The 72,089-nt window shown below is 38.5% G+C and overlaps 2 protein-coding genes and 1 pseudogene across 5 annotated transcripts; 1 reads left to right on the top strand and 2 right to left on the bottom strand.

Annotated features, from left to right (window-relative positions):
• Positions 1 to 1,062: 1,062 nt before the first annotated feature.
• Positions 1,063 to 25,801, bottom strand: LOC126603180 (sister chromatid cohesion protein PDS5 homolog B). Of its 4 annotated transcripts, none has more exons than XM_050269943.1 (29): positions 25,514 to 25,801; positions 25,162 to 25,362; positions 24,899 to 25,080; positions 24,451 to 24,571; positions 23,319 to 23,540; positions 22,958 to 23,174; positions 22,722 to 22,867; positions 22,487 to 22,644; positions 22,246 to 22,395; positions 22,121 to 22,169; positions 20,924 to 21,112; positions 19,349 to 19,528; positions 18,518 to 18,657; positions 17,834 to 17,960; positions 17,240 to 17,380; positions 16,983 to 17,051; positions 15,178 to 15,347; positions 13,873 to 13,990; positions 4,873 to 5,007; positions 4,598 to 4,794; positions 4,347 to 4,494; positions 4,142 to 4,255; positions 3,916 to 4,002; positions 3,374 to 3,826; positions 3,214 to 3,281; positions 3,079 to 3,130; positions 2,767 to 2,856; positions 2,077 to 2,163; positions 1,063 to 1,452 (listed from the first exon to the last, which is right to left on the bottom strand). In XM_050269943.1, the coding sequence occupies exons 1-29, from the start codon at positions 25,607 to 25,609 to the stop codon at positions 1,408 to 1,410; spliced, it is 4,152 nt and encodes a 1,383-aa protein (XP_050125900.1). In that variant the 5' UTR covers positions 25,610 to 25,801; the 3' UTR covers positions 1,063 to 1,407. The 4 variants fall into 4 exon arrangements, with proteins under 4 accessions (XP_050125900.1, XP_050125902.1, XP_050125899.1 ...); XM_050269945.1 differs by having other exon boundaries at positions 3,374 to 3,805; positions 13,873 to 13,993; XM_050269942.1 differs by having other exon boundaries at positions 13,873 to 13,993.
• Positions 25,802 to 28,013: 2,212 nt separating this feature from the next.
• On the top strand, positions 28,014 to 31,458 carry LOC126602979 (uncharacterized; annotated as a pseudogene).
• A 16,353-nt stretch (positions 31,459 to 47,811) lies between these two features.
• On the bottom strand, positions 47,812 to 49,351 carry LOC126602980 (uncharacterized). The gene is made up of 2 exons (XM_050269768.1): positions 49,336 to 49,351; positions 47,812 to 48,536 (listed from the first exon to the last, which is right to left on the bottom strand). Exons 1-2 carry the CDS (start codon positions 49,349 to 49,351, stop codon positions 47,812 to 47,814), a joined length of 741 nt encoding a protein of 246 aa, XP_050125725.1.
• Positions 49,352 to 72,089: the final 22,738 nt, after the last annotated feature.

Consider the following 72,089-nt stretch of genomic DNA (forward strand, 5'->3'; position numbering starts at 1 on the left):
TACTGTGTCGACATCACAACAGCCACTAGGCTCACCAAACAAGTCACGACTCACGAAATCACTTCACCATTGGAGAATACGAAGATTGTGAAGCTCCAAATTGGAGAAGATGATGGGCTTAACTCGGCTGCTGACCACCCAATTTGGTTCGACTCGGCCGGTTCCGTGTCACTCTTGACTCGATCGATGACCTTATCGCCACGATCCAGGACTAGACTGCCATGGCCGACAACAAGTCCATCGGCATCACAAATCCTGAGGTTATTCAGTCGACCATATTATTGCTCGAGGATGAGTTCTTATACAGCATGCCATGTCCTGAAATTCTACATGCAATTTCTAATTTTTGAAGAATATTAATCGCTAATGTCACTAACACATAATTAATTAAATCCTAATGTCACTAACACATAATTAGTGTGGGATTAGCAATCAAATGAAGCCCTCATGCAACTATAAATGCCATGGCACCTTTGCCTAACTAGGATAAGCAGCTACTTAACAATGGATGAAGTTAATCCATCATACATTCTATATATCAGAGGAATACAGGCCTATAAACGTAATCACCGAAGGCGAAGGAATCCCGTTGATCGATCTCTCTCCGATAACCATCCGGGAAGGGTGGGCCGGTTCAAACCATAAGGTTGTGGAAGAGCCTGCTGCTAAGATAGGGGAGGCTTGCAGGGCCTGGGGGGTTCTTCACGGTGATCAACCATGGCGTGCCTTCAGATATTCAGAGAAGAATTCACAGTTCGACAAGAAGCACGGCTTCTATATGCGGATGACTGACTACTAGATTGTTGCTTAACCTATGGATTTCAAATGCTCAAATTTCACCAGTCATTGAAATAGAACAGTTTCAGCTCCGTGAGATGCTTCAAGTGATGCTGTGTTTTACGGGTGACGGTTACCAAGTAAAAACATTGTAGTTCTACACCTTTTATTTACGCACTAACAACCGGAACTTTAAATTATTGAGCTAAGAAATTACAAACGAGAAACCGCTGGCTGAATATGAGGCCTCATACAGGCGGAATCATGCATGAACTTTGTCTACAATGGCCTTTCAATCCGATGGTATTTTCTTGCTATTAATAAAATGACACCAACATTCTCTAAAACTCTCCTTATAGTAGAAGAACACATGCTCATTTCTACGTTCTGCAAAATTTCATTAGCAGAGGACTCGTATATTTACGCATACAAACTGTTCTGATGTTGCTTGCTTGTCAAGGAAGAATATATACAACACTGACATCTAGAGTGATAACTTACACAAGGCAAAGGGTGCAAACTCTGGAATGACCTGTTGGCCCGACCTCTCAACTAGTCTGAATTTTAAGTTCAAGATGTTGCTGTTTTCAAGCACCAAAGTGCAGCAGCATAGCTCAAAATAAAATAGAATCATAGCTCATTTAGTTTCTTTTGTCTTCGAGTTCTTCTAGCCACCTGAAAAGAGTAACCAAACAGAAACAGTGGAATAAGTAACCAGGGATATATTAAACACAAACATGCAAGGGACAACGTCTTATTGGGCTGGCAGTTTTGTAAGCAAATTTGGAATTTCTGTCTTCCTAGATTGATGAATCAAATTGTGCAAAACGTGTAGACGCTCATGCGAATTTACTAAAAGCCTATGATCAAAGCCAATGATTCAACGCTGTGCCTATACAGTTTGTTATTTGGATTCAATATTTATTAAATAGGACAGGAAAGAAAATCAAGGTGTTCTACTCTCCAGTAGAAGTCAGAGAAACACTTATTGAAGAATTATGGAAGACATTTAGATGAAGATCTTAGCTTGTAACAGTTTCACAAATATGGGAAGAAAATACGATTCTTTTTAGGCTATGTAATTCACTTGGAGTATATTGTTCCCAAACAGTATAAAGCAAAAGAGAATATAGTTCTTGACATTTATCAGGATAATTTGACTCGGGAGTTGCATTATCTACATAAATATCGAAGAAATAAAGAGACAAAGCTCCATGCAAGGAAATTATTCGACCTGACACGTCAAAACATAAGAGCAAAATAAAATGATAATACCGAAAAATAAAATGCAAGCCTTACAGCATCCTCATTTGCATTAGTAACTTCTGATGCCGAGGTGTCCACAAAAGCTTTTTTCCCCAGCTTTCGTTTCTGCCACATCCAAAACTACAGAGTAAGCATAAAATCATTGGAACAGTGCAATGAACTCAATTACCACAATTCATGAGTACACATTGCAGGTACAAAAAGGCACAATAACTTTCATGCTACAGTTGAATGTTGTCAAATGGCATTTACTCCTGGGTGGTTCCAGACTTCAAGCATGCATTGGAAACTTTAATGAATGATGCATCAAGTAAATATGAAACCGGCTAAAATATATATCCATAATACATAAGTATATAATGCACGTAAAACATAAATCCATTCCAAGCTTGCATCGTATAAGCACACTTCCTTTAAAGAAACAATGTAGATTGTTACCCACTATCAATGTTGCATCAGACTGGGCGTGGTGATACAGATATCTAGTTTTTGACTAAAACTAACTATATGGAGACAGAAATGGAATTTCATTCAAGTCCACTTAAGCTTTCAACAATATAGACACTTTTTGTTTGATGGGGCCTAGGTGTCCCCCTTCCTAGGGGACAATATAGCCACCTTTTGAACGAACAGTGTAGCCACTTAAAATTGTAAATGTTAAACAACTTAAACTTAAGTTAACATTTGCAAGCTAATAAAACATTCATGGTATTTCACTCTTACCCTTTCCTCCAGTGAACCCTCACTTATAGGTTCCCAGCTCTTACTTTCCAAGCATACTAATTGAACATCCCCGCTACCATCACATGTGATCTGCCAATGAAAAAATGGGAAATTAATCACAATAATTCAGATCAAGCAGAATGGCAATGGCTTTGATAAATACATAATGAATCCAGCTTACAAATTTACAATACATAAAGATGAAATAAAGGCAATGCATATTATTCTCTAAAAATTTTCCACATAATTTACTGAATGATCAAAATAGTTGTTTAAAAATGGAAATAAAAAAATACAGTCATGTTTATTCACCTTGTATGTATTGTTTTGAGTATTATAACCATCCACTGTACCTGAATAAAAACTGGAAAACAAAAACAATTATTGTTATAAAGCAGGGCTACAACGGTGCTGAAAAATCATCTCCTAGATTGGGGAGATGCTCACCATTTATCTTCTGGAGACAAAAATTTGATCCTTTGCCCAATCAATGCCTCAGCCTTCTTACCAATTTCCTACATAATTAATTATAAAATATTTCTCAGGACACCGAAATGTCAAAAATGCAATACAATTTCAAGGGCATTCTCAGAGAGCTTATTCTTACCTTTAAGCTGCAAGGACCCTTTAGATTCGATCTGGGGTCATTGGATTCCACATTAATGCTTCTTTTCACATTAACATTTCCCATCAATGGAATGGTATTTTTTTTAATATTCTGGACAGTGACATTTGATCCACCGACTGTAGCCACAGAATCACAAGATGAAAGTATTTCTTTTTCCAAAGTAATATCAGATTTTTTAGATAAACCATTCTGGTAACCAATATCAGAATCATTGGGAGAGAGATCCCGTTTTCTTCTACATCCTCCTCTACAGGTGCCTTGTTTCTCAGCCTTTCGGGGTTCAGCTTCCCCATCATTGCACAAATTAACTATCTTGGAAGATGTTACGATATGTTTGCTGTCCTTGACAACACCAGATTGTGTGATATCCTCTTGACATTTACGCCCACGTCTAGGAAGAGCACCGGCAGGCTGAAATGCGAATAAAGATTTCTAACAAGATGATAATAGGAAGAAATACCATTAAGACAATCATGGGGGCAATATAACTAAAGCTGTAAAGAAACATTGGAGATACATACCAAAGAGAGATTTGATTTAAATATGTCAACTACTCTTTTGAAAAAGTACTCATCAAAACATGATTGAGTGAGGCATCTTGAATTGGACTGCAGAGAACAAATAATCAAAACGTAAAATGATGTGGAACTTTTAACTAGAAATTTAAATTTCTTCCAGCCAAAAGATAAAGAAAAGAATACCAAATCTTATTAAAAATTGCTCATCACTTTTATACGAAATACTTACTTTATATAAGGATGATGGTAGAAAAATTTTCCCAGGAGCATGTAATGAGGAGAGGGCATTGTGATTTGTTAACGTCACAAAAGAATGCCCAATTTCTGCCAGAATATGCAGCTTCTGCATCATAAGAAAAACCTCCTTTCCTCAATTATAAAACATAAACATAAGGTGAGATAGGAGAAAGATCTTCTGAAGGGAAAACTCTTACACCGGTTAATTCAGTGTCTATAGCATCCTCAGCTCTCTTAATTGCACGAAAAATGCAAATCAAATACAAGACAGAATCCTTGGCAACATCCAGAGCCCCATCAGCATTACTAGCATTGACTAAAACCTGCAATAAACCTAACAGTGGACTGCAAAGAGAAACATAATCCAAAGTTTGTTACCATAGCTGCATTCATATTCAGTACTAGGCAATCTCCAATGTGATTAAGTTAACCAGATATATTTATATACCCGCAAAACTGAGCATATGCTTTTTCATCTTGACAGTCTTCAGGTGGGAAGCCTGTATCATGAGCAAGAATATGGATCAAGAACACCACTATGTATGCTGGAAAATCAGTGTTTAATCCTTCTTGGACTCCAGAGATTTGACGCACTTGAGCTTCTCTACTGTAATCTTTGACAAATTCTGCAATATATTTTAACGACTAAAATGAACGGTATCAGCATACAGTCATTGCTCAAGTCTACAGAAATAACTCATAGATATATCACATTTAGCATACATCATCCTGCAGATCCTTGAGGCAATCTGAAGTGGCCATTGCGAAAGCACATGCATATCTACTAGGTATAACATGCTCCTTCAGTAATTTGTGAGTTTTATCAAGAAATGATCTTCTCACCAATGGAGAATCATCCTGAAATGTGAGGAAAAAAATGACCATGAAAATATAAATAAGTGGCAATTCAAGAGTGCCAATGAAATAAAATTTGAAGAAACTGAAGAGTATATAAACAGGAAGGGATGCAAGCAACTAACTGGACTAAGCATTAACTGGTGATTGATATCAGATACAAAACACACCTATTGCTTGGTTCTCAATGCCATCTAATATTTGTCTTTTATAAATTTTATCAAGTGCATTTCTTTTACCATTTGTCAATCAATCTATGAATGGAACAACTCACTGGAAGACTCGGTGAATATTATTAAGTTAGCGACAGATAAAGGAGGAGGGGGAGGGCGTCAGGTAGTCGACAGCCGGCACTCCATGATCACGTCGAATCCTTATGAAAATGAATCCAGAACAAAATCGCGCTAAAGCTAGGGCGTCACCCGTAAGTGGCGCGCTGTGTGGCCTGAGCACAGTGATAAGTGAGCAAGGGTCGCTGTATCTCCATCGGCACCCGGATGCAGTGTTAAATGAGCAAGGGGGCCATAGAAACTTCTTTTCGAACGACTCCACTCAAAGTTGTTTGGGAGCATATGCTCCTATCAACTTTACCCGGGACACACAAAAGAAGTACTTTGATCCTATTAGACGGGGGAGGGTGAAGAAGCTAGGACAGAAGGGTAGAGTTCAAGAGAGCAAAATGCGTTTAGGAACGTGGAATATAGGAACCTTAACGGGAAAATCTATGGAAGTAGTGGAAGTTATGGTGAGGAGAAGGATAAATATTATGTGCCTACAAGAAACTAAGTGGGTTGGTAGTAAGGCAAAGGATCTAGAAAACTCAGGGTTTAAACTTTGGTATTCGGGCACAAATAGAACGAGAAACGGTGTTGGCATCATCGTGGACAAGACCTTGGTACAAGATGTTGTAGATGTCAAGAGGGTAGGAGATAGAATCATGGCAATCAAGATTGTAATAGGACAAGAACTTATCAATGTGATTAGTGCGTACGCACCTCAAGTAGGGTTGGATACGAGTTCGAAGGAGAAATTTTGGGAAGATCTTGGAGACTTGGTGCAAGGAATTGCTCAGACGGAGAAGTTATTTATAGGAGGAGATTTAAATGGACACGTGGGCAGGGAGACAGGCAACTATGGAGGTTTTCATGGTGGCCATGGTTTTGGGGAGAGAAACGAGGATGGGGAAGCTATCTTGGATTTTGCAATGGCATATGATCTCTTCTTAGCCAACACCTTCTTTAAGAAGAGAGAAGAACATGTGATCACCTACAAGAGTGGGTCGTCAAAAACACAAATAGATTTTCTTCTAATGAGGAAAGGGGATCGTATAACTTGTAAGGATTGCAAAGTTATACCAGGAGAGAGCGTGGCTAATCAACATCGCTTGTTGGTGATGGATGTACATATCAAAAGAGTAAGACAAAAGAACAAGACTTGGAAGTGCCCAAGGACTAGATGGTGGAATCTAAAAGAAGAAAAACAAGCCATTTTCAAAGAGAAGGTAATCACCCAATGTGTGTGGGATAGAGAGGGGGAAGCTAGCCAAATGTGGGATTCCATGGCTAGTTGTATCCGAAAAGTAGCAAAAGAGGTATTAGGAGAGTCCAAGGGCTTTGCCCCACACCAAAAGGAATCTTGGTGGTGGAATGAGGAGGTACAAACAAAGGTGAAGGCTAAGAAGGAATGTTGTAAAGCCTTATACAAGGAGAGGACTGATGAAAATGGTGAAAGGTATAGAAAAGCGAAGCAAGAGGCGAAGAAAGCTGTCAGAGAAGCTAAGTTAGCGGCTTACGACGATATGTATAAACGACTAGATACCAAAGAAGGAGAGTTGGATATCTATAAACTATCTAGAGCAAGGGAAAAGAAGACAAGGGACCTAAACCAAGTGAGGTGCATCAAGGATGAGGATGGAAATGTTCTTGCTACAGAGAACGCGGTTAAAGACAGATGGAGAGGTTATTTTCATAATCTTTTCAATGAAGGACATGAAATGAGTGCTTCTTTAGGGGAGTTGAGTAACTCAGAAGAGTGTAGAAACTACTCTTTTTATCGTCGAATCCGGAAGGAAGAAGTGGTTGTAGCTTTGAAGAAGATGAAGCATAAAAAAGCAATAGGCCCAGACGATATACCAATCGAAGTGTGGAAACTTTTGGGAGAGACAGGTATAACATGGCTCACTGACCTTTTCAATAGGATTTTGAAAACGAAGAAGATGCCAAATGAGTGGCGAATGAGCACTTTGGTGCCTATCTACAAGAATAAGGGCGACGTACAAAATTGCATGAACTATAGGGGTATTAAGCTAATGAGTCATACAATGAAGCTCTGGGAGAGAGTCATTGAGCATAGATTGAGGCAAGAGACACGGGTTTCGGACAACCAATTCGGGTTCATGCCAGGGCGCTCAACCATGGAGGCAATCTATCTCTTACGAAGATTGATGGAAAGATATAGAGATGGGAAAAAGGATTTACACATGGTCTTTATAGATTTGGAAAAAGCGTATGATAGGGTCCCAAGAGACATTCTTTGGAGGATTTTAGAGAAGAAAGGAGTACGAGTAGCATATATCCAAGCTATAAAGGATATGTATGAAGGAGCAAAGACTGCCGTAAGAACTCATGAAGGACAAACCGAAAGCTTTCCCATAACTGTAGGATTACATCAAGGCTCATCCTTAAGTCCTTACCTTTTTGCGTTGGTAATGGATGAGTTAACACGACATATTCAAGATGATATTCCTTGGTGTATGCTTTTCGCAGACGATATAGTGTTGATAGATGAAACTCAGGAAGGGGTAAATGCAAAGCTTAACCTTTGGAGAGAAGTGTTGGAATCTAAAGGTCTTCGCCTAAGCCGATCAAAGACAGAATATATGGAGTGCAAGTTCAGTGCAAATGGAGGCCAAAACGAGTTAGGGGTGAGGATCGGAGATCAAGAAATACCAAAGAGCGACCGTTTTCGTTACCTAGGATCTATCTTGCAAAAGAACGGAGAATTAGATGGAGATCTCAACCATAGAATACAAGCTGGATGGATGAAGTGGAAGAGTGCATCCGGCGTGTTGTGTGACCGCCGTATGCCACTGAAGCTCAAGGGAAAATTTTATAGGACGGCAATAAGGCCGGCGATGCTGTATGGCACAGAATGTTGGGCGGTGAAACATCAACACGTACACAAAATGGGTGTAGCGGAGATGAGGATGCTTCGTTGGATGTGTGGGCACACGAGAAAGGATAAGATTAGGAATGAGGATATCCGGGGTAAAGTAGGAGTAGCCGAAATTGAAGGAAAGATGAGAGAAAATCGGTTACGGTGGTTTGGACATGTGCAAAGAAGGCCTACTGACGTTCCGATTAGAAGATGCGACTATGGGACAGAGGTTCAGGGCCGAAGGGGTAGAGGAAGACCTAGGAAAACTTTGGAAGAGACTCTAAGAAAAGACTTAGAGTACTTAGATCTAACGAAGGACATGACACAGGATCGAGCACAATGGCGTTCTAAGATTTATATAGCCGATCCCACTCAGTGACTTGGATTTTCCAAGTCTCCAACCGAGAAGTTTTCCTCACTCGGGAAATTAAGGGAACACTACCCCAACCTACATGCTCCACTCAGAAAGCTTCAACATACAAGCTTTAACAAAAGAAAATTCAAAGAACTTAGCGAAGAAGGCTTTGGTGTATTTAACACAATACGTTGAAATGAAGGAAAGCTTATTTATTGATATCCCCGATAAGCTACAAATATGTACATATACATGAGTCAAAATAAGCACACAAGAGGGAGCCTTCACAAAGGTTGCTTAGGAGAAGTCTCAGCAGTCGGTAGAGCCCCAGAAAGAGAAGGCACCGGAGGGGGATCATTTGGAGCCTCAGTACTGGACAGAACCCTAGAAGGAGGAGGCATCAGAGGTTGATCATTTGGAGCTTCATTACGCGGTACAGCCCCAGAAGACGAAGGCAATAAATGCCTTTGGAACAAACCCACAAATCTCTGATGATCAAGTAAAACCTGACCATCAGTTTCTTTCATCTGGTCAAGCTTCCTCTTCATGTTTGTAGCATAGTCATGTGCGAGCCGGTGCAACTGTTTATTCTCATGCTTGAGCCCTCTAATCTCCTGTTTGAGACTCATCACTTCAGCCGCCAATGATTCAACTTGGCGGGTTCGAGCAAATAGGCGTTGGGCCATATTAGACACAGAACCTGCACACTGAACACTGAGAGCCAGCGAATCCTTAACAGCTAACTCATCAGACCGTTTGGAAAGTAGTCTGTTATCTTTGGGAGTGAGAAGGTTCCTGGCCACCACCGCAGCGGTCATATCATTCTTCATCACGGAATCCCCAACGGTAAGAGGACCAGTAGGGGAGACGAAGGATGGGCGCCATATGTTGTCTGGAGAAGGCGGGGCTGCCTCTTCAACAAGGTTCAAGTCAAAACGACGGTCGGAGGGGCCAGACATTTTCAAAGGTGTTGAAGAGAGAAGAGGTCGGACAAATCAAGATCTTAGAAGTGCAAGAATGAAGCTTCTACTGGTGGAGATTCAAATGTGCTTTGGAACTTAATGCCAGCCCCTATAAAAATCTGCACTCGACGAAGCTTCAGAAATCGAAGAGGCGCCTGCTCAGAAATCGAAGAGGCGTTTGCTTTCTCAAAAGCTGGGCTGCTTAGAGATCACGAGGGTTGATCTCAGAAATCGAAGAGGCGTTTGCTTTCTCAAAAGTTGGGCTGCTCAAAGACCACGAAGGCCGATCTCAAAAATCGAAGAGGTGCTCGCTTTCTCAAAAGCTGGGCTCCCCAGAGACCACGAGGGCCGATCTCAGAAATCGAAGAGGCACCTACTTTTCCAGCCTTTTCCAGCCTTGTCAGCACCTGTCACACGCACACTCAGTTTTGCGGAAATTATGGGCATTCTGTCAAAGACTTCTGGGAAAGTAGAAAACACATGAATCTTACTGTTCAATCACCCACTTCTCACACGCAACAATAGCTCATGGGTACCACAGATAACTTTGCCAAAGTTCTCTGCCAAAGTTGAGCACGTGAAGCTTGCAGCTCCCACTACATCGCTCTGACCAAGAAGGGTAAAAGAATAGCAAAGAAACAGCACTAACAAAGTTTAGACCCATAAATTTTGAAGGTCTAGCTACCATATTATTACCCACAAGGGTAAAGGAACAGTACCACTGCTGGATAATTGGAAAGTCCCTGTGTGTCAACCTCTGTGCTTCGTGGCAAGGTAGACTAGCAAACATGCCCAACCTTTACTCACATTCGAGAAAACACTCCCAATAAGATTGCTTGCTCCAAAATCGAAGAGGCACCGTCCTCCGAATCTCGAGAGCCAGACTCCCAACATGACTACTTTCTTAAAAATCGAAGAGAGGGTAAAGGAACAGTACCATTGCTGGATAATTGGAAAGTCCCTGTGTGTCAACCTCTGTGCTTCGTGGCAAGGTAGACTAGCAAACATGCCAAACCTTTACTCACATTCGAGAAAACACTCCCAACAAGATTGCTTGCTCCAAAATCGAAGAGGCACCGCCCTCCGAATCTCGAGAGCCAGACTCCCAACATGATTACTTTCTCAAAAATCGAAGAGACACTGCTCCCCGAATCTCGAGAGCCAGACCCCCAGCATGATTGCTTTCTCAAAAATCGATGAGGCATCGTTCTCCGAATCAATCGAAGAGGCGCTCGCTTTCTCAAAAGCTGGGCTGCTCAGAGACCACGAGGGCCGATCTCAGAAATCGAAGAGGCACCTACTTTTCTAGCCTTGTCAGCACCTGTCACACGCACACTCAGCTTTGCAGAAATTATGGGCATTCTGTCGAAGACTTCTGGTGAAGTAGAAAGCACATGAATCTTACTGTTCAATCACCCACTTCCCACACGCAACAATAGCTCATGGGTACCACAAATAACTTTGCCAAAGTTCTCTGCCAAAGTTGAGCACGTGAAGCTTGCAGCTCCCACTACATCGCTCTGACCAAGAAAGGTAAAAGAATAGCAAAGAAACAGCACTAACAAAAGTTTAGACACATAAATTTTGAAGGTCTAGCTACCATATTATTACCCACAACTGTAAAGGAACAGTACCACTGCTGGATAATTGGAAAGTCCCTGTGTGTCAACCTCTGTGCTTCGTGGCAAGGTAGACTAGCAAACATGCCCAACCTTTACTCACATTCGAGAAAACACTCCCAATAAGATTGCTTGCTCCAAAATCGAAGAGGCACCGTCCTCCGAATCTCGAGAGCCAGACTCCCAACATGACTACTTTCTCAAAATCGAAGAGAGGGTAAAGGAACAGTACCATTGCTGGATAATTGGAAAGTCCCTGTGTGTCAACCTTTGTGCTTCGTGGCAAGGTAGACTAGCAAACATGCCCAACCTTTACTCACATTCGAGACAACACTCCCAACAAGATTGCTTGCTCCAAAATCGAAGAGGCACCGCCCTCCGAATCTCGAGAGCCAGACTCCCAACATGATTACTTCCTCAAAAATCGAAGAGACACTGCTCTCCGAATCTCGAGAGTCATACCCCCAGCATGATTGCTTTCTCAAAAATCGAAGAGGCATCGTTCTCCGAATCTCGAGAGCCAGATACCACAGACCACTTTTTCAAAGTGCTCTGACAGAGTTAAAACATGTGAAACTGGCAGCTCCCACTACCGTGCTATGACCAAGCAGGGTAAAGGAATAGCATTACTACTTGTTGTTAGGGAGACTCCTATATATGTCGACCTCCATCCCCAACGGACAGGCAGACCTGCAAAAATGCTCAACCCTTCATCATATCTGAGAGGGCACTCCCAACGAAGCCTTTCGAAATATTCAGCTTTCTTTCCCCCCGATAATACCTCTGCAAACAAGCTATACTAGAGCAAGAATATCTCATATCATCAGGGTTAAAAGCAAGAGTATCCCATATCATGCTTTTTCCCTGTCTTTTCTTTTGGCCTTGTTTTTACCTGAAGACAAGGAGAGAGAGCAATCAGTCAGCACTTGGAATCAAGCTTCCAGCCAGGAACTGACTGCCTGGAACCCCTTACCTGATTACTTACCTGGCATTGCTCTCGAGTACTCATCTTCAACATCTTATGTTTCCAGGGAAGATTCCGCATCTGCTTGAGGGACAGATAGGGCAAGTGCGAAGGATACAAGGAAGCATGTGGAGACAAGTGTAACAGCACACGTGCCGATACATTCATTACTCTGTCAAAAGCAAAAGTATCCCATATCAGCAGGGTGGAACGTACTCTAGATTTGATGGACTTGTTTTGACCCTCAAATTCTTCAGTCGGCCTTATACTCTGGAGGAAACCAGAAAACCCTCCAGCTCAGTTCAAGAATAAGCCTGTGGAAAGTTACTTCTTCAAAAGCAAAAGTATCTCATATCATCTCTTCTCATTTTTCTTCTCTTTATCCTTCATGCTGCTGCAAGATGGGGAGAAGGTGAACAATCAGTCGGAGCTCTGATTGCTTACCTTGTCTGTCACCTCTTTCAGCAGACCCCCGAGCTCGGCGACTTGGGGGACTCCTACTACATGGTTTGTATCGCGCTTGACCAAGCCTGAAACTACAAGTAAGCTTCAAGTGAAATTGATACATTACCTTGTGCATCTCCACCAGTTAAAGATACCACCCCTGGATGGAGGAAGAGTACTTCCAGAGAAGATGCCACATCTACCTATGAGACAGATAAGGCAAGTCAAGACGACACCACACTCTGATACTTAGAAGTTTCGTGATTACGAGATCATTCTCCCACAATATTTCCTAATGTCATTTGTACTAAATCATTCACTTGTACTCACTAAATGAGAGCTTGAACCTATGTACTTGTGTAAACCCTTCACAATTAATGAGAACTCTTCTATTCCGTGGACGTAGCCAATCTGGGTGAACCACGTACATCTTGTGTTTGCTTTCCTATCTCTATCCATTTATATACTTATCCACACTAATGACCGGAGCAATCTAGCGAAGCTCACAAAAAGCGATCGTTTTCGCTACCTAGGATCTATCTTGCAAGAGAACGGAGAATTAGATGGAGATCTCAACCATAGAATACGAGCTGGATGGAAAGAGTGCATCCGGCGTGTTGTGTGACCGTCGTAGGCCACTGAAGCTCAAGGGAAAATTTTATAGGACGGCAATAAGGCTAGCGATGTTGTATGGCACAGAATGTTGGGTGGTAAAGCATCAACACGTACACAAAATGGGTGTAGCGGAGATGAGGATGCTTCGTGGGATGTGTGGGCACACGAGAAAGGATAAGATTGGGAATGAGGATATCCGAAGTAAAGTAGGAGTAGCCGAAATTGTAGGAAATATGAGAGAAAATCGGCTCCGGTGATTTTGAACATGTGCAAAGAAGGCCGACTGACGCTCCGGTTCGAAGATGTGACTACGGGACAGAGGTTCAGGGCCGAAGGGGTAGAGGAAGACCTAGGACAACTTTGGAAGAGACTCTAAGAAAAGACGTAGAGTACTTGGATCTAACGGAGGACATGACACAAAACCGAGCGCAATGGCGTTCTAGGATTCATATAGCCGACCCCACTTAGTGGGAAAAGGCTTTGTTGTTGTTGTTGTTTGTATAACCAATTATGAGCTGCAGGGACCAGAATCTCAAATTCCATCAGGGTTGAGGAATATGTTTTCATTAGTTTTACACGAAAAAATGAAGCTGTAACAAGGAGTCCACATGAGTGCAACTTACAAAAGATTGTGTTCCAAAAGTGAATGTTACTCCCGTTTCAAGTTACAAACTTTAATAAGCAAGAGAACAGGTGACCAGTAAAAATGAAGGGCAACACTAGGATACACAAATGAGAACCAATCAGAAATACCTTTGCCATTAAAATTGTAAAGTGAAAGATCTCTGGAGAAATATGGAAATCCCATCTTCGAGCAAGCCGGAGAACAGACTTTGCAGCAGCTAATCTAATACAAGCCTTATCACTTTCACTGCTTTACAGAACAAGTGAAACCAAATGAGTGGTGTCCAAAAATACTTTTGATATACAAGTAAAAAGTATAACATAATTCACTGAACATAAAGATTTTAAAAGCCCAACTAAAGGTTGAAAAGACTTTTTAAACTCTAAAACACCTCAAATTTTAGGTCTTGAGTACTTGTTTGGTAGGACTATTTTTAAAACTTAAAAGACTCAAAACCAACTTAAAAATTTGCCTAGTTGAAAACATCAAAAGTGAGTTTTTAGAGTTTTTAAACTCATGTCCAATGCTTTCTGTCTCCAAATATTTTATGTGCACATCTTCACATCTTTTCTCTTTCCTATCTTTCTCTCTCCTCTGACGCTCTCTTCTCTCTCTCTCTCTCTCTCTCAGTTTTTAGAGTTTTTAAACTCATGTCCAATGCTTTCTGTCTCCAAATATTTTATGTGCTTTCTGTCTCCAAATATTTTATGTGCACATCCTCTCTCTCTCTCTCTCTCTCTCTGGATTTCCATGTCCAGTTGTTGTTATCGACTCCACTGTAAGATGAGGTTTTTTTATAATTGTTAAATTTTAAAACAATTTTGAATCTCATACCAAAGGAGTTTTTGAGTCTTAAAGAAAATTGTTCTCAAGAAATGTTTTTAAAAAAGGTTTCGAGAATGATGAAATTTTTTGAATAGGATACCAAATAGGCCCTTAAAATTGTAGCCTTTTTATTCAGTTGTTTGTTGGCTCAATATTGCCATTCAGCATAATGAACAACAATCACAAACTCACAGCAAAAGCCTACACAAACAGTTGAGAATCTCATCTCTGAATGTGAATCTACAAAATTTCGTCAGTTTCTAAAGCACCCTTCTTCCCAAATTAACTTAAGACTGGGAAAAAACATAAAGTCACAGTAAACTTAACCACTCATTCTTATGAAAACAAAACCACATTTTTAATTGCTTCATTCAAACACCATAGGGATTCTAGTCAAAAGCTGAGATGATATCAAAACACGTCAAGTATAAGCAAGAAGTAAAAAAGAAAACTCAGTGCAAAGCAGAGATTTAAATAATTAAATGATTTAGTCAATTTTACCTTCTTTAATTTGGCTTGAACCATAATGAAGAATTAATCCCATATAAAAGTTAAGGATGAGCTCATAGACTAAGAAATTTTCTATGTCAAGGAGTCTGAAATCATACCATGAGGTGATACCCTCAGCAGTTTCTCCCCTTTGCAGCATTGTTGACAAAATGTCCCAGAGCTCATCAATTTGCCATTTGCTGTAGTCCTCAAGCTCATTAATTTGCTGTTTGGTGTGAGTTCCCCTGTGTGGCAAGAAGCTCTTGACAAGTGTTTTCAGGCCATATATCTGCAAAATAAGTGATTAAACCAGAGGAACCATGGAAATATCTGTAAGAAATGAACAATTTCTATACAGTAATTCTCAAAGTTATATAATCATCTTAGGTGATTTTGGACCCCTTGGTGGGTTGATCCTTGCATAGACAGAGCACTTCTTTCACATGAGCCCGTAACAACACTTTTAATTCGTTAACCTAACTAATACATACAGGTTACCTATCAGAATTCGTGCAAACTATAACAGTGCCAAAGATTTTAACCAAAAAAAAGGTATCCAATCTGTAAACCAAAGCTTTTAGTAACTAAATGGTGTAATGACATACTTTCTCCTCTTTCATGGTACAGTAACATTTCAGCAAAAAATTAAATTGATTAATTCCATATAAAAAAGAAGGAAATTTTTCGTGGAGAGCAACTCAATTTCACTGATTTGTCAACTGTTTCATCAAATCCCACTCACAGCTCAACTGAACTCAAGTTTTTTCTAATACAAAAAGCCATGACCAAAAAACTTTTCTAGACTTCATTGCATAGAATATTTGTTCTCTCACATTAATTTATTTTTTTAAGCTTATAGCATTGCAAATTAATCAATGTATTAAAAGGCTCCGCGCAGGCGAGGCGTTCCATGGATAGCCCTGCCTAGGTGTGAGGCTGAGGCTTCGCCTCATGGGACCTAAATTTTTTAATATATACAATATAAATGTGTATATATATATAAATATATATATAATAATTATATAATATAGTATATTACTTTGTAAAACAATTAATCAACAATCAAACAAGCAATCAAGATCAAATTGAGATTAGAATACTAAAAAACTTGAATTTTGAAACAAATCGTGGTGGTGTGGAGAATTTGAAACAAATTGATGTATGAGATTGGAGTAAATTTGAAATATGGGATTGGGATTGAGAATTTAGGGTTTGAGCCTTTGAGGAATTGGGTGAAATATAGCAGAGAGAATCAGGTATTGGGTGGTGAAATATAGCAGAGAAAATCGGGTATTGGGTAGGGAAGAAGAATGGACCTACTGTGATTATAAAAAATAAATAAAAAATTAGACTTGGCCAAAACAACGTCGTTTTGGGCCAAGCCATTTTAACATAAATTAAAAGACTGCCAAAACGGCATCGTGTTGGTCCAAGTCTTTATAAATAATAAAATACCCTTCTTCCTAGTGTGGTCGTCTCCTTCGTGAAGACGCCGCTGCAACACACCAGAGCAGAGGTTTCCAGAAAAATTCAAATTTCAAGCAACAATTTGGATCACTGAAGGGTACTGGGAACGGGCAGTCAACGCCTCAGGTGCACCTCGGCCGCCTAGGCACACCCTGACAAAGCCTAGGCGAGTTTCTGCCCTACTCCCCGAAAACAGAGGTGAAATTGCTACCCCCGCCTCCTAAGGCCGCCTAGGCATGCCCCGAGGTGCGTCTTTTAAAACACTGAAATCAATTCATGTATTCAATTTAACACGCTTTTCAATGGTATAGTATATTAGGAGGATTCAACAAGATAAAACCAAGGCACATCTTCCCTGTACACTAGACAGAAAATCCAAACTTTGATGGTAAACACCATTCACAGCTGAACAAAATACTAATACAAGTGAAAAACAATGTTCCCATTCAGAATGTACCTTTAATTTGCAAGAATCACTAGACCCGGATGCATCATCACAAGAGTCTATAAAATCTGAAGAGTTCACCTACACGGAAGAAGTTAAAGTATTATACTCACAATTTTCAACAGATACTTGAAACAAATAAATATTCTACAACATTTGAGATCCTCGTTTAGGGAAAATAAGATATCTATATTCAAAACCAACTACATTCTGGCATGCCAAAGTTCAAATAAAATGTTCATATTTATCTCACAGTTGATGTGAATTACTTGGAACATTTTTTGATATATATAATGGGTGATCTCTCCAACTTGGCTTTGGAATGTTGAAACAGAATGCTGTGCAAGACACCCCAAGGACTGTAACACTGTTGGTATGTTCTGCCCAACTAGTAGAGAATCCACAAGTTCCTAGACATATTGAACAAAAGTTGATTCAGTACGGATAACTCAGCATTATTTGAGTATACATGCAAGTTACGACATTGTAAAATATGACAATTCCGAAATTCTTAGGGTTATTCAGATGTACAGCAAACAAATATTGCGTCTCACTAATACATCCATATATAACCCAGTGGCAGATTTGGGTCCCATGTGAGGGTGAACTTAAACAATGATAAGACTATAAATAGAATGAAAATGTATACAGTACACACACACACATGCACATAAATGTGGATATAAAAAAAATGGTAATGCAATACAGCTAACAACTTATTAGGAGGCAAATGAACGCCATAAAGTGTATTTAAAAATATATATATGACTATCTATAGAACATAGTATGTGTGAGGCTGAAAGATACATAACCATAAGTAAGGATAAACAAACCTAAAACTTTAAAAATCAAGCTAAGCATACCTTACATAGATCTTGGAAAATCAATTGCTTTGAATGATCAACTAAAGCAGCAATTGCTGAAACAGCATATTTTGACTGAACGCGAGTCCCCTCCAGACAAACCCTCTTCAGAAAGGGGTAGATTTCACTTCAACAAAAGAAGAAAAAGTTGAAGCCATTCTCAAAACATTGGGATAAAACAGGTTTAGATTTCAAAAGGCTTAATATTTAACAAAAGGAATGGAGAGGAAGGACACTCTTTCTCATTTAACTGTTGCCAAAAGAAATAGTCCATGTGTAAGCAAATACCAAAGGTTAGAAGCACAAATAGCATAATATGCATATTAAAGTTTGGGGTATCTTAACCATTTACTGCTGCATGTGTAAGGAATAGTAATCACACCCATTAGAAAAATTGCAAGACTTGACTTTCGGAATCCATGCACATGTTACAGAATAAAAATCATTGATTTGAGCTCTTTTATATTTTTCATGGATTGTGTGCACCATGCACAAGCTCTTTTTAATATTTATTTAACAAAAACAGTTCTGACAAAGAAGAAACATCCAAACTTGAATGACTGAACAAATTAACATCAGAAACAAGATAAAAAAAAGGACACCCTTCACAATAAAGTCTCCATTGGAACATAAAACTCCATCCTGCTCAAAATGTACAGGAATCAGAAAGACTGCAGAAATTACCTGAGTTTAACAAATATGTGAGGGCCTGCTTTGGCTAACACTTCAATCAACTTATCATTAATTGGGTCCGTCTCCTTTAATAACTTCTGAAGTTGCACTTCTGAACCTCTTAAGAGTGTTGGGAAAAAGCTGGTGATTGACTGAACCAGAAAACAATTAAAAGACAATTTCAATCAGTGAAGAGACAAAAATATTCCCCAAGATACTTAGATAGTACTTGCTCACACATCCAAACTTGTTTTACTCCTGGTCTTATATTATATAAAACATAGATACAAGGTTGAACTCATTAAGAAAAGGCAAACACTAATACGCTATATACGCAAAAAAAAAATTATATAATATCTCATCCTCTTGTGGAAACTAACCTAATCTCTCAAGCTTTATTGCAACAGAAATGCAAGAAACCAATTTAGGCCAATATAAGTTAAACAAAAAGGCAACATACTGATACTACCAAGGCCAATATAAGTTAAACAACATACAACCAAACGACAGCATTAGGCGAACTAAAACTCATTCTAAGACCTGACACTCGTAAATCGTACAATTCAGTTCAGTCCTTAAATTGAACCATGCTATAAATGCTATATGTGCTTTCCATATTGTTGCTCAAGTTTACACACTAAAGTTGTCTTTTGTGCTCACCAATTGTAAGTGTTAACACAAGCACACGAACCCTTCATGGTCTTTCTCTCGTATGGTTAGCTTTGTCTTTTTTAGCACATGAACTTAATCTAACTTTGTTCACATTCAAAATTTTTACACTTCTGCTGAGGGAAAGTATTATTTAGATCCACTAAGCAAAACAGAAAATAAAAACCTTCTTACCAGCAGAAGTCTGACAGAAGAAGCCTCCAAGTTTCTCTTTCCAGGACTGTTACTGGATAGATCATCTAGAATACAGCAAACATGCGCTGCACTGAATATATTATAAGAGCATTTTGAGGAAAGTGTTCGTAAAAACTCAAAATTCTGATGTTTCCCGCCAATCATATTCAGAAATTTGTCCTGAAAATAAGAAATGAATAAGTAGACAACACAATTTTTAATGAAGAAAAAAACAGAGAAAAGTAAAATTATAATTTTGTTACCATCAGGTATCTTAATCATACAAAAGAAAAATCACCAATAAAAAAGGAGACCATTGTTTGACACCACCTCATAATTAACCAAACTGAAATTCAACTTGGCCGTCCACATTATAAAACAAGTCCCATAAAAAATGCAGGGATATCTATTCAAGCAAACAAAAAGTTGATCTCGCTTGACCTAACTTTATTCACCCCAAGACTTTTCATGGGCCTATTCCTTTTAACATCCATTCAAATGCTTCATCTCAACCCCAGGGGCATGTCAGTCCTCATACTGGTGAAAGCTCAAATTAAGAGAACCTCTACAAATTATAAGTGCAAATTGTGTATAAGGGGTGCACAAGTGGTCTTCGTGTAATTGCGGCTATCACCAGAGAATTTGATAATGTGTTTCTGGGTTTCCAAATAAGTTTTGGATGACTCCACATTACTATATTTACATTATTAAACAAAAAAAGCAATTAAGCCTTATCTCAGAACTGGAATCATCTATATAAACCTTGACCTGCCTCATCACAACATGATTCAGATTTTACAGTTTTATGCCTTATAAATGACAAGCACTGTTTACAATTTGCCCCAACTCCACAAAAAATTAACAATATAAGACGGAAGATACCTATTCAACTGTTTTGCTTCATCCAATCACATTTTCTAAGATCTTATATTTTACTATTTAATTAATGAGTGAATAGGGAATACATGTTTTTGCCCTCCCCATTTATCATGAAACACTTACAATTAAAAGGAAAGTTTCATTGAACTTAAAGCTCTGGTTTTCAATGTATATTGACTAACCAATTCAGTGATTCAGACAGTCTACAATCAAGAAAATCCAACTCAGATAGACAACAAATGTCATAAAGAACCTTTATTAGGAATTATTTCTTTACCTATTTTGAGCAATGAAATCATACATATGTTTATAAGAGAAAACATGCATGTTACCTTTGCAATGTAAGTCAACCAGATTCAAAATTAATGAGCTACGGATACACAAAAAGAAATAATTAGCTTAGAAATCTATGTTTACCACATTGGACATGAGAAATCAAATTATTAATTGTTAGCCACTAATCTGTTTATCTGCCTATATACATACCAATATATATTTATATATTAAATCTATATATACATATATATATATATGCAACAAAGTCATATATGTGGGTTCCATACAAACAAAGTACTGTCTGCACACAAATAAGTACATGCATGTTCCCAACAATCATGCACGTGCAGAAGTGGCTCAAAGAGGAAGAAGGGCATTCATGGGATCATTTAATTAAAAGTAAAGGTTAAATAGACGCACTCTGCTTGCACGGGCTTCTTTAAATTGCAGGTCATCCAATAACAGAGCCAGTGAATTAAAAATGTTATTATCTTTCATTTGGTTAAATTTTTCAAAGCACTCTTCTGCTCTTGAAGGGTCTGCAAAGGAGACTGCCATTTTTGAGAACTGAACTTTATATCTCTTCTGCATCTCTTCTGAATTACTCCCCTGCAACATCAAGTTAATTGCTTCAATTATTCAAAACTATTAAAGTGTAGCCAAAAAGTGAAAAGCTGCTATTCATTGCCTGCATACACCAGGAAACTTATACAACTTTATTCAACAACAACAACAAAGCCTTATTAATGAGTAGTAAATTTAAGTGGAATCATACAACTTTATTCAACAACAACAACAAAGCCTTATTAATGAGTAGTAAATTTAAGTGGAATCATACAACTTTCTTCAATGAGTAATAAATTTAAGAAAATGAAATATTAACAAAGCATAGAGCACACTAAATAAATTTCTGATAAGCTAACAAATGTCAGGAATATTCACAAAGTCTATTACATAGCATTAGTCATATGCACAGTGATGTATGCTGAAAGCTTTGAAAATTTGGTGCAGTAATTTATCTCAAAGGAAGCATAACATCCACTTGTTATTGATTCTTCCGGGGAAAAAAACATTCAAGATAATGCTAAGCCACATTTTAGGCCTCTAGAAGAAGTCTGAACAGATTCATTGAAATGCAACAGTTACCACGCTCTGATACTTGTTTGAGCACTAGGACAAATATTCAGTACTAAAAATACACAAAATTAAGTCTAAACAAGAAAATGTGGAGAAAAAAAATTCTTCCGAATGGAATACTCATAGAGGGAAGCAATTGCTTTTATCACCAGCATAACAACTATATATATATTCAATGGCTTTGTAAGAACATGTTTCAATACCAAGATTTGTTTACTTTTGGATTTTAATAAGCATCGAACCTCAAGCAATCTCTATTCACATAAAGGACCTTAAATATACTCTAAATTCATAACAGTGTTCACCAAATTAAAATTGTCCAGAAACTAACAGTTGAAAATATTAGTTAAGCATGCTTTTCCAAAAACTCACATAAATTAGTTCAAGGACCACACGGTATCTCGATAATGGATAGTGCACAATATATTCACTAGCTATATACAAGCCATGTTTAGCAAGCACGAGATTCAATTACTGTACCTTCTCTTTCTTTCGATTGGCTAAATAAGTTTGCATCTCACTTTGCAACCTACAAAACATTTGTACATTGTAAACAAAGAGGACATTCACCTTAACCACAGCAAGAGCAAGTTAGTGATAAATACCTTTGTTTCTGAGATAAAATAGAGTTCAAAGCCTTTATATGAAGTGGGGTGAAAAGAGAAAACAAGTGGATCCAGTGCCTTGTAATTTCATGAACTGAAAGACCAGCTGGAAATAGATCTTCTGCAAGAACAAGCTCCATATTTTGGGACCTGAAGTAAAACAATAAGGAATGAGAGTCAAATACAACATTGTACAGCATTGACTTTATTCTAAAAAGCTATAACATGTGAGAAAACAAACCTGAAATCCATACAATCTTTATCAAAGCATAGCATCAATATTTTACAAGGAATCTGTTCAAAGTGGTCACTGATTGTCATAGAGCCTTTAAAGCATTTGTTACAATAATCTCGATATACTTCCATCAACTTCTGCAAAGCTTTCTTTCTAACGGGTATCTGCAAATAATGCAACCTTATCAATACAAGACAGCAAGTGTAACTTGGCGAACTGAAACTATTTGTTTTAGAAATACCTTCTTATCCCTAAGTCTTTCAGTGGTCTGAGATATTATTTTGGGAGGAAAGCATCTCGTATTGGACATGGCAAGATCACAGGCAACAATCACTGCCTGTGTTCTCACCCTATCATCAAAATCTAGTAGCCGACTTTCAAGGGCAGCTGTTTAGAGCAACAAACAAGTATAACTAATATTCCCAGAATTACACAACCATAACTCATATAGGAAATAGAAAATGTTTTGTAACTTACGGAGAACTTCTTGTGATTCCGCCCCAGAGGGGTTGGTCACATAGCAAACTTTAGCACACTGTAGAGCACTAACTCTAACGTCCGCAGATTTATCCGAAAATCTTTTCAAAAACTCAACGAAGAGGTCATGATACCTTTGTGCAATATGGTGATCAGGCAGTGTGAAAAGTTTTCCAATTAAATTAACAGCTTTGAGTCGGACATCAACCTGATCAGTCTATAGAAAAAAATCAGACTCAAGTGATATTTAATGAGTGGTGAGGTAACGAGCATAAAAGGAACTTAAAGAGAAATCGAGGCCTATGCCAGGAGATGAAAATAATTAAATCAATCTAAAATGAAATAAGACGAGAAGACATACCAGTAACTCTTGAGTCAAATTTGGAATGACAGCAAGAAGCATATGAGGAGCACACCCAAAAATTTTAAAAATGATTTCATGGTAAAATTCCTTGAGCTCACTCCCATCAGCATCTCCATCCAAAATACAAGATGTCAGAAACCCACAAACAAAGGACTCAAGTTTGTCTGCACATGTTTGGATCACAGAAACTGCAAGCTGAGAAGAAGCAGAATCTGCATCCTGTGAAACAAAATATAAGAAAAAACAGTACTTCTGAGTTAATTAAGCTAAATATTGATATCAAGCATTAGCAGATAAGAAGCACTACTCCATGTATTTCACCAAAAGATAATTTGTAGTAAAACTAATTTACAATGTAAAACAATTTACATGAAAAATGGGAATTTTCATTGCAATTTACTTTTGTTTGGGTGTCTGACTTGAAAACGCCCATTTCATTACAAATTCCTTAGTTAAAACACCTATTTTTGTCCAGAAAATTAACCACCAGCATTCCAAACAGTATACAAAATCACACATTCACCAGTAGTTGATACTCATTTTTTCTTTCAGGTTGGAGACCCAAATTAAAAATGATTAATCCATGATCTCACAAGCAACTAGTACAGGAAGAAACAGATTCCAATTCCAAAAGATCTTAGTCTAATGCGTCTAATAGTTCTATGATAATAAGGTCCAACCCGGTGAATGTACAAGCCCCATATACAATCAGAAGTCAGAAGTTTTATCCTTTATTAAATAACCTGCTTCCATCATTTACTACTTTAGCAATGACTCCATGTTTATAACATGCAACCTTTTTCAGCTTTTACCACAGAACAAAAGTAATATCACGTATTTGACCAGAAAACAATGCATAGGGCAATTTACCTAGCACCAACAACCAGACTATGATAAGTGGATGCAACATTTTAAAGGCCATGCTAACACAATCCCGCATGCTACCTCGTATCAATGAAAATAAATAAACATGCATCGGAAAAAGCTCATATTATAACAAGCATTGGTTTGCCAACGCTCTACTTAACATTAGTGAACACTATTTTGACATCAAAAACACGTAGAACTAGTTTATCATACAAAGAAATGTTTCTACAAACATCTGAAGCACCCACTATCTAACACTTGCCTTTGCCTCCTTCACAAGATTTCGTAGAACCACATCCAAAAGTGGCTGAGAAGCTTCCTCGTTTAGTATATGAACCATTATAGACAAAATATCATTCATCAAACTCTGCTGATGATGTTGCCTACAGGGGAAAAATGCAAGCCATTATTGTTGATGTCATCATAGTTAAGCCCAAACTTTCAATACATTAAAACATAACAAATGCTCTTAATCAATTCAGAGACACTATAATCTCAGATACTTAACTTGGTAAAACATAAAAGTAGAGCATGTTCTAGGCATCTAAGTTGCAGTCATTTATAACTTTTCTTTATTCCACGAAAGTGGATATCTAGTCGTAGAATGTAACAGGATAAGCATTGATTCCTCCAGAATTAGCAATTACAGAGAGCCCAAAACATAAAAGAGTCGAATGGAAGGTCAAATACTAGGAATGAAGGATCGTTACCTCACAACAGAGAAGAAGGCATTGAACATTTCGAGAACTAGATCATTGCAGTCAACATCCAACATGATCACACAACATTTACATCGCGCAACAGTCTCTACTATTTTGGCCCTCCTCGAAAAGAGCGGGCTCTCCATATCAGCTAGCTCGACGAACGTGCTGATAATGAGTTTAAAAACGTTCTGAAACAAAATAGGAGTGTAAGCGTCTTTCAAATGATGAGTACACAGTGTAATAAAAAATGGTCAAACACGCACACATACCCTTAGATATTTGTCCGCAAAAGGGGGTTCGGGTGCCATAGCCCGAAACATTTCAGTTACACAGATGGCCACAAGAAGCCTGACGTCCTTATCCCTATGCTGAAGCAAGCCATGCACAATAGCTTCTCTCAGGGGCTCCAACTTCTTACAAGCTTCAGCCGAAGAAGCATGTTCTAACTGCGACAAAGCACTTGCAGCTTGCTGCAAATCGAAGCATACAAATTACAAAACAAGCAAAACCGCAAAGATCAACTGAAATCACTACCCGACGAAATGAACAAGCTCAAAACACAAAAACCCACAATTCCATTTCAAACATAAAATTCTAAAAACGATTCGAAAAATTGCTTACTCGGAGAGATTTGACGATGAAGTCCTTGTTTGGGCGCGTTTGGCGGCGGAGGTGGGTGCCGATTTCGGAGACGAGTTGCAGCGCGGACTCGGCCATTGGGGCAGTGAATCGGAGAGAAACCCTAACTCAGCGGAGGACGGTTTTGGCAGTGGTGCAGCGGGCGTACATTCGATCGACGGCGTAAACCGTGATTGCAGGCCTGGAGGGAGGACGAGAGCTTGACGAGTGTGACAAGAAAGTCAGTGGACTTCGGAGATTTGAGGGTGGGGAGGTCTAATTGCTGAGAGGCTCCCGCCTTTGGTGCGCGTTGAGAGAACGCGCCTTGTTGTGGGAGTGGTATGGCAATTTGGGCTGGGGATATTTACCAGCCCAAAAAAAAAGGCCAGCTTTTGGGGTATAAGGTACCGTTTGGTACATGGGATGAGACGGAACATACCCGTTGTATGTTTGGTGCGTCAAATTCTTTGGGACCCACTGTTATATGGAACGAATTTTCATTAAATTTCCCTTCCACTTTCCCCCTGAAATGAACTCGTTCCACCGCATGGAACAAAAATTATAAAATTTTAAGACAAAAATGCCCCTTGTCTTTTTCAATATTTACTTCATCTAAATCATAAAACAAACCCTAAAATTCTATCATATTTTCTCCATCATCTCAGTCAATGCCTCTTTTTCTCCCAGTCTCCCGCAACCTTCCTTTCCCACAACCTCATCATCTCCCATAGCCTCTCTTTTCTCTACGCATCTCTAGGTTTCAGGTTTGATCTTGCTCTCTGTAGATCTTTGATTTTGCTTTTCTTTTTCCTGACTTATCAATTTTATTATACTATGAAGTTTAATTGTAAGTGTAGAGACTCTCGACATGTATGATCTTAAGGCTTTTGAATGTTGCTTAAAGTACTCTTTCTCTGTGTGACTAAGCTTCTCTTCAATTTCTTCTGGAATTTCATTGCCCACCTTTCATATGAGTTTCTGTAACATTTCTGCTCGACTGTGCCTAAATGGTTATAAGAATCATGCACAACAAAAGCTGATTTTCTGGGAAAATAGGATGATTCTGAGAAAATAAGTTAGTACTTTTGTTGTTAGTTTTGTAGAGTGTTTAATTTGTTGTTAGGTTGTAATTACTCTTTTTGGGTAATGGCTTTGGCGCCTTGGAGTTGAGATCTTTTCTCTAATTAGTTTCCGTTTTATTTCTTAGTTCAAAATTAGTTAAATCACAAAGGCGCCTGTAGTATGCTGTTTGCATTGTTTCCTTTGAAGTCTATTGGGATGATTATAGAGTATTTAGGTGTAGCTCATTTAGGGAGTAAGATATTGAGAAGGGTTTTGCTAGATCAAAATTAATCTTTTGTAGTTCGAACTCTCCAGGCGGGATTCTTTAAAAGACATTTATGCTATTTGTCTTAGGTGTAATATATACTAATCTTGTTGTGTTGTGCAACTCATATTTTTGGTTTGGGTAAATTTCATATTACTACCTTAACTATGGGTAGCACTACAATCTCATACCTCATATTTTAAACGTTGCAATATCATATCTCAACTTATGAATTCATTGCAATGTCAAACCTCTGTTAAATTTTCTGTCAATTTGACTATTAAATAATGATGTGGCAGACGTAGAGCCCACTTTCCTGCCAAACTAGATTAAAAAATTAATTTAATATTAATACATTAATACCTTTTTTAATATGAACAATAATTAAACAAAAAGCTCTATTCTTTTCTCTCTCTACTCGCTTTTCTTCTCCCCAAAGTGAAGAGTGGCTCTAACAACAACAACATCAACCATCTGTGGTGCTTCAACGATGACTGGATCATCATTACAACTCTTTAACCCTTCTTCCCTCTAAAGGCCCACTTTACACAAATCCCAATTGATCAAAATCCATTCTTCTTTATTTCAAAACCCTTAACCCCATCATCCATAAATCTCTGAAACATTGAACCAAATCAACGTATCTCTCCAAGCCCACCTCAAAACCCTAGCAAACCCCCAATACGCCACCGTATAACGCCACCCTAGTAATGTCTCTGTCTATCTGCCTTTTGAGTGAAAGAAAACCCATTTGATTAGGGAATCAGAAAACCCACGCGGGGAAGAACAATTGGACTTACAGGCTTGGATTCAGGCGCGGTTAAAGGTGTGGCTGGAGAAGACGATGTTCGGGTCCACCATCACTCATTAGAGAGTTGGAGATTGAAAGAGGAACTCTTTGGGAGCTTACAACTTTAATGTTTTTGACGGAATTGCCAACGACGTTCGCTGGAAAAGGTTTCGTTTCCGCTGAGGACTCAGGAAGCAGCCTCAAAATTAGGGGTGGGGGTGAGGGTGTTGGGGGCAGGACGATCAAAATCTAGGTAAAGTTTTTTTTTTTTTTTTTAAATTTTTTTATTTAAGTTATTTAGGGCTAAAATCGAAGTTGGAGAAGATAAACTTCTCCGATAGCCTCCTCCTCCTGCTTCAGTTGCAGCAAGTATTTATCGGGGTGCGATGGTGGTTTTGGGTGATGGCATGAAGAGGAAAGAAGTGAGGGGAAGGAAGAAGAAGGGTAAGGGTGAGGCAAAGACTCATGAATGTGGGTTTCTTTTTTTCTAATTTTTAAAAAAATAATATTTTGAATGAATTGAAATAATTTTATTAGTTAACAATGTGGCACAAGTTGATTGCCATGTCAGCAAAATATGGCTCATGCACTTGTCACGTCATCACTTAACAGTCAATTTAACGAATTAATTAATTGAGGTCTGACATTGCAATAAATTCATAAGTTGAGGTATGATATTGCAATGTTTAAAATATGATGTATGAGATTGTGGTGCGACCCATAATTGAGCTAGTTTGATGTAATTTACCCTTTTTATTTTTATGGTTCTTGTAACTTGGGGCATTTGATGGCTTTGCATATTGTGCAATATAAATATATCTTACAATACTTTGATGGCTTTGCATACATATATCTTTACACTTCTTTGAAAGTTTAAAGGGCCCTCTATGCTAACACTGATATGGATGGAAGTTTTTGTTTTACTAGTTATTTTTTGCTAGCTAGCAGAAACTCTATACTAGACCTTCAAAACTCAATTCACTGAAACTATGGCCTACTTGTTTGTTTTTAGTATGTCATTGGATTAACGATGGGAAGAAAAGAACAAAAACAAATAGAGAAATAGATTATTATTAGCTTTTTTAGGTTATGGAGATAAAAACCTTCATATCTGGTCATGCTCCTACTAATCCATGTGTCGCAATTGGTTACTTAATAATTTATTCATCGAAAGATAATCAATTTAAATTTACCAACTCAACTTAACAGTTATGTATCGTTGTAATTTTATGCTTCTATGCTCAAAACTTAGATTTCTTTATGCATCATCCGATTATGGCACCATAATATCGGAACCACTTCAGTAAGACACCAGTTATAGACATATTTAAATCTCTTGTGGAAACTTTTGCTTGGTTGGAAATTTTGCCTCCATGTTTAACAAGTTTACTAAAATCTCACTTTGAATTTCATCACATCCTTTATATGATCTCCATTGTTTACTGTTATTATAGTATTGAAAAATAAATTTGGGGTTGTTTCACTTGTTTGTCTAATATAAACTGGGATGGTTAACCAAATTAAGAATTGGGATGGTTAACCAAATTAAGAACTGGGATTAGGACATGATGCTCCACTTTGTTTTACCATTTAATCATACCTTTAAATTGAATCCTGCATGTTTTGATGCTCCACTCATTCATGTGTTGTTTTTTTTTGCATGTGAAGGCACAGATGAATATGAGACTCACTTGTTTGTTAATTTGAACGTTTGGATAATAATGACACAAGTCTATACTATGAATGCATAATTGTTGAAGCATAGACAACAACAAAGGAGACAAAGGGAATGAGCTAGTTTAGAGCATATGACATTTGTTAGACTTAATGTTAGGAGAGAGGAGATAAATCGTATCACATATTCGAGTGATACTAATTGTTTGTGGGAGTTGCGAATAGATAGGAATGCATTTGCAGTTTTATGTGATTTACTAAAAACTCGTGATTGACTGGTAGATGATGGTTATGTTACAATAAAGGAGCAAGTAGCTACTTTTGTTAACATATTAGCCCTCCACAATAAAAATAGGTCAAGTCAAGTTAGATTCATTAGGTCTGGTGAAATTATTAATCGGTATGTTCACAGTATTGTGTGAGTTGCTCAGTTTGCAATACGTGTTGTTTGCAAAATGAACCCCTATCCTAGATGATTGCACAAAATCAAGATGGAAATGCTTTAATGTAAGTATCATAGTAAAATCATTAATCACATAATTATTTGTAGTTGCTAATTAATATAAGTTTTTCTTTTGTCTAGGGTTGCTTAGGAGCGCTAGATGTAACATACATAGGGGTCACTATGCCTGTGGTCGATAAACCAAGATATCGAATAAGAAAATGTCATATAACAACTAATGTGTTTGGAGTATGCACACATGATCTCAAATTCGTATATGTGTTTTCTGGTTGGGAGGGAACAACTACTAATTCGAGAGTTTTTGGTGATGCTGTTACTAGAGCTAATGGTGTCAAGGTCCTAACTGGTAAGATAGACAAGTACCTAGTATTATTGGTTGATTCCGGATATATGAATGGTGAAGGTTTTCTGGCACCGTATAGAGGTATTAGATACCATTTGCAAGAGTGGGAATACAATTCACATGCATTTAGGAATCATGAAGAGTATTTTAATATGAAAGACTCACATGTTAGGAATGTCATTGAGAGATGTTTTGGCTTTCTCAAAAGACGTTGGGCTATCTTGCGAAGTCATTCCTACTATCCAATCAAGATTTAAGGACGAAGGATCACATCATGTAGTTTACTTCATCATTATATCAGAATGTATATGGCGGTTGATCCTGAGGAAAACGCAAGGCTTGCATTTGATGAATTGCCTATAAGGGAAGATGTACCAGAAGTAAGCCTACATTGAAATCATTGAGTCAAGCCAAATGTGGACTCAATGGAGGGATGATCTTGCAAGAGAAATATATGATGAGTGGAGAGGAAAGAGGGTTGGTTGAGATGGTAGTTGTTGTAATTGTTTTTTATTGTTTAATGACAGTTTGTTGAGATGATTGTTGTAATTGTTTTTTATTGTTTGAAGACTGCTGAGATTTTTATTGTTATTGTTTTTATCTGCTGGAATGTGTTGTTTCAAAACCTTTGATTGAGTAATCGAAATTATGATTACCATGTACCTAGAATGTGTTGTTAGAAAACCTTTCAATGTCTTATTCATGTAACAACGTGAACAAATTAATGGGTGCTTATATACTACTTAAGTTGCATTTTGCATTTTAGATTGACTCTTTGGAACAAAATCAACTTTATTTCCAAAGCGACTCAGTACTGCAGATTTTTTTTTTCTTCAAAAAAACAGCAACATCCTTGTTTTAGACCAAATTTTCTATACTTCCCGAACTCAAAAACCCATGAAATTTTGATACAAGTTAGTTTTATATGTCTACTTTTATTCCAAAACTTTTCACATTTTTTGGGTAGACGAGCTATTTTAGGTAAGTTTTACGGTGTAGGTCGTTTATGCAATTTGTATTAATTGCAGCATGTTTGCTCCACTAACAATATGTTTCTTTGTGTTACCTGTGTAATATGACTTTTTTGATAGATTATATAGCCACCTCACGCAATTGGATTGACCATGAGGAGGATATACTGCCTACCATCCTCAAGGAAATGGTTGCTAATGGTGTTAGGTGTGAGACCGACAATTTTAAGGCTAGTACTTTTGTAACAGTTGCCTTCAAGATGAATGAAAAGATTCCTGGCATTAATATAGAGCTAAAGTATATACAAAACCAACTGAAGCGTCTGAAAGAAAAGTATTCATCTGCATATGACATGATGAACACCTTTAGATTTGGTTAGGATGACGAGAAAAATGTGTTGTTGTGAATAGTGACGAAGTACTACAGCTGTGGGTGAAGATACATTTTGTTTCTTATTCTTTCTCAATTAGGTGCTTTGAAAGTCTTAACCTTGATTTCTTTGGGTTCTTATTGTAGAAATATCCCAATGCATCTTGCAAACCAAATAAGCCATTTCCGTTGTATCCACGCTTGTGTACGGTGTTTGGGAGAGACTGAGCCACATGTAGTATGGCTGAATTAGCAGTAGATGCAATCGAAAACATGGGGTTGGAAAATGAGGATTGCGAGACCTAGTTGATGCCTCCAACTTCACATACCCCATCTTATTCTGTTGCTGCATCCAATGCATCTCAACCTAATAGGAAGAAGAATAGGAATATGAATGATGCCGATGTAAATCTTGCAGTTTTTATGAGTGTAGGTTAGGATAAAGCAGCTACTGAAATGAAGAAGTTAGGTGAAAGCTTTACTTTCGAAGAAGCGAAAGCCAGGTTACCTTCTGAGCTTCAAGCCATGGGTCAACCATATGATCAGGTGCTAAGAATTTTAATGAAGTTAGTGAATGATACTGATCTGATGCGTATTTGGTGTACCTTGGATGACTCACACAAGCCAGATTTTATTAAGGTATTTATGGATGACCTCTGAGCATTTGGGGGTTTAGTTTGATGAATTATATCAACGTCTGGTGTTTCATTATTGCTTTAGCAAGACATTATTTTTTTTAAGTCAGGACAAATGTTTAATTTGGGATATTTTATATTCAAGTTCTGGATATTTCATGTTTATTGCTTTAGCAAGACATTATCATTAATGTGGATGCAAATTTTCTCCTTCTCATTCTTCGACAAAATTGTACCTAAAAAACAATTAACATATTTGGTCAAGGCCAAGAGCCTCACGCGCCCACGATGAATGGGGGGGCTTTGGCCGAAGAACCTCCGATGCCAAAGTTAGAAATTAGAGAGAAAAAGTGTTTAGAGAATTTTTTGGAGTTTTGTAAGAGTATGAACTTGGGCTTTTAGAGAGAATAGGGACATATATATAGCACAAGGAGGTGGCCGGCCCTTGAGCTTTTTTGTGTGAAAAATGGGTGATTTAATGGATTAATTGGGAATTAATCCATAAATTTGCCTAATTAATTTATATGGGAGGTTATGGAATAATTTCTTTGTAGAGGATATAGAGTAAAGATGGATGAGATAAATTTGAACTTGTTACCTATTTTTTAGTTGATTCTCCACTGCTTGTGTGTAGGAAATCCGTTGTGTCTCAAGGTTAACTTTGTCCTTTTTACCCAAAAATCCACGTGTTGCCTCTTGATTATTTTTGGCTCCACAAATACTCCCACACCTACTGGGCTGCTCGTAGGAAATGGCAGTAGGTGTAGAGATCTTCTTGCTCTAGGAAACTTAAGATTGCTTCCTGTTTTGATGTAGATTCCCTCTTTAATATGAAATTAGATCCTTCTAGGAAAGGGAAATAAATTTCTTTCAAAGCCTATTTAAGTCCACCTTAAGTGGGTTATTAAATCAACTTTGGAGAGTGATTTATTCTACCCTATGATCGGATCATATTTATATATATTTTTACTTCGAATTCACTCGTCTTTTCTTGGTTAGTTCCTTATATTTTTGAGCTATTTACGTTATTTTTGTGTTTATAGGATCTGTTATGCAAATTTACCCTTTATTGTCACATGATAATACTAATTTACATTTTATAAACAATGTTTGTCCCTCTCATTATTATGATGTTTGCAAAGGAAGAGAAGAAAGAAGAATAAAATAAAGGGAATCCAAGAGAGGAGTGCGGGAGACAGCGTGACACGCGGGGAGGACAGCAAGTCAAAGTGGACAGCACGCTGGGGGAGTCAAAGCAGGAAAAAGAAGGCAGAAAACTGGAAGAGGGACACGGCATAATTAAAAGGAAGGAATCCAAACATGGGCAACGACATAAAATAAAAAGGCAGGAAGCTGCCTTAGCAGCTGATAAGGCGTGAGGAAAAGAAAAGCTAGAAAAGATGCTGCCTTGGCAGCTGGCAGCTAGGGCAGCGGAAGGAAAGAAAAGACGGGATCCAAGGAAATAATAGAAGAAGGGGATGTGGAGAGTCCACGCGGGGGATATAGGTCAGCAGCAGAAAGAAAAAGAAAAAAGGGAGAAGCACAGCAATGCAAAAGGAGAAGGAGGTCAGTGCGTATGACTCATGGCAGACACGGAATGGTGGAGAAAATAAAAGAAATGGGACGGAAAGCATGGGACGGACAGACTGCAGAAAATAAAAGGAGAAATAGGTGCAAAAAACAGGGAGAGACGCGGGGGGGAATTGGTGGAAGGCAGAGGGCTGCCCTTTGGGCAGCGTGAAGCTGCGGAGAGAAAACGAGGGGAGAGAGGGTCCAGACGAGGTGCTGCCTTTGGGCAGCGAGAGGGGTTGACGCGGGTAGACTGACGGAAAGGAAAATAGAATAGAGGGCCTGGCGGGGAGAAAGAGAAGAAAGGCTGCCCTTGCAGCCTTGAAAAACAGAAGCAAAGCAAGCTGCCTTAGGCAGCGAGAAAGAAAGGCAGCTCGCAGGGGTTCAAAGGCACGGATAGACAGAAGCAACAAGCTGCCTTCTCTTTCGGTTAAATCTTTCCAAACTTATATTTTATTTCTGTTTTTAATAATGTGTAACTAAATTTATTTTGGCTAGAGGTTAATTCAAAGCCATGTATATATTTGTAATATGAATTGATTACCTTCAGTTGTGATTTCTGAGTTGTGATTTAATTTGCTTAACTGCTTGATTGATAACTTATTTTTGTATGTCGATTAAGGATGCATACTTAATTTACATGCATGAATTTGATGCTAGAATATAAGTGAATTTCACCTAATCGTTATAAACTTATATTCACAAGTAGTGAAGGTTGTTATCCACAATCGTGTTAAGTGAATTCTTGGCAAGAGTATCATGCTTTTCATAGTTACGAATGCCTCGTCAATGCTTATAGTTTTCACAAAGTTTAATGATCTTTGATTGTATCTCTATTGTGCTTTTCACGTAGGGGACTTTTGAAGAATGTTTTGAATTGTTGTATGCGTTTTTCCGTCCAATTCAATAACTTAAGGAAAACTTGAAGATTAAAAAAGTGTTGTTCACGGTTAATCTGGAGTATTGAGATTCACAATTTATTGAAAGAAAAACTGAAAATCAATTTAGGTTGCTTATGTGTCATGTGTGGAGAAGAACCCTCTAGCTAGTCCGTCATTTATCATTTTACCTTAATTTTATGTTTTTGTCAATTCTGTAATTTAATTAAGTTTAATTTACTTTTCATCAAAACCAAACACCCATCCATTATTAAATTATATTATTTAGTTAGTTTTCTTTATTGTTAGTCTTTTAATTTAATTTCCGTCCATTTCAGTTCCTAGTGTTTAATTTAATTGTTTTCATTATTTTGAGTCATTTTAAGTGTGTTTCGAGTTATTAGAGTTTTTAGCCTAGTTTTGTGTCCTTGAGTCTTATTTAATATTTTTAAATTAATTTAGAATAGATTAGCAATCCCTCCTAATCCCCGGCCTAGAACGATACCCTACTTACATCTATACTACAATTGTCAAAAAGAGGGTTTAATTTGTGTGTCAAGTTATTTCTCGCACCACCCTACAAGAGAGAGAGAGCTTAGAGGATATTTGTTCCCCCTCTTTTAGCAATCTTCTACATCTTGCCCGTGCAAAGGATCATATTTCGTTGCTTTCTTTGTCTTTTCTGGGCCGCACCGATGTAAGAACAACTTAATTCTTCTTGTCTTATTCTTGGGTGGTGTTGCCACGGGGCAGTCATCGAGGTGATGCGGCACGTTAGCTGGCAGGGACCGGGAGTCGGTTTGGCATGGGCCAAGGAAGTGGTTAACAGGGGTCATTGCTTACGCTGCTCGGCTTGATTGAAGCCAAAGGTTGGCTCGGTATAGGCCGAGGAAGTGGTATGGCATGGGCAACGATTTGGGCTGCCATGTCTGTGCTGCTTGCCCAAAATGAGGAAACTGCTTGAGTTTGATGTCTTGCTGCCGTAGATAGAGCAATCAAGGATATAGTTGTCAAGATCAGAATTGCCGAATATGAAGTGTTGGATAAGCGAACTATTAAGTGCAAAAAATGGTTGCTGCCTAGTTGATATTCAAGCATTTGATCTTTTAAACTATGTGACCTTCTCGCATTAGAGAGCTTACCCAGGTGGGTGTCGGGAAATTAGTTTACCATCTTGCACTATAGAGCAATTAGTTTACCCTCTCACACTGGAGAGCAATTAGTTTAACCTCTCGCATTTGAGAGTAGACCCTTTTTGGGTGTTGGGGAATTGGTTTACCCTCTCACACTGGAGAGCAATTAGTTTAACCTCTCGCATTGGAGAGCAGACCCTTTTGGGTGTCGGGGAATTAGTTTACCCTCTCGCTCTGGAGAGCAATTAGTTTACCCTCTCACACTGGAGAGCATTTAGTTTAACCTTTCGCACTGGAGAGCAATTAGTTTACCTTCTCACACTGGAGAGCAATTAGTTTAACCTCTCGCACTGGAGAGTAGACCCTTTTGGGTGTCGGGGAATTGGTTTACCCTTTCGCACTGGAGAGCAATTAGTTTATCCTCTCGCACTGGAGAGCAAACCCAAAAAGGGTTTTGAGCAGTTGTTGTGGACAGCAATTGAGCCAGGCTTATGAATAACTTCTTGAATCTTCATTGAGAATAAAGAAATAAATCAACTGTGTTGGAAGGTAGAAACTGCATAACAAACTGGATATTCTTCGGCTTGTAAAGCCTTATTCGTCGAGCTGCTTGAGTCTTCGAACTTATTTGGAAAAAATCCAAACGTGGTTCAGAGTGTGATGGGAACTTCCCCTGCTTATGTAGGCCATTTTGTTGACCTGTCAAGATGCTCGTCATATCAGCCCTCATTTGTCAGCTTCTCAAATGTACTGCTTCCACTTCAAGCAGTCGTTGGTAGTGTGGCCTGGTCCTTGATGGAATGCGCAATATTTTGTATAATCCAGCCTGGTAAGATCACATTTCATGGGTGGCGGCAGTTCGAACCAAGGTTTATTCTTGAGCTTGCGAAGAATTTGACCGATTGGAACTGTGAACTTGGTGAATGTTTCAAGTGCTGAGTCTTCTCTGGTCGGGGAACGTTCTATGTGCGTATTTTCTGACTCATTTTTGTTAGACTGCTTTGCCTCATCCCATAATGCATGCTTTTCTGCCAAAGTATACGAAGCTGCTAGGGTCAATTATTCTCCCATGATCAATTTTTCGAATAAAGGATGTTCGGTGAGAAGTCCATTTTTGAATGCTGCCATTGTTATGTCTTCGTTGCAGCTATCAATCTTGGCCTTCTCCACCTTGAACCTCTTGACATAGTCATGAATTGTCTCCCGAGGGTCTTTTACGATGCTGAAGAGATGGTTGGATGTCCTTTTGATTGAGCGGTTAAACGAATACTCCTTAGTGAAAACAAAGGAAAGTTCATTAAAACTCTAGATTGACTGCGGCAGTAGAGTGTGAAACCAGTCTTGCGCCTCGCCTTGTAGAGTTGTGGCAAAAATTTTGCACATAAACGCATCGTTGTTCTTGTAGAGGATCATGGTATTGCGATAATATTTGAGACGTCGATCTAGATCTTCGTCTCCTTTATACGGAATGAAGTGAGGCATAATGAACCCACGAGGTGGATCTATCCACTTGATCTCATTCGTGAATGGTAACATGCTTATGTTGGTCATGTCTTGTCGAAGCGCATCGTCAGCAGCCTCGTTTCGTTGGAAATTGTGCAGTCGTTCAGTTAGGAGCCTATCAACTTCTTCTTGAATTTGCCTTTGTTGGGGCAATGGAATTTTTGACTGCCCCGGTCGTGACCTATGGGTTTGGGCCGCTATTCCTTCTGCTCGACTCGTCTATGTTACAGCTGCGGTGCATGTGGCATGTTCCTGGTAAGCGAATGGGCTGCTCGCAGACTGTCGGTTGAACTTGAGTCGAATTGAGTGATTGCTTCTTTCCGTTTGCCATGCTGCCTCTTCCAATGTGAGGTGGAGAATACTCCTTGCGAGCCTGGTTGTGAATGATCAATTTGCTTGGAAGGTTGTCCATGTTGATAATCGAAATGTGACCTCAACCGTGAACGTATGCTTGTCCATGGGCTTGATTGGGAATGCACATTCCTCCGCGTGCTGAGACGAGAGTATTCGCTATCCTAAGGACCTATGAGCGTAAACTACCAGAACGCTCAAATCGTGGCTGGTTGATAGGCTGCTTGTCGGGACGCTGGTGAAGAGGTTCATCTACCCTTGTCCTACTTAGGGACACCTCGTCTAGGGCACGTTGGATCTCGGTGCGTTGCAAGAGTTGATTCACCAAGGTTGTTTGTTGTGCAAGGGCGCTTGTCAACTCTATGACTTGTCGAGACAAATGTTGTTCGCCATTTGGATTGGAAGATCTTGGAATAAATGTGCCTTCTTGAGCAATGGAAGTGTAGTAGGCTCCGAGCGCGAGATTTGAATTGGGAAATGTCAAATCCGCGGTGAAGTGTGGTGAAAATGCCTATGGCTCAATGGTTAGTCCGAATGGTTGAAATAGTTTTGGGCCGATTTGGGCTGCTTGGAGTGCTACAGAAGCAGGTTGGGCCACGAGAGCTGATTGGGCCACGAGAGTGGGCTGCTCAGCAAGAGTAGGCTGGGTTACAGGAGTAAGCTGGGCTGCGAGAATGGGCTGCTCGGCCGGAGCAAGCTGGGCCGGGGGAGCATATTGGGCCACGAGAGTGGGCTGCTCGGCGAGAGCAGGCTGGGCGTAATGCTCGCGAATGCGAGGCTTGGGCTCGAATTGGCAATGCATTGGGTTCGCGTTGGGCATGGAGTGACATGGCTCAGGTCGTGGCTTTGGTGGCGTGGGCTTTGGATAGCACAACTTGGGTCGTTGTGGTGGAGCCATGGACCTCGTCGCTGGTGATTGCCGTGGTGGCCACCGCGGTGGTTGCCATGGTGGAGCCCTGTTGTGGTGGTGCCGCTCCCCCTAAGATCATGTTTAGTCTCGTGGATCGTCGCGGTCCAATTTCTTAAATATTTAAATTTTCACTTGTGGAATTTTCTAAATTTCTAGCCATTGTATTTCTCTTTTATGTTTTATCAAAGAATCTTGGCAAATAAAAAATTCTAATAATAAGAATGTACGAAAAATACAAGTGGACTAGAAAATAGAGAAAATAGAGAAAAAAACCTTTTTGCGTGAGACTCTTCTACGAGTGTGAATCTCAACTCTCAATGAAAGCACCAATTTGTGGATATAAATTTTCTCCTTCTCCTTCTTTGACAAAATTGTACATACAAAACAATTAACACATTTGGTTAATGCCAAGAGCCTTACGAGCCCATGATGAATGGGGGTGCTTTGGCCAAAGAACCTTCGATGCCAAAGTTAGAAATTGGAGAGAAAAAGTGTTTAGAGAATTTTTTGGAGTTTGCAAGAGTATGAACTTGGGTTTTTAGAGAGAATAGGGACATATATACATCACAAGGAGGTGGCCGGCCCTTGAGCTTTTTTGTGTGAAAAATGGGTGATTTAATTTGGTGATTTAATGGATTAATTGGGAATTAATCCATTAATTTGCCTAATTAATTTATATGGGAGGTTATGGAATATTTTCTTTGTAGAGGATATAGAGTAAAGATGGATGAGATAAATTTGAACTTGTTACCTATTTTTTGGTTGATTCTCCACTGCTTGCGTGTAGGAAACCCGATGTGCCTCAAGGGTAACTTTGTCATTTTTACCAAAAAATTCATATGTCGCATTTTGATTATTTTTAGCTTCACAATTAAACTTATCTATTTTTCAATATTGCATGGCAACCATGACCATAGACATCCAATCCTCTCACACAACTCAATTTATACTATACATATTGTTTGAATGTTATAATACACACACACACACACACACCAAAAAAACCCAAACTTGGCGTTACTGTTCATTAACAGTAAAATGGCGAAAATGCCCCTAAAAATTTTCATCCTCTTCGTTTTACTGGCGAGTTTCTATACTAATATGGCGATTTTGCCCCTTTTGGTTCTACATGTCTACCATCGCTGGGTGTTCTTGACATTTCTTTCCGTTTCCTATCCTCACTTCCTCTCGCATGCATAGCCCTGCATTTTCCCCAATCCATACCGCAATCGCCCCTTCAATTCCAACAAGTACCATTAATATTGCCCCTTAATTCCTGCCATAATTCCTCATATTCCACGCCTCTCCACCCATCCCCCCTCAACGAAGCCTCAGATCGACTACTTACCCTGAAATCAAACCATAATTTTGCCCCCAAACGAATCTGAATGTAGTGAAGCTCAAATTCCAAATTGAATTGCGACGGTTCTAGGGCTCTAGACAACAAGTCTCGATCTAATTGAAGGTCAAATCCAACAAGAAGTCCCGATTTTGAGCCGGCTTTCGATCTATTTTAGAGAGAAAAAGTCGTAAAGAAAAAGCCATACGGCAAAAGGGAAAGGTGTACTTGGTAGTGATAACTGATCTAATCTGGCGTTTCCAAGTCAGTTTTGTATGTTTATCAGCGTGTATGATTTGGGTTTTCTGTGTTTGCTTGATTCGTTGTTGTGGATGGCTGATGCGGTTTTTTTTTTTTTTTTTTTTTTTTTTTTTTTTCTCAAGCTGCTGTGTTAAAGGTATATGGTGTGTTTATTTTAGTTTTTTCGTTCATTTTCTTTGCGGTTGAGAATATTTTTTTTTCTTTTCTTTTTGCTTTATTCTTGCTAATTTGGGTTGTTTTTTTCATTGTGTTTTTGTTATGAGTTTGTTGTCCCATTTTTGTGATGGACTTGGAATGAAATGGGATTGGAGGATGTTAAAAAAAAATTGATAGGGGAAGGTCACGGTTCAGATTATGAAGGTGTGATATTAGGGTGAGGGAAAATGGGAGAGAAAGCATGGAAGACAAATTTAGGATTAGATATAGGAAAACTAATCAAAAGATTATGACACATGAATGAGTTGGGTTAATTTGGACTAATTTTTTTCTTGACTGATTTGGGATTTTGTTTGGGTTTTGGGTTCTCATTTCTACCAAGACCTTTATGGCTAGACGATATATATATTTTTTGCTAGTTCTCATCTGTTCTTTGAATTTTTTGTGCTTGAGTTTCTGAATTTTATCTTGATCAGTTTTTTTGTTTTTCTATTTATGAAACGCTTTGATCCGTGATTGCCAAGTCAGCTTGAAAGGGGCTGCCATTGCGTTGGACCTAAATCAAATTTGAAAAATGCAATTTATGCACATCTGGCCCAAATATATTACAATTTATTGGTTAAGATTGTCTATGTGGTGATAATTTTTGGGGTTTGGATTATACAATTAGAAATGTGTTAGATTATTTGGGTTTAAATTATTGCTGTTATAGTATATGATAGACTGATAGTGTTTCTCACACAAGCAGTTTAATTATTAGTGCATGAAAATAAGGGATGTATTCATTTCAGCTTAAGTGTTATTGGAAAATAACTGATTGATATTAGTTAATCAAAGTGTTGATGTTATGATGGGTTTTAAAACGTAAGTTGTCGATTCATTTTTCATGGCTGAGGTTAAATTGTTGGTGTCTAAAAACAGAAAATGTTTTCGATTCGCTTTAAGTGATGTTGCAAAGTTGGAGATTGATGTTAGTTATAGTTTTCATGAACGTGCAAGCTTAAATATGTGTTGATCACTTCCATGATAAAGAGTGACAAATATATTTTAGACAGTTTTGGAAAGGTCATCATAGATTTGTTATTCAAAATTCATATATTGCTAGAAAACTAGGTATTTACTGAGAATATTCAGAGTGTTGATGATTTAGTCAAAGGGTTAGCAGTGCGTGGTCTAATGTGTTTAAATTCTTTATTTTTTCATGAGTTTTTGTTTAGTTCGTATGAATTCATTTTTAAAGTCTGTTACAACAACAACAACAACAACAACAAAGCCTTTGCCCATTAAGTGGGGTCGGCTATATGAATCCTAGAACGCCATTGCGTGCGGTTTTGTGTCATATCCTCCGTTAGATCCAAGTACTCTAAGTCTTTTCTTAGGGTCTCTTCCAAAGTTTTCCTAGGTCTACCTCTACCCCCTCGGCCCTGAACCTTTATCTTGTAGTCACATCTTCAAACCGGAGCGTCAGTAGGCCTTCTTTGTACATGTCCAAACCTATTTTGTGTACGTGTTGATGCTTCACCGCCCAACATTCTGTGCCATACAACATCGTTGGCCTTATTGCCGTCCTATAAAATTTTCCCTTGAGCTTTAGTGGCCTACGACGGTCACACAACACGCCGAAAGCACTCTTCCACTTCATCTATCCAGCTTGTATTCTATGGTTGAGATCTTCATCTAATTCTTCGTTCTTTTGCAAGATAGATCCTAAGTAGCGAAAACGGTCGCTCTTTGGTATTTCCTGATCTTCGATCCTCACCCCTAACTCATTTTGGCCTCTATTTGCAATGAACTTGCACTCCATATATTCTGTCTTTGATCGGCTTAGGCGAAAACCTTTAGATTCCAACACTTCTCTCCAAAAGTTAAGTTTCGCATTTACCCCTCCTGAGTTTCATCTATCAACACTATATCGTGTGCGAAAAGCATACACCAAGGAATATCATCTTGAATATGTCCTGTTAACTCATCCATTACCAACGCAAAAAGGTAAGGACTAAAGGATTGTTGATGCACAAAATCAGTGAGGACTTTGGTACAACAGAAAATATTAAGTTTGTGATATTCGCTAGATTGCTCTGGTCATTAGTGTGGATAAGTATGTAAATGGATAGAGACAGGAAAGCAAACACAAGATGTATGTGGTTCACCCAGATTGGCTACGTCCACGGAGTAGAGGAGTTCTCATTAATTGTGAAGGGTTTACGCAAGTACATAGGTTCAAGCTCTCATTTAGTGAGTACAAGTGAATGATTTAGTACAAATGACATAGGTGCAAGTTCTCGTCTTCACTTGCCTTAACTGTCTCATAGGTAGATGTGGCATCTTCTCCGGAAGTACGCTTCCTCCATCCAGGGGTGGTATCTTTAACTGGTGGAGATGCACAAGGTAATGTATCAATTGCACTTGAAGCTTACTTGTAGTTTCAGGCTTGGTCAAGCGCGATACAAACCATGTAGTAGGAGTCCCCCAAGTCGCCGAGCTAGGGGATCTGCTGAAAGAGGTGACAGACAAGGTAAGCAATCAGAGCTCCAAGCAATCAGTCCCAGATTAGAAGTTTGATTTCGAGTTCCGGCTGATTGTTCTCATTCTCCCTATCTTGCAGGCAGCATGAAGGATAAAAAGAAGAAAAGAAGAATAGATGATATGAGATACTTTTGCTTTTGAAGAAGTAACTTTCCACAGGCTTATTCTTGAACTGGGCTGGAGGATTTTCTGGTTTCCTCCAGAGTATAAGGCCGACTGAAGAATTTGAGGGTCAAAACACGTCCATCAAATTTAGAGTACATTCGACCCTGCTGATATGAGATACTTTTGATGTTGACAAAGTAGTGGAAGTATCGGCACATGTTCTGTTACGCTTGTCTCCACATGCTTCTTTGTATCCTTCTCACTTTCTCTATCTGTTCCTCAGGCAGATGTGGTATCTTCTCTGGAAGCATAAGATGTTGAAGATGGGTACTCGAGAGTAATGCTAGGTAAGTAATCAGGTAAGGGGTTCCAGGCAGTCAGTTCCTGACTGGAAGCTTGATTCCAAGTGCTGACTGATTGCTCTCTTTCTCCTTGTCTTGCAGGTAAGAACAAGGCCAAAGGAAAAGACAGGGAAAAAGCATGATATGTGATACTCTTGCTTTTAACCCTGATGATATAAGATATTCTTGCTCTGGTGTAGCTTGTTTGCAGAGATATTATCGGGGGGGAAAGAAAGATGAGTATTTCGAGAGGCTTCGTTGGGAGTGCCCTCTCAGATATGAGGAAGGGTTGAGCATTTTTGCAGATCTGCCTGTCCGTTGAGGATGGAGGTCGACATATATAGGAGTTTCCCTAACAACAAGTAGTAATGATATTCCTTTACCCTGCTTGGTCATAGCATGGTAGTGGGAGCTGTCAGCTTCACGTGTGTCAGAGCACTTTGAAAAAGTGGTTTGTGGTATTTGGAAAGCTGATGTTGTGTGTGAAGATTACAGACAAGCTTTATCCAAGGAGATCTGGCTCTCGAAGTTGAGAAAGCGGTGCCTCTTCGGTTTTCATACAAGCAATCCTGTCGGGGATCTGGCTCTCGAGATTCAAAAAACGGTGCCTCTTCGATTTTTGAGAGAGCAATCCTGCTGGGAGTCTAGCTCTAAAGATTCGGAGAGCGGTGTCTCTTCGATTTTTGAGAAAGTAATCATGTTGGGAGTCTGGCTCTCGAGATTCGGAGGACGGTGCTTCTTCGATTTTGGAGCAACAATCTTGTTGGGAGTGTTTTCTCGAATGTAAGTAAAGGTTGGGCATGTTTGCTAGTCTACCTTGCCACAAAGCACAAAGGTTGACACATAAGGACTTTCCAATTATCCAGCAGCGGTGCTGTTCCTTTACCATTGTAGGTAATAATATGGTAGCTAGATCTTCAAAATTTATGTGTCTAAACTTTGTTAGTGCTGTTTCTTTGCTATTCTTTTACCCTTCTTGGTCATAGCGATGTAGTGGGAGCTGCAAGCTTCACGTGTCTAAACTTTGTCAGAGATTTTTGGCAAAGTTATCTGTGGTACCCATAAGCTGATGGTGCGTGTGGAAAGTGGATGATTGAACAGTAAGATTCACGTGCTTTCTACTTCACCAGAAATCTTCAACAGAATGCCCGTAATTTCAGCAAAGCTGAGTGTGCATGTGACAGGTGCTGACAAGGCTGAAAAAAGCAGGTGCCTCTTCGATTTCTGAGATCGGCCCTCGTGGTTTCTAAGCAGCCCAGCTTTTGAGAAAGCAAGCGCTTTTTCGATTTCTAAGATCGGCCTTCGTAGTCTTTGAGCAGCCCAGCTTTTGAGAAAGCAAACGCCTCTTCGATTTCTGAGATCGGCCCTCGTGGTTTCTGAGCAGCCCAGCTTTTGAGAAAGCAAACGCCTCTTCGATTTCTGGGCAGGCGCCTCTTCGATTTCTGAAGCTCCGTCGAGTGCAAATTTTTATAGAGGCTGGCATTAAGTTCCAAAGCACACTTGAATCTTCACCAGTAGAAGTTCCCTTCTTGCACTTCTAAGATCTTGATTTGTCCGACCTCTTCTCTCTTCAACACCTTTGAAAATGTCTGGCCCCTCCGACCGTCGTTTTGACTTGAACCTCGTTGAAGAGGCAGCCACGCCTTATCCAGACAACATATGGCGCCCATCCTTCTTATCTCCTACTGGTCCGCTTACCGTTGGGGATTCCTTGATGAAGAATGATATGACTGCTACGGTGGTGGCCAGGAACCTTCTCACTCCCAAAGATAACAGACTACTTTCCAAACGGTCTGATGAGTTGGTTGTTAAGGATTCTCTGGCTTTAAGTGTTCAGTGTGCAGGTTCTGTGTCTAATATGGCCCAGCGCCTATTTGCTCGAACCCGCTAAGTTGAATCATTGGCGGTTGAAGTGATAAGTCTCAAACAGGAGATTAGAAGGCTCAAGCATGAGAATAAACAGTTGCATCGGCTCGCACATGACTATGCTATAAACATGAAGAGAAAGCTTGACTAGATGAAGGAATCTGATGGTCAGGTTTTACTTGATCATCAACGGTTTGTGGGTTTGTTCCAAAGGCATTTATTGCCTTCGTCTTCTGGGGTTGTACCGCGTAATGAAGCTCCAAATGATCAACCTTCGATGCCTCATCCTTCTAGGGTTCTGTCCAGTACTGAGGCTCCGAATGATACCCCTCCGGTGCCTTCTCTTTCTGGGGCTCTACCGACTGCTAAGACTTCTCCTAAGCAACCTTTGTGAAGGCTCCCTCTTGTTTGTTTATTTTGATTCATGTATATGTACATATTTGTAACTTATCGAAGATATCAATAAATAAGCTTTGCTTCATTTCAACGTATTGTGTTAAATACACTAAAGCCTTCTTCGCTAAGTGGGGTCGACTATATGAATCTTAGAACGCCATTGTGCTCGGTCCTGTGTCATGTCCTCCGTTAGATCCAAATACTCTAAGTCTTTTCTTAGAGTCTTTTCCAAAGTTTTTCTAGGTCTTCTTCTACCCCTCCGGCCCTGAACCTCTGTCCCGTAGTTGCATCTTCTAACTGGAGCGTCAGTAGGCCTTCTTTGCACATGTCCAAACCACCGTAACCGATTTTCTCTCAATTTTCCTACAATTTCGGCTACTCCTACTTTACCTCGGGTATCCTCATTCCTAATCTTATCCTTTCTCGTGTGCCCACACATCCAACGAAGCATCCTCATCTCCGCTACACCCATTTTGTGTATGTGTTGATGCTTCATCGCCCAACATTCTGTGCCATACAGCATCCCCGGTCTTATTGCCGTCCTATAAAATTTTCCCTTGAGCTTCAGTGGCATATGGCGGTCACACAACACGCCGGATGCACTCTTCCACTTCATCCATCCAGCTTGTATTCTATGGTTGAGATCTCCATCTAATTCTCCGTTCTTTTGCAAGATAGATCCTAAGTAGCGAAAACGATCGCTCTTTGGTATTTCCTGATCTCCGATCCTCACCCCTAACTCATTTTGGCCTCCATTTGCACTGAACTTGCACTCCATATATTCTATCTTTGATCGGCTTAGGCGAAGACCTTTAGATTCCAACACTTCTCTCCAAAGGTTAAGCTTCGCATTTACCCCTTCCTGAGTTTCATCTATCAACATTATATTGTCTGCGAAAAGCATACACCAAGGAATATCATCTTGAATATGTCCTGTTAACTCATCCATTACCAACGCAAAAAGGTAAGGACTTAAGGATGAGCCTTGATGTAATCCTACAGTTATGGGGAAGCTTTCGGTTTGTCCTTCATGAGTTCTTACGGCAGTCTTTGCTTCTTCATACATATCCTTTATAGCTTGGATATATGTTACTCGTACTGATTTCTTTTCTAAAATCCTCCAAAGAATGTCTCTTGGGACCCTATCATACGATTTTTCCAAATCTATAAAGACCACGTGTAAATCTTTTTTCCCATCTCTATATCTTTCCATCAATCTTCGTAAGAGATAGATTGCCTCCATGGTTGAACGTCCTGGCATGAACCCGAATTGGTTGTCCGAAACCTGTGTCTCTTGCCTCAATCTATGCTCAATGACTCTCTCCCAGAGCTTCATTGTATGGCACATTAGCTTAATACCCCTATAGTTCATGCAATTTTGTACGTCGCCCTTATTCTTGTAGATAGGCACCAAAGTGCTCTTTCGCCACTCAGTTGGCATCTTCTTCGTTTTCAAAATCATATTGAAAAGGTCAGTGAGCCATGCTATACCTGTTTCTCCCAAGACTTTCCACACTTCGATCGGTATATCGTTTGGGCCCACTGCTTTTCTATGCTTCATCTTCTTCAAAGCTACAACCACTTCTTCATTCCTGATTCGACGATAAAAGGAGTAGTTTCTACACTCTTCTGAGTTACTCAACTCCCCTAAAGAAGTACTCCTTTCATGTCCTTCATTGAAAAGATTATGAAAATAACCTCTCCATCTGTCTTTGACGCATTCTCTGTAGCAAGAACCTTTCCATCCTCATCCTTGATGCACCTCACTTGGTTTAGGTCCCTTGTCTTCTTTTCCCTTACTCTAGCTAATTTATAGATATCTAACTCTCCTTCTTTGGTATCTAGTCGCTTATACATGTCGTCATAAGCCGCTAACTTAGCTTCTCTCACAGCTTTCTTCGCCTCTTGCTTCGCTCTTCTATACCTTTCACCATTTTCATCGGTCCTGTCCTTGTATAAGGCTTTACAACATTCCTTCTTAGCTTTCACCTTTGTTTGTACCTCTTCATTCCACCACCAAGATTCCTTTTGGTGTGGGGCAAAGCCCTTGGACTCTCCTAATACCTCTTTTGCTACTTTTCGGATACAACTAGCCATGGAATCCCACATTTGGCTAGCTTCCCCCTCTCTATCCCACCCACACTGGGTGATTACTTTCTCTTTGAAAATGGCTTGTTTTTCTCCTTTTAGATTCCACCATCTAGTCCTTGGGTACTTCCAAGTCTTGTTCTTTTTTCTCACTCTTTTGATATGTATATCCATCACCAACAAGCGATGTTGATTAGCCAAGCTCTCTCCCGGTATAACTTTGCAATCCTTACAAGTTATACGATCCCCTTTCCTCATTAGAAAAAAAATCTATTTGTGTTTTTGACGACCCACTCTTGTAGGTGATCACATGTTCTTCTCTCTTCTTAAATTAAAGAAGGTGTTAGCTAAGAAGAGATCATATGCCATTGCAAAATCCAAGATAACTTCCCCATCCTCGTTTCTCTCCCCAAAACCATGGCCATCATGAAAACCTCTATAGTTGTCTGTCTCCCTACCCACGTGTCCATTTAAATCTCCTCCTATAAATAACTTCTCCGTCTGGGCAATTCCTTGCACCAAGTCTCCAAGGTCTTTCCAAAATTTCTCCTTCGAACTCGTATCCAACCCTACTTGAGGTGCGTACGCACTAATGACATTGATAAGTTCTTGTCCTATTACAATCTTGATTGCCATGATTCTATCTCCTACCCTCTTGACATCTACAGCATCTTGTGTCAAGGTCTTATCCACGATGATGCCAATACCGTTTCTCGTTCTATTTGTGCCCGAATACCAAAGTTTAAACCCTGAGTTTTCTAGATCATTTGCCCTAAGACCAACCCACTTAGTTTCTTGTAGGCACATAATATTTATCCTTCTCCTCACCATAACTTCCACTACTTCCATAGATTTTCCCGTTAAGGTTCTTATATTCCACGTTCCTAAACGCATTCTACTCTCTTGAACTCTACCCTTCTGTCCTAGCTTCTTCACCCTCCCCCGTCCAATAGGATCAAAGTACTTCTTTTGTGTGTCCTGTGTAAAGTTGATAGGAGCATATGCTCCCAAACAACTTTGAGTGGAGTCGTTCGAAAGAAGTTTCTATGGCCCATTTGCTCATTTAACACTGCATTCAGGTGCCGATGGAGATACAGCGACCCTTGCTCACTTATCACTGTGCTCGGGCCACACAGAGCGCCACTTACGGGTGACACCCTAGCTTTAGCGCGATTTCGTTTTGGATTCATTTTCATAAGGATTCGACGTAACTGTGGAGTGCCGGCTGTCGACTACCTGACGCCCTCCCCCTCCTCCTTTACCCGGATTTGGGACCGGCAATGTAAGATAAACTTACACAGGCGGAGATTTTAAAGTCTGTTGATTAGGAAATATAAAAACTGAACAACTTTTCTAGGTGTTATAAATATTTAAGGCTGAAATTTTCTCTGTCTTTGTGATATTAATTTTTTTTGTAATGATTGCAAGTTTTTGAAAAAAATTCACCTTCACAGACTCTCTAAAAATAGATAAAGGCTGTTGCTGATCGGTATAAAAAAGGTATGAATAAAATGTCTGAGATTATATGATTTGATTTGATTTTGTAATGTGTGATTTTCGTTGTGGATTAATTACTGAAATCATTATGGATTGTGCTAATTTCATGTTTTTGCATTTGGTTGATGTTTGTTTTACAAGGATTTTCTATGAATTTGTTTATTATCAGCGGTGTTGTCAAACTATTTGGATTATAAAACTGTTTTCGTTTGGTTTTTAACTGATTTGTTAAAAAAAAAATGCTAACATTTTATTGTTCTAAAGTGATTAAACTCATGTGTTTTCGTTTTGATGCAAAGTTGGCAGTTTTGTTCTCTTTGAATATCAGTTTACTGTGACCAATTGTCATTTTGTTGGAGAAAAACTTTTTAAATTAGAAGGCTATTGTAACTTAGTTTTGCAGTTGCTGATAAAAAAAAATAATAATGTTTTTTTATAATTGTATTAATACATTTTGTTAGCTTTTTTGGTCTTCACATTTTGTTTGGTAGCTTTTATGCCCCTTGACATTTGTTTTCCTAAGTGAATCATTTAATGTTCATGTTCATTGAGATGTTTTCTTTTGGTATAAACCTATAATAATTTTTTCTTTTTAATTATTGATTACTAGAGCCAATGCTAATTTTAAATTACTGATTTTTTAAGTATAGTTGTTACATCTCGGATTAACTGATTGATGTAGAAAGCTGCACTATAGAGGTTGATTTTTTAAATACATTGGACAACATAATTGTTTTAATTAGTAATGTATTCTTTTACCTGTTTTTTAAATATTCATGTTTTGTGAAAAACTAGACCTAGCATTCGTGTTGTGTTTTCCGTGTTCGTGTCATTTTTGTGTCATACCTGATATCTTAACTGGTCGTGTCGTGTAACACTCGTTAAAATAAACAGGTAAAATGATCCGACCGGAAATTGACAGGATAATTTTAACAAGTAATATGATCCGATTCGTTACTTGGAAAATATATTTTAAACCAATAAATAATCAAATGAAAAACATAATACTAAATAAGTATATACATATTATATTGTCATATTCAAAATATAAAAACGTATTTTTCTTTTAAGTATATTTTCGCTTACTTAAATTGATCAAATGGTAAAATTGGAAAATATTGGAATAGAGAAGGGGGTTTTTCGTCCAAAAAAGTTCTAATAATATAAGTGAAATAGAATCCAACGGTAAAGATTCACTCTATCTTACCGCTGTTATTTAAATAAAGTCTTTAATAGTTTTTTAATTAACGTAGAAGTGTAAAAAATATAGAAAAAAATATATATAAATGCTCGTAATGACAAATTTTACAACTTTCATGAAGAGTTTAACTTCGAAATTTGCTACTATAATTATATAAATTATAGATCAAAATTTAACCGTTGATTGTTGTTTATATTTACGCTTCATTGTTCTTATCAATTTTTTTTTTTTTTTTTTTTTTTTTCAGATTTTCCTTTTTGAAAACATGATCTATTAGAGGATGCAGGAAGATGAACGGTTTGGATCGTTGATATTATATTCAGAGTTTTATGGTTAGTGAAAATATTGCTTGATGTTTATAAAGTTTCTACAAACTATATGACATCGACTCATATATCAATTAACCATAAATATTGAAGCATGATATCAAAGATCTAAACCGTTCATCTTCTTACATCTATCAGATGATCATGTTTTCAAAAAAGAAAATTTTAAAAAGAAATTCAGTAAGAAGAATAAAGCGTAAATGACAATCAACGGTTAAATATAAATTTAAGGTTTATGGATTATAGTGTTGGATTTCGAAACTGATCATTTCATAAAAGTTGTAAAGCTTGTCACTATGAGTGATTGTATATTTTTTTTTACATTTTTTACACTTCTACAATAATAATTATTAATTTTATTAATTTTGCCCTCAAATAAAAATATTATTCATGAGGGTTTGGAGGATTTTAAAAATCTAAACGATAATGTAAGTGTAACCATTATCTACTCATGGATGAATAATGATGAATCACGAGTGTTTATATATTCTTTCATATTTTTCATATTTGTATGTATGTCTTCTTAGTTCTTGCCTATACACATACTATACTAATTGACACACCCCGATCCTAGAATAAATGGGTGCTGGCCGTCACGTGAGCGTGATGTAACCAAAAGTGCGACGCGGAAGCAAAAGATATGAGAAATACAAAGGAATAAAAACCAACTACTAGCAGTAGTATCCAACTAGCATGCTAGAGTGAGTTTAAGTGTACAGTACACAATTTCAGAGCATAAATATTAGGTGCAGTCAAGTAGGACTATAATTAAATTACAACACTCGCAGGTGAGTCCTACATGCAGGAAGTCTGTCAGAACGCCGAAGAAAACCTCGTGAGCCACCAACTGCTAACTAGAACCTGGAGGGGCGCAAAACAAAATTAAGTGGGTCAGTAAAACCAAAGTTTTCAAAACATTTCATTTAAAACATTTCCAACTCCTCACTGTAAAACCTGTAGACTTTCCCAGAAAATAACATAATAGCATAATATTTGTTCAAATCTCTCAAAACATTAATCTTTACCAAAATCCAGCAAGTATGCCATGCAATAATGTCAATGACAGAATATGGATGCATCAATATAACATGTGACATAATGAATCAACCGGAGACCCTGCAGTTGGTCCTGTACGGTTAATCCCATAGCTCAATATCCAACTCAGCCGGAGTCACCACGGTGACCTGTACGGCACTACTCTGCACATAAATCGAAACTACCTAAAGTAGTCTGTACAATAAGAAAGGTGGAAGAATACGCTCTAGTGCTTCTCTCATCAATCATCTGTGCGCATAATCTAAGATCACCTACTAGTCGGAACCACCTCTAGTGATCTATACGACTAGCATGTCAGAACCCTCACATGATCTGTACGACATGCACATACTTGGATCCAAGGTGAGCGTGCGGTGCGGTGAATAATATAAGCACTAACACCAGGGGTGCAGGTTATGAGCTCTCAACATAATTCACATCATCAATGATTCACATGAATAACATAAAACTCACCTGATACTCACATGTGCGTTCACAGCACCAATTTATATATATATATATATATATATATATATATATATATGCATCAATTACTAATTCATATAATTCATAATATGCATGCATGGCATTTGAAAACATACTTTCATATAAATTCAATTTCTAGGAAAATCAATAGTATATAGGTATATACGGAAAACAAAACTGCCCACTCACTGGTAAGTCGATGGGTCGTAACCCCCGTGACGTCCCTGGATGCGCTCGTCCTTGGGATATGTGTCACCTATATGTGAAACAACTATAAAAACGTTAATTAAAGCACATAACTGACAATTCGTAATAACTTTTTATACGATGCTCAAATTGGGTATACAAATATACCACATCGACCTACTCGACGTCACGGACGTCGAGAAATTTTTGGAAAAATTTTCTGAGCCTGCACGCGCCCCCACGCGCCTGGTCAGGCACGGGTCCACGCGTTCCCCACGCGCCTGGTCAGGCACGGGTCCACGCGTTCCCCACCCGCATCTCCTACCTCGGGCTTGCCAGACTGGTTTTTCCGGTGGTAGGAAAACTGGAGATTTTTCAATCTCCTTGTTCTCCGTCATTTCTCAACCATTTTCTTCGTATGTTATATCAAAATGAAGCCCTAAGCATGTAGTTTCACGTTACACTACTTTGAGGCTCTAAAAACTACAAAATCTCATCGAGAAATTCCAAGAAAACCGGCCAATTTCGAACCCAATGATTCCGACGTCTAAAACCTTCAAACGAAACACTCCGAGCTTCCTTGGGACCTCACTAAGCTCACTATAAGCTTAGAATTCCTTGAAAATCAACATATCATGATTGCATGAACAGTGACATAAAACTAGGGTTCGGGTTTCATGTGATTTCGAAGGTTTCACGTTCTAAAACTAGTACCAAACGACTCAGAAGGTCGAAAGGATGAAGAACCATACCTTTTTGGCGTCGATCCGTGAAAGTTCAAAGGTATTGGCCTCGTCCGTACGGTTTCAAGAGGGAGAGAGTGAGACTGAAACGGAGAGGAGAGAGAGAGAGAGAGCACGGGGGAAAGGGAGAGGGTTGTCCCGTGTGTGTGTATGTTGTGTGGTCCACCTCAAACCATCACCATCCATTTCATTTTCTAAGTCTCTAACCACAAAAATACAATCCAAATTTTAATCCAACTTAAATTATTTTCTCCAAAAGTTTAGGAATGTATTTAGTCCAATAATATGTCACACACACACATACCTTAATATCCGTCAAGGGTAATTCCGTCATTTCATGTTCCTGATATATAGAATCCCGGGACGGGCTGTGACAATCTCCCTCCTTATAGAATTTCATCCCCGAAATTCATATGACCAAACAATCCGCTTAATACTCATAAAATAACCTTGGATACATCTCTCTCATTCGATCTTCTGTCTCCTAAGTAACTTCTTCTACTGAATGGTTCCTCCACAATACTTTCACCAAGCTCGCTGTCTTATTCCTTAGAACCTTGTCTTTCCAATCCAAGATAGTCACTGGTTCCTCATCATACGTCAAATCCGGATTAATCTCCAAAGGTTGAGGAGGAATCACATGTGAAGGATCTGAAACATAATGTCGAAGCATTGAGACATGAAACACATTATGTATCTTAGATAACTCCGGAGGCAACTCCAACCTGTAAGCAACTTCACCGACCCTCTCAGTGATCTCATAAGGTCCTATGTACCTAGGACTTAATTTGCCTTTCTTTCCAAATCGCGCTACACCTCTCCAAGGTGACAATTTCAAGAATACCAAATTACCCACATCATAAACTCGATCAGTATCATGTCTATCTACTAAAATTTTTTGTCGATCCTGGGTCACTTTCAGGTTAGACTTAATCAGCTGAATATTTTGAGTAGTCTCATCCACAATCTCTAGGCCTTCTAACACTCTTTCGCCAACCTCTGACCAACACAATGACGTACGACAAGCTATACTATAAAGAGCTTCAAATGGTGACATACCAATGCTCGAATGAAAACTATTATTGTAGGCAAATTCCATCAAGTCTAGGCGGTCATGCCAAGAATCACCAAACTGTAACACTGAAGATCTCAACATATCCTTCAACGTCTGAATAGTCCTCTCTGATTGACCATCGATTTGAGGATGATAAGCAGTGCTGTAAAGCAGTTTCGTACCAAGAGCTTCCTGAAAAGCTACCCAAAACTTAGAAGTAAATCTTGGATCTCGATCAGAAATAATATTCACTGGAACTCCATGATACTTCATAATCTTCGTGATGAACAATTTAGCCAATTTATTCAGAGGATATTTTTCCCTCACTGGAATGAAATGCGCTGACTTGGTAAGCCGATCTACAATAAAACACCATCAAATCCATTTCGTGTACAAGGGAGCTTATACACGAAATCCATAGTTATATTTTCCCATTTTCACTGAGGAACAGGAAGTGGTTGCATTCGCCCAAAAGGCTTCTTTCTTTCCGCTTTGACTTGCTGACAAACAATACATCTACTTACATATTATGCAATTTCCCTTTTCATACCCAGCCAATAATAAAATGGTCGAATGGTATGGTACATCTTAGTTCCTCCAGGGTGCATCGCATAAGCTGAACAATGTGCTTCATCCAAAATCTCTTTCTTTAATTCCTCATTATTTGGCATATACATTCTGTTTTCCTGCATAAGCATGCCATCTGATTCTCGAATCCTGAGGTCTTTCTTTTTCCCTTCATTTCTCAATTGAATCATTTCTTGAATTTCTTCATCAACCATCTGAGCTTCAAGTACACGATCAACCAAAACTGGCCTGACTTGAAAACTAGTAAGAAAAGCTTCTCTTCGATTTTCTAACTCCAACTTTACTCCAATAGCTTTCAATTCTGAAAGAAGAGGAACACGGCAATCATACAAAGCATTGAGTCGACCTTGAGGTTTCTTACTCAGTGCATCAGCTACCACATTTGCACGACCCGGATGATACTCAATAGTGCAGTCATAATCACTTAGTAATTCCATCCACCTTCGCTGACGAAGGTTAAGATCATGCTAAGTAAAAAGATACTGAAGACTCTTATGATCTGTGAAGATCTTACACTTCTCACCATAGAGAAAATGTCTCCAAATCTTCAAAGCAAAGACAATGGCTACCAATTCAAGATCATGAGTAGGATAATTCCTTTCATGAATCTTCAACTGTCGAGAAGCATAGGCAATCACTCTATTATGCTGCATCAAAACACATCCCAAACCATTCAAAGAAGCATCACTAAAAATCTCAAAGTTACCGCTATCATCAGGAAATACCAATACTGGAGCATGAGTGAGGCAATATTTCAATTGCTAGAAACTTTGCTCACAATTCTCGTCCCACTCGAACTTAACATCCTTCCTGGTTAACTTCGTTAATGGCAAAGTAATCATAGAAAAATCTTGAACAAACCGTCGATAATAACCTGTTAGACCAAGAAAACTCCGTACCTCAGAGACTGTTCGTGGTTGTTCCCAATTCTCCACTGCTGCTATCTTTTGAGGATCTACTTGAATTCCTTGTGCCGATACTACATTCCCCAAAAATGGCACTTCATTCAACCAAAACTGACATTTATTGAACTTGGCATACAACTGATGCTCCCTCAATTTCTTTAATACCAAGTTAAGATGTCGAATATGATCTGCTTTAGACTTAGAGTATACCACAATATCATCGATAAAAACAATAACAAATCTATCAAGATATTGCTGGAATACCTCATTTATTAACCTTATGAAAGCTGCAGGTGCATTAGTCAATCCAAATGGCATCACCAGAAATTCATAATGTCTATAACGGGTCCTAAAAGCCGTCTTAGGTACGTCTTCATCTTTAATCTTCAACTAATAATATCCAGATCTCAAATCAATCTTAGAGAACACACACGCACCTTTCAGCTGATCAAACAAATCATCGATGCGAGGCAATGGATAACGGTTTTTAATCGTTACCCGATTCAATTGCCTATAATCAATACATAATCTTAGAGTTCCATCTTGCTTTCTTACAAATAATACCAGAGCTCCCTAAGGTGTAGTACTAGGTTGAATGAAACCTTTATCAATTAATTCTTGTAACTGAATTTTCAACTCTCTCAGTTCAACTGAAGCCATTCTGTACGGAGTTAAAGATATAGGATCTGTACCTGGAAGCAAATCAATAGAAAATTCCACATCTCTATCTGGCGGCAATTCCGGCAAATCATCTGGAAATACATCAGGATAGTGCTTGACTACTCCAACTTCCTCTACACTGTTAGGGGCAACATCATTTAACACCACATGTGCTAAGTATCATTGACATCCCTTCGATAATAACTTCCTTGCTCTCATGGCAGAAATAACACCATGTCTCACCCTGCTTCTTTCACCCACAAAAGTAACATCCGGTAATCCAAGACGATAAAAGGTAACAGATTTCCCGTAACAAGCAATATGGGCACGATTAAAATGCAACCAATCTGCCCCTAGAATCACATCAAAATCCACAATATCTAACGGGATAAGATTAGCTGGCATAACTACACCATCTACCATCACTGGACACCCAGGATAAACACTATCAACATAACATTTGTCCCCTCTAGGCATGGCAAACTCTAAATCAAATCCTAGAGGTGAAAGGTGAGGTTGAGTCATTTGAGCAAACGTATGAGAAATCACTGAGTGTGTAGCACCACGATCAATCAAGACTCTAGCAAAATAACCAAGAATATTTAACGTACCCATGATCAAATCTGGATGGTTCTGAGCATCTTGCAGTGATATGTGATTAACACGTCCCTGAGCTTGCTGTCGTCCACCACGACCTCTGTTGCCTTGGTTACCTCGTCCCTGTGAAGCACGTCCGTGTCCTGACTGATTAGACTGCCTAGATGATCCTGCACCATTAGCAGTAACCTCTCCCTGTCGGGGCTGACCTCCCTGATGCCACTGCGACCCGTTGACTGGCATGGAAGAATAAGAAGTATAACCTCTAGGGTCTTGGGAATACCCAGTCTGAGAATAAGGATCCTGGGAATATTGATACTGTCCGGAAGCATAGGGAGCAGCATCACCCTGATAGTGGTAAGCACCATCACGACCCGTCTGACCATAACTGCTTAATCCAAAGTTCTGCTGAATCGGCGCTGGAGGTGGCATAGCAGACTGCTGAGTTTTCAACTGACTTTGGGGACACTGGGCAGCCCTATGTCCCATCTGTCCACAAGTGTAGCAAGCACCACCACTACCACTTCTCCTACACTCTTCATGATGTCTGAAGTTACAACGGCGGCACAACGGAGCACCAGAACCACCAGCACCACCAAAATCTCTCTGTCTCTGAAATCTGGGCCCGCCAGCAAATCTTCCACCTCTTCTCGGGCCTGTGACACTAAATCCTCCACTGGAAGAACTCGAACTCGCTCCACTTTTCTTGAAATTCTGCGTCTTACGGGGTCCCTGAGTGGAGATACCCTTGCCCTTATCATCTTTCTTTTGATTATCATTCTTGTCCTCATCATCCTCACCGTCACTAGGAAGGTTGTCGAAATCCTCAATCCGAACCAAAATCTCGAAAAACTCATGATAATCGGTGCAAGGAAGCGCACGAACAAAAGTCCGCCATTTCCTCTTAGTTCCCAGCTTAAAATGGCGAAGCATCTCTACCTGATTACCAGCTGTATTAGGATCATAACGAGACAAGTCTGTAAACTTCCTGTAATACTCATGCGCCGACATATTCTTTTGCTTCAATCGAGTGAACTCCTGCTTCTTGCGATCAATGTACTCCGGAGGGACAAATATTTTCTTAAAATTCTCTTTGAATACTTCCCAATTAGGTTCCATCTCAGGGGACATAAACTGAGTTTGATTTCTCCACCAAGCTGCAGGCTCTCGTCCCAAAAACCAAGTAGTGGTCTCAACCCATCTATTAGCAGGAAAATTCCTTTGACTCTGCATCACCTGAAAAGTCTTCTCAATATGGTCTAGCCACTTTTCTGCCCCTTCATGACCTTCATTACCCATGAAACGATCCAATTTCTGATTATACATAGTCTCTAGAGGTGTCATCTGAGGAGGAGGATGAGGGAGGATTGCATTTTGAAAGGCATGGGCCATCATTTCCCCTAATTGAGTTATATCAGGGAAATTAGGCTCAGAAGCATGGCGTGATTCCCTATGAGGCGGCATAATTCTGACAGAAAACATCAAAAGATCATTAAAGCTTAACAATTATACAGGACTGCAACCTAGGCTCTGATACCAAACTAACACTCTCCGATCCTAGAATCAATGCGTGTTGGCCGTCACGTGAGCGTGACGTAACCAAAAGTGCGACGCGGAAGCAAAAGATATGAGAAATACAAAGGAATAAAAACCAACTACTAGCAGTAGTATCCAACTAGCATGCTAGAGTGAGTTTAAGTGTGCAATACACAATTTCAGAGCATAAATATTAGGTGCAGTCAAGTAGGACTATAATTAAATTACAACACTCGCTGGTGAGTCCTACATGCAGGAAGTCTATCAGAACGCCGAAGAAAACCTCGTGAGCCACCAACTACTAACTAGAACCTGGAGGGGCGCAAAACAAAATTGAGTGGGTCAGTAAAACAAAAGTTTTCCAAAACATTTCATTTAAAACATTTCTAACCCCTCACTGTAAAACCTGTATACTTTCCCAGAAAATAACATAATAGTATAATATTTGTTTAAATCTCTCAAAACATTAATCTTTACCAAAATCTAGCAAGTATGCCATGCAATAATGTCAAAGACAGAATATGGATGCATCAATACAACAGGTGACATAATGAATCAACCGGAGACCCTGCAGTTGGTCCTATACGGTTAATCCCATAGCTCAATATCCAACCCAGCCGGAGTCACCACGGTGACCTGTACGGCACTACTCTGCACATAAATCGGAACTACCTAAAGTAGTCTGTACGATAAGAAAGGTGTAAAAATACGCTCTAGTGCTTCTCTCATCAATCATCTGCGCGCATAATCTAAAGTCACCTACTAGTCAGAACCACCTCTAGTGATCTATACGACTAGCATGTCGAAACCCTCATATGGTCTGTACGACATGCACCTACTTGGATCCAAGGTGAGCGTGCGGTGCGGTGAATAATATAAGCACTAACACCAGGGGTGCATGTTATGAGCTCTCAACACAATTCACATCATCAATGATTCACATGAATAACATAAAACTCACCTGATACTCACCTGTGCGTCCACAGCACCAATTCATATATATATATGCATCAATTACTAATTCATATAATTCATAATATGCATGCATGGCATTTGAAAACATACTTTCATATAAATTCAATTTCTAGGAAAATCAATAGTATATAGGTATATACGGAAAATAAAACTGCCCACTCACTGGTAAGTCGATGGGTCGTAACCCCCGTGACGTCCCTGGATGCACTCGTCCTCGAGATAGGTGTCACCTATATGTGAAACAACTATAAAAACGTTAATTAAAGCACATAACTGACAATTCGTAATAACTTCTCATACGGTGCTCAAATTGGGTATACGAATATACCACATCGACCTACTCGATGTCACGGACATCGAGAAATTTTTAGAAAAAATTTCTGAGGCTGCACGCGCCCCCACGCACCTTGTCAGGCACGGGTCCACGCGCCCCCCACGCGCGTCTCCTACCTCGGGCTAGCTGGACTGGTTTTTCCAGTGGCCGGAAAAGTGGAGATTTTTCAATCTCTTTGTTCTCCGTCATTTCTCAACTATTTTCTTCGTATTTTATATCAAAATGAAGCCCTAAGCATGTAGTTTCACGTTACACTACTTTAAGGCTTTAAGAACTACAAAATCTCACCGGAGAAATTCCAAGAAAACCGGCCAATTTCGAACCCAATGATCTCGACGTCCAAAACCTTCAAACGAAGCACTTCGAGCTTCCTTAGGACCTCACTAAGCTCACTATAAGCTTAGAATTCCCTGAAAATCAACATATCACGATTGCATGAACAGTGACATAAAATTGGGATTCGGGTTTCACGTGATTTCGAAGGTTTCACGTTCTAAAACTAGTACCAAACGACTCAGGAGGTCGAAAGGATGAAGAACCATACCTTTTTGGCGTCGATCTGTGAAAGTTCGAGGGTATTGGCCTCGTCGCACGGTTTCGAGAGGGAGAGAGTGAGACTGAAAAGGAGAGGAGAGAGAGAGAGCATGGGGGAAAGAGAAAGGGTTGTCCCGTGTGTGTGTGTGTTGTGTGGTCCACCTCAAATCATCACCATCCATTTCATTTTCTAACTCCCTAACCACAAAAATACAATCCAAATTTTAATCCAACTTAAATTATTTTCTCCAAAAGTTTAGGAATGTATTTAGTCCAATAATATGTCACACACACACATACCTTAATACCCGTCAAGGGTAATTCCGTCATTTCACGTCCCCGATATATAGAATCCCGGGACGGGCTGTGACACTAATTTATTTTAATTTTGGACAACAACATGTTAAGTAAAATTTATCCTAGTAATGATAATAAGGAACTCTCATAATAAAAATAAATAATGACTAAAACTTTTTTTTTAACTTATATAGAATAATAATACAAAACTATATATTTAATATAGAATATATTGTATATATTAATATAGCTATTGTATTTTATAATAAATCTTTTAGTAATTAAATTTTAAAAGTATCAAAATAATTTTTTTCTTAACAGGTCGAAACAGGTTACTCACATGTTACCCACGTGTATACCCGTTAATAACGGGTCACCTGATAATGACCTCATTAGTTATCGTGTTGACCAGAAACCTGTTATTTTCGTGTCATGTCAGAAACTGCCAGGTCTAGAAAAAACGCTTATTAAATCTTATAAGTTTTTGTCAGTTGCTAATAAAGAAAGTTTTTGTTTTTTGTCACAGGCTTTTAAATTGTTATGTTTTACAAGATCTTAGGCTATTCTATGTTGTGCTAGAAGAAAATAGCAGTGAGGTGAGTGCCCTAAATTCTTATGAGTATTAACTTTAAAACAATTATAAATTTTGCTGTATGCTTTTAGTTGTGTTGTTGTCATTACAACACAATGCCTTTCTTTCAGAAACCCGCTTTTGGGAAGGTACCATACCGGAAGAAAGAAGAACAGACTATAGGAAGTCTTTTTTTATCATGTGTTTATTAATTTTTTTTCTTTGTCATCCTCTTTTGTAGTTCTTTGTTTAACAACTGTTTATAATAATTTGTTTCCAACATGTCTAAAAGACCTATAAACACTTTACCAAATGATGATGTCCAACATGAACACAACACAACAAATAATGATTTAGCTGTTACAGTCGAGCATAGTCATCAATCAAAGAGAGTGTGTAGAACCAGTTATATGCAGAATTTTGCAAATGCTCTTTTATATGAATTTGAAACATCTGCTTCTCAACCTTCGCCCTTTCAAAATCAATGTAGTACCAGCAAGTCAAATGGTATTCAATATGTTCTTGAAAATGTTAATCGCAATGAAATGGATTATGCTGCATTTGTTCAAAATGTTATCGACCCGTATGATAAAAAAGGAAAAAAAGGTTGTCAGTCTCTCAAATGATCTTTAAAACATGACTGATAAAACTTTTGATGATGAGAATTTCAATCTTACAAATAAAGGTCAAGCGGTTTTTTCAGAGAAACATAACTGGTAGGTTTTTAATTTTATATAATAATATTTTTATCTAAAATTGTAATTTATGTGTTTCCCTAATGTCATTCTATGCTTATACCATCTTTTTCATTTGTTTTTCGTATTTTGTGCGTGTAGGAATTATTAAGAATTATGTCGACTTGAGTGATAGAAGCATATTTATGTGACTTAGTTAGCTTGTTTTCTTGCATTTTCCTAGTTAGTTAGTGTTTATTATAGTGTTTTAAGCTATTTTCGTGTGTTTGTAGGCCCAAATGACAAAGTTGGCAAGAAAGTGCATTTTGGAGCATTTTAGAGCAGTTTTGGACTGGAATGGATAACTTACATATGAAGCACAAGGAATGGACGAATTTGAAGTTCAAAAGAGGCTAGGAATGTGCTAAAGAGTTGAAGAAATTAATTCAAGACATTGAAGATAAGAAATCACCTCAAAAGAAGGAGATATTATCCAAACTGTCTTATCTTATCCAAAACCTTATCCAACCTTATCTCATCCAAATTAACCTTATCTTATTTTATCATATCCTAATCCTATCCTACCTGAATTCCAGCTGCAAGGGGGACTCCTTATCACATTAGAATACCTAATATCTGATTTTAGAAGCCCTGAAACAATGCAAATAACCTGATCCTTTTTCCCCTAGAAATTTGACGAATTTAATCACTTTCTAGAAGCTTTGTGCTGAATTTTCTAGTCCTATTCCTCTACGATTGTGTAATCCTTCTCTTCCACTACTTTACGCAAAACCCTAACTTATAAATACATATTTTCTGCCACAATTCAAACCACCACCCTCTACCATATTTTTCTACATCATTCACCACACACACCTTATTGTGCCGTAGCTTTGCAAGGAGATAGGAGAGAGGAACCCTTTGCCGTGCCTTGTCATTCACATTGGATTGCTGGAGCGTTCTTAGGTGTTTTTTTATCTTTTACTTTCAATGTCTAATTAAATGTTATCTTCAGTTTTTAAAGACATGAGGAACTAATTTCTTTTTAGTTAGAGGTGAATTTGAAGCCATGATTATATGCTTTATATGAATTGATTACATCCAATTATTGTTTCTTGAGTCTTGAATGTGATTTGCTTATCTGAGTTATTAAAACTTGTTTATGTATGTTGATTGAAGATGCATACTTAGTTTGCATGCATGAACTTGATGCTAGAGTATAAGGGAGTTTCATCTAATCGTTATGAACTTATATTCACAAGTAGTGGAAGTCACTAGTTATGATTGTGTTAAGTAAATCCTAGGCAGGAGTATCATGCTTTTTATAGTTACGAATGCCTCGTCAATGCTTATGATTTTCAAAGAACTTAATGACCTTTGATATGTTTTCTATCATTTTTTTCATACTTAGGGGACTTGAGAAGGATAATTTGGTTGTGATGCGTATCCCGTCCAATTTAATGAAATAAGGAAAATCTGATGGTTAATTTGTGCTGTCACAGTTAACTTGGGGTGTTGTCATTCATGGTTTAAAGGAACAATACTGGAAATTGGTTTATGTTTGCATGTCATGTGTGGAGAAGGATCCTCTAACTAGCCTTTTACCCTTTTCAATTCACCAAACTCGTTTTATTGAAGTGTTTTATGCAAAGTTCCTGTTTTAAGTTTTAAATTCGTCAAAACCATTCCCCCATTCATTAAGTCTTGTTAGTTGAGTCATAATCTGTTTTCTTTTAGTCTTTTGAGTCAAGTTAAGTCTTATTTTCGTCAAAATCACTTGTTAGGTCTAGAATTAAGTCTTTTTGATTGTTTGTTGCAGTTTTGAGTCTATCGAGTCTAGTTTAGTGTTTTTGAGTCTTATTTGTGTTGATTAGCAGCCCTAGTTAATCCTCGATCTAGAACGATCCCTACTTACATCTTTGCTACAATTGTCAACAATAAGGTTTAATTTGTGTGTCAAGTAATTTTCACATCAGGGAGATAAGAATTATAGATGTAATTATTGTGGTGCTTATTTTTGGTTAAAAGAATCTTTGATACAAACATGTAGAAAAAATGAACCTATTTTTATAGTTTGTTGCCAACAAGGAAAGATTAAATTGCCACCTTCAAAACCAACCCTATTTTTTTTTTTTAGATTCATTGCTTGATCCAAATGGAGGTCAAATAAGTTTGTCACTTAGAGAAAATAGAGCTTACAATTCCATGTTTTCTTTTACTTCTATGGGTGCAAAAGTTGATCACTCAATTAATGATGGATCAACTCCTTACATTTTCAAAATTAGTGGTCAAGTTTGTCATTTAATGGTTCTCTTATCGCTGATAATGAGACTCCAAAATTTACTCAGTTATATGTTTATGACACATAAATGAAGTGCAAAATCGTTTAAAAGCTTTTAACTGTGATGAAAATAATAAAAGACTTGATCCAAGAATTGTTGAAGGTTTGATTAAAATGTTTGATACAACAAATGAATTGGTTCAACTTTTTCAATAAGCAAGAGATAAGTTTGAAACTGAAGGCCTCATTTCTTTAAAAATGACATTGTTAGGAAGACAACTAAATGATGGCAAGCAATATGACAAACCGACAAGTGATGAGATAAGTGGTGATATAGGTCTGTCTGATTTTAATAGAGATAACATTATAGAGTCTAAAAGTGTAAGACCCGTCCCCAATTATTATGATTTTTATAATTTTAAAATGTGAAATTTCGAAAATGCCTTCGAGGTAAATGCATTGACTTGTGTTGACTGCCTTGTCATGTCATGTAAGGTTTGTTTTCTTGGCGTATCCTCGTAGTACTCATTGCTATGGACACGTGGATGCAATCGGAGCGCAATTTGGAGTTATAACGAGGGAGATACGGACGTTTAAAGTCGGAGCGCAATTTTTTAGAAAGCTCCAGAGTTTTGGAGCATAATTTGTTGGAACCAATTGTATGGCCCATATTGAAGAGAAATGGTGATGGACGGATGAAATGAAAGAAGCAAGGAGAGAAATAAGTGCAAAGAGGGAGGGAGATGACCAATTAGAGAAGAGAACAAGGAGGGGAAATGAGAGAAAGGGGAAACGAGGGATCCTTGACTCGTGCCCCTTTTGACCCGACCTGACCTGATCGGTTCTCACGCTTCTGGCGACTTTCCGCCCATTTTTCTGGCGAATTACATCAAACCATCACTGGAAAACCCTCCATGACTTTCCCTTTACCTATTCCACCAAAAAAAATGGATGAAATTGGCTTTGAAATTGTGAAACCCGCACCGGTGGGTGCGAGAGTTCTTTGCCTTCGATCGAGAAAATATGAAACAAATTTCTTCAATTATTACCACCCATAGCATCCTCTTGAGGTCAGGAACAAAGCCCAATCAATGGTTGGGGTGTCAGAGTTAATTTGAGGACGAATCATGAACACCCAAATTCTAGGGTTCCGACAGGTTCAAGTGAAATTGAGGCTTTTCCTGGCCAAATTGGCCTTCGTCACAGGTATGAAAGTTGCTCCTCTCATTGAGATCTTCATTTCTGTAAATTTTGAGAAATTTTGGAAATAGTTGAATATTTCGACAAGTCGGGGTGGCCGACCGCCACCTGCGGCGGCTTGTGCAACGGCGCGTGGTCCGCGGGCCGCCAATGCTATTTTACGCTAAATTGATATCTTCATCTTAGATTTGATATCCGTATGATGTGATTTGAGCATTTTGAACTTAGTTCTATTAAGGTTCGCTGCTTGACTGTTTTAGCAATTGACGATTCGATCGTTGGATCGTCATCAAAATTCAATATGTTATAGTACGTAATATTTGAGGAATGTAGAACTTATGGATCGGGAATCCGACATACGGATCTTCCCGAATTAGATTTGTAGGTCTATATAATAAAACGTCGACCACCACTTGATGTTGGCAATTGGCGGAGATCCGACCGTTGGATCGTTCCGAAACTTTAGTATGATATTCTAGAAGCATAATGTGGGTCTTTGGAAGTAATGGATTGGAAATCCGTAATGCGGACCTTTCGGATTGAATTACGTAGGGATGTGTTTATGTAAATTATGTATTCTATCGATAAGAATTCTGAGATATGGTTTGATAATTATTCTAGGCACCGATCATTCGTGACGCCTTGATGATTGTGCTAGGGAGTTGTAGTGCGGACTCCAGGTGAGTGGGCTTTTGGTTTTCTATATATATATGTATATATGCCTTATATTTCCCAGAAATTGTTTTAAATGAAATTACGTTCTAAATGCCATGTCATACTTGCATTATATTTTAGTATTGGCATTAGTAAAGATATGCACATTATTGCATGACATTGCAGACGCTCATGTAAGCTTCAGGTGAGTATATTGATGATAATGATGGTAGAGTGTTATGATATTGAAATGCATTTAATGTTTATTATACTGCACCCCGGTGTTTGTGCTCTGCCCGAGGTCAGGGCCTAGCCTTCATGTGATTGTTCACCTCCCGCACCACGCTCACCTTGGATCCAAGGCAGGTGCCAGCCTGTCGTACAGACCACATTAGGTGGTTTGGACTCGTAGGTGATTTGCGATACTTCGCACAACCTTCACGTGATCGTAGCATTTGAGCGTATTTATTTACACCCAACCTGTCGTACAGACCACCTTAGGTGGTTCCGACTCATGTGCAGGAATTGATTGGTGAGATATAAGTTCAGCCGTACAGGTCACCTTAGGTGACTCCAGCTGACATATCATTTTACATTGAGTTATTTCACCTGGCTTACATATTTATTACTGAGGTACTTGATGGCATACATTTGGTTTTTACTGCTCTCGAGCATGATTTCTATATACGTGAGTATTGTTATTTTCTGGGAAAATTATACGGGTTTTATGGTGAGGGGTTATTATTATTATTTTTGGAAAGAGAAATGGTTTCAAAAAGCTTTGTTTTTACCCACTCATGTTTTTTTTTCTTTCACCCCTCCAGGTTCTAGTAGCAAAGTTTCCGTATCGACGAGGATTCTTGGCATATTCCAGTACAAATGGCTTCCTATGATGGTATAATCATTATCTTACCTTACTGTACTTTACTTATGCTCTGACATCGCATGTGAAATGGATTCATTCTCGCTCACCGCGCACTCTTGTCTTTAGGCACTTTTAGGTTTAAATTTATTCACATTTTCCACATCACTACACTTTATGGCTTCGTCACCTTCCAGGTGTCGGCCAGCGCAGCTCGATTCAGAGTCCTAGTAGACATACCGAGTCGGGATGTGTCAAAAAGTGATGGATTAAAACGTGTTACAAAGTTATATCCTAAATTTATGTCTTTACAATATCCTATTCTTTTTCCATATGGTGAAGATGATTATAGACCGGATGGAATGAAAATTCTAGAGGTTTGAAAAGGAAAAGACAAAGAATAAACATGAGAGCTTTTATCGCTTATTAAATTCAAGAATGAGATCCATTCTTAAGTACATTGTTAAAAGCAGTAGACTTTTTCAACAATATTTTGCTGATTCTTATGCAACACTTGAAAAAGATAGATTAAATTACATTAGAAAAAATAAAAAATAAAAATTTAAGAACTGAAGTTTACAAAGGAATTTATGATGCAGTATCAAGAGGTGATAATGATGCAAAAGATTTAGGTCAAAAAGTTATATTACCTACTTTATATACAGAAAGTCCTAGATATATGATTAATAACTATCATGATGCAATGATTATTTGTAGAGAATATGGACATCTTGATTTGTTTATAATATTTACTTGTAATGTCAAGTGACTTGAAATTATAAGAGAATTTGAAAGAAAAAAAAAACCAGGATTCAAACATAAAGATAGACCTGACATCATTTCTAGAATATTTAAAATGAAACTTGATGATATACTTGATTTTATAAAATCTGGAAAGCCGTTTGGAGAAGTTTAAGTGAGTTTCAATAACTTATTCTTTTAACTAATTTTACTTTATTTTTTTAGCTTTTCATGTCTTTTTACAAACAGATGTTGGCACAATTGAATTTGAAAAAAGAGGTTTGCCTCATTCTCATATGTTAATATGGTTAAAATCTATATTCAAATGTTTTCTTCCATTTGACATAAATTCAATTATCTCAGCTGAAATACTAGATAAAATTCTTAATCTGCAACTTTATGAAATTGTTAATCAATTTATGATTCATGGACCATGTGGTTATATTAATCAAAAGTCTCATTGCATACAGGAAAATAAGTGTTCAATTTTTTTTCCTAAACCATATAAAAGTGAGAGAGTTTTTGAACCTAATGGTTTTCCAGTGTACATGTGTCGAGATGATTCAAAATTTGTTATAAAAAATGGTATCAAGATTGATAATAGATTTGTTGTCCCTTATAATGCTGAATTGCTATTAGGATACAATGCTCATATAAACGTTGAATTCTGTTGTCAATCAATGCTTATAAAATATTTATTTAAATATGTTAATAAAAGCTCAGATAGAGCACGATTAATCCTTCAACAACATCTAAATGATAAAATTTAAGCATATCTCAATTGTAGATACATATCTCCTTATGAAGCCGTTTGGACATTATTTGAATATTCGATACATCATAGAGAACCTTCTGTTAATCGATTAATCACGCAAGACTATATTAAACAAACAAAGGATATATTGAATTGAATAATTGATTAAGACTATAATTAACAATAAATAGAAAAGACAATTAATTATAATCACACACGACACAAGAAAACCTAAGGTTATGAATTCACCAATAACAATCTTATTTACTTTTCCTAGAGCAGCCTACTATCCAATTATAATGCCAATGTTAAAGGTTGTTCTTTCTAAGGTATGAATTAATCCATGGGCAGACATCAACTCTTGCATCTCTACATGATAATTCTATCATATTGGTTAGGCATACACTTGAACACATTAAAAAGCCCATTACGCATAGAAGAATCATGTCAACCAAGTAGGACTAGCTTGATATTGGTTGATTGGTCATCCTCATAGATTTAAGTAACTATCTAGATGCAAAATTCCTAAAGGTGATCAGTCATTAGAAATCCGAATTTGGAATTAAATACCCATAAAGATTAAGAATATAACATGGCATATAATTGGATAATAATTAACAAAGTTCTTCGCAACTAGTTATGTCATGGTTTCATCATAAACCTTAGAAAATGACTTAGCTACACATATAAATAAAATAAAATAAAAGAAAGATAGAACCCGGAGTCCATGGTAAAGCACGTTTTTCAGCTCTTCTTCACAAATTGCGGAGATAGTGAATGGTAGTATGGATGTGGGGTGATGTCCGAGGTCTATAGAGAGAGCAAAGGGCACCTTATTTTTACTAGAAAAACCCTAAAAGGTCTAGGAGAAACTCTCCTAAATAAAACAAACTTCTAAACAATCAATGACACAAACTAGGAAAGAATCATTCTTGACTTGGGAAACACGTCATCTATCTTGCACGCCAAATTTGGGGTCAGTTTATCTTCTGGAAAATTATGTAAAAATATGGGAAACGTAGCTTGATCTCTTATATTTCCAAGAATATATTGCACGCCGCTAGGAAAAATTAAGAAAGCCTTCAAATCTTCATTCTCCCACAGCTGCCAATTCTGATGGGAAAACAACTTTTGCAGGATTGATTTGTAAAACTGGAATGAATGGCTTCATGGAAAATTATGAAATTTGAACACAATGATATTCAGCCTCTTAGCTTCCTTCTCCAATTGGCCTTACATAAAAAATACTATGGAAAGTCAAATTATCACAAAAATGTTCTAAAATGTGAAGATTGGCTGAAATTAAGGAAATGGTAGTAATAAGGCTCTTTTATAATCAATTCCTTAACAAAACTTAGGGATAATTAACATGAAAATATGATAAATAATGCACCTATCAAATACCTTCAAACTAAGCTTTTGCTAGTCCTCGAGCAAAACAAGATAAAAATAATAATGAAACAATAGACCTTCCATAAATTAGACTCAGTGCAATCTAAAAAAGGGTCACCAAACTTAAGAGAATTAAACACTTTTCAAAATAGAATTAACCAAACCTTACACAACATTCTCAAGTGTAGTGGGTGAAATAACCAATGTCAATACAACTTACTCAACCCGGATCCAGGCCATTTAGGGCAAGCCTAACAAACTCAACTTCAGGGATGGGTACTCGGCACCAGTTTCTGGCCGATTTAAACCTCATAAGATATTCCATTGATGACTCGTCGGATAATTAAACATCCTGGCCAAAGAAAATAAATGACATTTCCATCCCTGGCCGATAGAATTTCTCATGAAATTTCTCGACCAATGCCTTTCAGCTTTGGATGGAGTTGGGTGGGAGGTTGATGTACCATGCGAATGTTAAGCCAACGAACGAGAAATTGAATAGTCAAAGTTTATGAAAATCATTGTTAACATCTCCATATTGAGCAGTGAATCGAGCCACGTGTTCTAACGAGGACAAGGATGATTCTTCAGTGAAAAGGCTAAAGTTTGGAATCTTGAATCCCTTAAGATATTCGAACCTTTCTACAAAGGCTAGATATGGGTGAATGAATTTTGGGAACTTTGGCGCTTTTTTTAAGGCCAAATCAATTATGCTCTAGACTTCAACCATGTCAATAGGCGTTGCTTCTGCACCTCAGTCGATTCTGCCCGATCTACTGCTTGGTTCGCCAATTTTGTCTAAGTAAATCATTTTAGGCCGAGCAGATCCTGTCTCGACTTGTATTGCTGGCAAGGGATTATTCCTTAGAGGAGGAAGCTGCCTGGGTCAATCGGTGAGTCTGCTTTCGTGGACTTTATTAGCCCAAACTTCGAGTAATCTGTTGTGCACAACATTATTATCACGCATCTCTTCAAGTATGCTTTTTACCTTTTGACTGAACATTTGCTCAAACTACTGGAATTGTTCTTCAAATCGTTGCCGAAGAAAAGATCTAGATGGTGGATCAGAGGCCTCATCATCGTTATCGTCACAATCCTCCACTAGTCATTCAACAAAAATGCCTTTTGTCATTTTGGTGGGGATTTCTGCATCACGAGTCTGACCGTCGAGATTAATTTCCTTTTCTTGGCGTGTTGTACTTGTGGCTTCAGGTGTTACGTCAGCAGAAGGATTTTGTTCTTGTGACAAGCCATCTTATCCTGGGCTTTGGACTATAGGTGGAAGATTAGTCATTGACTTACCCATGACTGTTTTCCTTTTTACTGACCGTGTTTCAATGGCCATGAACTTTGCAGCCTTAGCACTGGGTCCCACTGGGTGTACCAAGATGTTGGCCCTAAAAACCACCAAGCCTAAGTGGTGCGCATGCCAAGTAACTAATAAGCTAACTACGTCCTTCTGTTGTGTACGGGGCGTGCCAACTCGTTGGCCGAGTTCAGCCGGGAGTAAAATATATTGATGTGGCATTGAGCACACTGCTAACTTCTTGATCTCACTGTAGACATGTAAATTCTGTTGCATACAAAAGGTGCATCACAAAGCTCCACGTGGCATATAACTCATCACAAATGGACAAATCATCAATGATGTGTGGCACAAATCAAGCAAAGGAAGGATAAACCTTCCCAAACTTTGGCAAAAGGGAGAAAATATCCCTTGAAATCGGCAAGGAGTGCAAATTGCCCTTAAAACCGGAAAGAAAGCTAAAGCATCTTCACAAAACAAGCAAGAATTGAAGATTGGTCACAAAATAGGCAACAAGTCTTATAGATTTTGGCCAATATGAGGAAAAGTGGCTGAAATTAAGACACAAAACATGCTTAAATTCTCCCATGGATGAATCAAGACACAAATCAAAGCCAAATCCATTCAAAGGCAAGCTTTAAGAAGTCTTTAAATACAAGGTCCCAAGACACACATAAAGGTCGACAATTTCTACATTCAAGGGCCGAAAATTTTACATTCAGAAGAACCTCTACACAAATCTTTGAAGACTACCAAGGAAGCTTTTACTGTCAATACTACCCCCATCAAGACCTCATTTACACCCGTCAAGATCTCCTTCAAGAACAAAGCGAAGGAGATGAAGAGATGTGAGTTTTTTCGCACCCAAGATAGGTACAAAAACAGCTTGAGGGAACTTGAGTAGAAGACATACCTTTTTCCTGACTCTGACATGGTTGCAATGTTAGATGACTTGCTTGAAAAGAAGGTGATTAAGCTACCTGAATGCAAGCGCCCTGAAGAGATGAATAACATTAACGATCATAGGTACTGTAAGTATTATCGTATCATGAGCCATCATGTCGGCAAGTGCTTCATCCTCAAAGAGCTCATCATGAAGCTGGCACAACAAATTGAACTTGACTTGGAAGACACGGCTGCAACACATATTGCCACGATTATGTTTGGATCTTTCGATCCCGTGCCTTTCCAAGTG

This window comes from Malus sylvestris, chromosome 15 (genome assembly GCF_916048215.2).
Source record: "Malus sylvestris chromosome 15, drMalSylv7.2, whole genome shotgun sequence".
Taxonomy (NCBI): Eukaryota; Viridiplantae; Streptophyta; class Magnoliopsida; order Rosales; family Rosaceae; genus Malus; species Malus sylvestris.

Excerpts from the sequence above, each read along its gene's own strand:
- LOC126603180 (XM_050269942.1), bottom strand. The coding sequence starts at position 25,609 with ATGGCCGAGTCCGCGCTGCAACTCGTCTCCGAAATCGGCACCCACCTC. Across the intron at positions 23,541-24,450 it reads ATCTTGTGAAGGAGGCAAAG|GATGCAGATTCTGCTTCTTC; the intron begins GCAAGTGTTAGA and ends TTTGTTTCACAG. Across the intron at positions 19,529-20,923 it reads AAGAAGCCCGTGCAAGCAGA|GACAAATTTCTGAATATGAT; the intron begins GTGCGTCTATTT and ends TCTTATTTTCAG.